At 39.9% G+C, this 69,649-nt stretch overlaps 9 protein-coding genes across 9 annotated transcripts; 3 read left to right on the forward strand and 6 right to left on the reverse strand.

The window, feature by feature from the left end:
* Positions 1-5,444: 5,444 nt before the first annotated feature.
* Positions 5,445-11,899, reverse strand: LOC127779474 (DDT domain-containing protein DDR4-like). The gene is made up of 12 exons (XM_052306259.1): positions 11,455-11,899; positions 11,198-11,308; positions 10,588-10,674; positions 10,456-10,493; positions 10,277-10,358; positions 9,211-9,317; positions 8,933-9,110; positions 8,103-8,195; positions 7,891-8,014; positions 7,174-7,216; positions 6,877-7,068; positions 5,445-6,793 (listed from the first exon to the last, which is right to left on the reverse strand). The coding sequence occupies exons 1-12, from the start codon at positions 11,845-11,847 to the stop codon at positions 6,007-6,009; spliced, it is 2,235 nt and encodes a 744-aa protein (XP_052162219.1). The 5' UTR covers positions 11,848-11,899; the 3' UTR covers positions 5,445-6,006.
* Positions 11,900-15,976: 4,077 nt separating this feature from the next.
* Positions 15,977-19,373, reverse strand: LOC127779416 (transcription factor BHLH094). Its single transcript, XM_052306183.1, has 6 exons — positions 18,859-19,373; positions 17,760-17,963; positions 17,498-17,563; positions 17,309-17,377; positions 17,156-17,227; positions 15,977-16,543 (listed from the first exon to the last, which is right to left on the reverse strand). The coding sequence occupies exons 1-6, from the start codon at positions 19,084-19,086 to the stop codon at positions 16,412-16,414; spliced, it is 771 nt and encodes a 256-aa protein (XP_052162143.1). The 5' UTR covers positions 19,087-19,373; the 3' UTR covers positions 15,977-16,411.
* A 9,501-nt stretch (positions 19,374-28,874) lies between these two features.
* Positions 28,875-32,428, forward strand: LOC127779417 (vesicle-associated membrane protein 721). The gene is made up of 5 exons (XM_052306184.1): positions 28,875-29,207; positions 30,491-30,632; positions 30,722-30,842; positions 30,946-31,008; positions 32,109-32,428. The coding sequence occupies exons 1-5, from the start codon at positions 29,018-29,020 to the stop codon at positions 32,253-32,255; spliced, it is 663 nt and encodes a 220-aa protein (XP_052162144.1). The 5' UTR covers positions 28,875-29,017; the 3' UTR covers positions 32,256-32,428.
* Positions 32,429-36,031: 3,603 nt separating this feature from the next.
* On the forward strand, positions 36,032-40,863 carry LOC127778835 (serine/threonine protein kinase OSK4-like). Its single transcript, XM_052305470.1, has 9 exons — positions 36,032-36,270; positions 36,405-36,598; positions 36,909-37,091; positions 37,353-37,484; positions 38,179-38,364; positions 38,474-38,563; positions 38,923-39,027; positions 39,727-40,146; positions 40,549-40,863. The coding sequence occupies exons 1-9, from the start codon at positions 36,066-36,068 to the stop codon at positions 40,666-40,668; spliced, it is 1,635 nt and encodes a 544-aa protein (XP_052161430.1). The 5' UTR covers positions 36,032-36,065; the 3' UTR covers positions 40,669-40,863.
* A 2,093-nt stretch (positions 40,864-42,956) lies between these two features.
* LOC127779316 (glycine-rich protein 5-like) lies at positions 42,957-43,274 on the reverse strand. The gene has a single exon (XM_052306045.1). It carries the CDS (start codon positions 43,272-43,274, stop codon positions 42,957-42,959), a length of 318 nt encoding a protein of 105 aa, XP_052162005.1.
* A 4,072-nt stretch (positions 43,275-47,346) lies between these two features.
* LOC127779787 (uncharacterized) lies at positions 47,347-49,328 on the reverse strand. The gene is made up of 2 exons (XM_052306688.1): positions 48,843-49,328; positions 47,347-48,033 (listed from the first exon to the last, which is right to left on the reverse strand). The coding sequence occupies exons 1-2, from the start codon at positions 49,109-49,111 to the stop codon at positions 47,994-47,996; spliced, it is 309 nt and encodes a 102-aa protein (XP_052162648.1). The 5' UTR covers positions 49,112-49,328; the 3' UTR covers positions 47,347-47,993.
* A 702-nt stretch (positions 49,329-50,030) lies between these two features.
* LOC127779786 (probable prolyl 4-hydroxylase 6) lies at positions 50,031-53,053 on the reverse strand. The gene is made up of 6 exons (XM_052306687.1): positions 52,441-53,053; positions 52,250-52,354; positions 51,232-51,289; positions 50,952-51,127; positions 50,805-50,865; positions 50,031-50,691 (listed from the first exon to the last, which is right to left on the reverse strand). Exons 1-6 carry the CDS (start codon positions 52,690-52,692, stop codon positions 50,384-50,386), a joined length of 960 nt encoding a protein of 319 aa, XP_052162647.1. The 5' UTR covers positions 52,693-53,053; the 3' UTR covers positions 50,031-50,383.
* Positions 53,054-53,457: 404 nt separating this feature from the next.
* LOC127779317 (RING-H2 finger protein ATL39-like) lies at positions 53,458-55,685 on the forward strand. Its single transcript, XM_052306046.1, has 3 exons — positions 53,458-53,517; positions 54,185-54,684; positions 55,634-55,685. The coding sequence occupies exons 1-3, from the start codon at positions 53,458-53,460 to the stop codon at positions 55,683-55,685; spliced, it is 612 nt and encodes a 203-aa protein (XP_052162006.1).
* Positions 55,686-62,277: 6,592 nt separating this feature from the next.
* LOC127779961 (hydroxyproline O-galactosyltransferase GALT6-like) lies at positions 62,278-66,611 on the reverse strand. The gene is made up of 7 exons (XM_052306893.1): positions 65,720-66,611; positions 64,572-64,804; positions 64,180-64,467; positions 63,973-64,101; positions 63,675-63,848; positions 62,962-63,069; positions 62,278-62,880 (listed from the first exon to the last, which is right to left on the reverse strand). The coding sequence occupies exons 1-7, from the start codon at positions 66,543-66,545 to the stop codon at positions 62,671-62,673; spliced, it is 1,968 nt and encodes a 655-aa protein (XP_052162853.1). The 5' UTR covers positions 66,546-66,611; the 3' UTR covers positions 62,278-62,670.
* Between the last annotated feature and the right edge of the window lie 3,038 nt (positions 66,612-69,649).

Genomic DNA, 69,649 nt, shown 5'->3' on the forward strand with positions numbered 1-69,649 from the left:
AAGTGTTCAACAGCTAATTACACATTTTTTAAGTGTCTCTTAGCCGTTTCACGATCTTACGATATCCCTCGGCTAATTACATGTTTTTTGGATGTCTGTAACAAATTTTGCCTAGAAGTAACTATATTGTTGTAAGGAAGTAACTCTTCATATTATTGGAAGTAACTATGCTTTTAGAGTTAAAAAATAAATAACTTAAATATATTTGATATTAGACTTATTTTATCACATATTTTAAGTAGAGTATGATGGTTCAAGTGGATCTTTAAAATAATATAGAGTCTTAAAAAATATAGGTCATCATAGATTCTATAAGAAAAAAGAAAATATAGTAGTGTAACGACATCTTAGCCTCAGCAACATGCACTTGACGTGAATCACATGATAACTAACAGATAATATGTTATCCTCTTTTCCTGGTAAGTGGTCTTATTTCTCTGTCTCTTGGTCAGTACAACATCCACGTTTTCGTATCTCAGCTATCATCAACTAATCGGTCAGTTGTTAACACCAAAATTTGGTAAGCCCGAAGTTATTATCGGCCTAAAGTCAGTATCGGCTTTAGAGTCCTGGAATCGGCCAATGAGAATTATCAAGTCGCCAATAGCTGGATTCTTGTTATATTCGATTAAGAAAATTAATCTATTAAAGAAAGTTTATCCAGAAGTGACCGAGTTCAAGGAGGATGCGGCATGGCAGTTTATCTATTAATTAGGCAGTATTTGTTAGTTTCCTTTTATCTTTAGGAAAGTGTGTTTAGTGTCCAATAAGGACTTTATGTTTTCCTTTTATCTTTAGAAAAGTTTCTTTCTTGTCCGACAAGGACTAGTATCTCCCTATGGGTATAAATATATACACCTGGGGTCACTGTAAAATATCTCTCGATCAATACAACTACTCTCGGAGCATCGCCACCCTCTTTTCTGTGGTTTTACTTATCAACCGGCGGAATTTGGCACCTGACATGGGGCTGCATCGGTTCAGTTCTGTTGATGGTTCGATCTCCAGCGAAGGGGTAAGTCCTACGTTTCGCCGGCCCTGGTGAATTTATCGGCTACGTTGGTGTTGTTCAAGGCTACATCGCTTCGATCTCTTGGATCGCTCTGGTTTGGTTGATATATTTGCCTACCTGATATCTCAATTCTATCTATAATTGCATTGTGTTTAGAGAAGCATCGGTTTAGTTGGAACTGTCTCGGTTAGATCCGATCTTCTGTCTTAGCCGATATATCTCTACAATCACAATGTTGTTGTAAATAGATTTGTTATATCCATCACATTAGACAGATCTATTGGCTCATCGAGTATTAGATTATCATATACAACCTCATGCTGCATCGGTTAAGTTCGACCTACTAGATTTTTGTTGATAATATAAATCTTGTTAAGCCGATAGGTTCATGCTAATGTTTTATCGGGGTGCTAGCCGATAAGTTATCTGGACGTTGCATCGGCTTATAAGGATTGCATATACATATAAGTTGGATTTAGCCGATGGCAACAAAGGTTTCATTGATTTATCTAATATTGTGGATTTTATGACATCGGGCCTCCAGCTGATGTATGCTTTGACCATAGGATTAGTACTTGTTCTATCATATCATATTGTTAGCCGATTGATTTCTACTGGATTATATTATTTTTATATCTTATTATCACCAGCTGACTGCCTTTATATCATTATCTACACTGGACATATTGCTGATAGCTCAAAACCCTATCGCTATTGGCTGGCATCGGCATCGGCATCGGCTAGAACTACTCCATCGGCTTGACAGCCGATCGGCTCTGCTGTTTACATATCTTATCAGGATCAAACTAACTAGCACGCCCGCACCTCATCAAGATTTGGACTTGCACTGGAGCTAAGCAGATCTCCCAGACCCAATGTGTGTTTTTCGCATCAACATAAGTATAACTACTTTTAATGCTATAGGTAGTTACTTCTGTTGCAGAACTAACTTATTTCTACGATTTAAGTAAATTAATTTAAATATTTGAATATATTTAATGTTATACTCGTTTTATCGTATTTTTTGAGTAGAGAATAATGGTACAAATGAAAGTGAAAAATAATGTATGGTTTAAAATATATAAGTCATCAAATGTATTGTTAAAAAGAAAGATTAGGATAGTGTAACCTATCTTTAATTTTGATGGTTGGTGGTGTGCAGGTTCCTCGCTTTGATGCCATTGAAGTGGAAGGCTTCTTGTCTTTTCGATAGCACGTAGACGCGGATGGACGGCTGTCGGGGGCGGGTAATGGGCGGATGATCGCTCATCCCCCTATATAGGTACTCTCTTCCTTTCTATTTCCCTTCTTCTCTTCTTACTACACCATAAATTTTTAAAAAATAAAAAACACAAAGTTAAAAAAAATTATGTATAGAAATACTATATATAAAAAATTTAAATTCAAATTCAAATTTAAAACGGGTATGTAAACTTTTGACCTATAAACTTTGGTCTATAAACTAATATTTGAATTCAAATTTAAATTTGAATCGGGTATGTAAACTTTTGACTTATAAACTTTGAGTCTATAAACTTTAGGTGTATAAACTTTAGATGTATAGAAATACTATATATAAAAAATATTTGAATCCAAATTCAAATTTGAATCGGGTATGTAAACTTTTGACTTATAAACTTTGGGTCTATAAACTTTAGGTGTATAAACTTTAGATGTATAGAAATACTATATATAAAAAATATTTGAATTCAAATTCAAATTTGAATCGGATATATAAAATTTTGATTTATAAAATTTAAATCGGATATATAAAATTTTGATTTATAAACTTTGGGTCTCTAAACTGTGTAAATTTAAGGTGTATAAACTTTATATGCATAAATTTACTAAAATAGAAAAGTAATGCGGTGCCAAGAAAGGAAATCGGGTGGAGGGAAGGAGGGACCGAATCCTAATCGCCCCTGGCGATCCATCGCCAGGTAGCAATCTCGACGGCTGTCGGATGTGTTGCGCAATAAGGCAAAACCAAGAACGCTCTCGATATTTAGATTTCCCAATTAGTTATGGTTTAATTCTTTGTTGGTTTGTCGCAACTTGTGAAGATCTTCGTCGTGTCCCACACCGCCGCCATGTGCAGCTCCATCGTGGTCGTCTTCTGCTTCATCTGGGGGTGGAGGGATCCCGTCAAGTTCAAGCTCACGTGGAGCCACCGCCTGCCTCGCCATGATCGTCTCCCTCATGACCTCCGTCTACCTCACCGCCCTCCCCACGGAGCGGTGGCCGGCGTACCTGGTCATCACCATCGGAGCCTGCACTCCGGGCCGTCGTGACACATACTGGGCAAGGAGGTGTTCTAACTTCTACGTGCCATTATGACCAATTAAAAATCACAAAAGCAATTAATCCCAACATATTTGTGTCTTTATTAGTATTACTCTCTTCATTCCATAATATAAGGCACAACTACTTTTTAAAGTTATTTCATAATATAAGATGTGCATACATATCATTACCTATCATATCGTTTCCACTAAAATATTACTCCGTATTATTTACATCCTTCATCATCAGATATCTAATTTTATTGGTTGCATGCATTCTATTTATTAGGGTAATCCAGACTATGAGGTGATAATAATTATTTCTTGGTCTTTGGGTTAAGAGTGGTTGTGCCTTATATTTTGGAATGGATAGAGTAGTATTTTGTGATTAATTAAGTGTATTAGTATCAGCTGCTCAATAATTGCGGTTGATACTAGTATTAATACTACCTCCGTCCCAAATTAGATGTCGTTTTGACTTTTTTTCTTACAATATTTGACCATTCGTCTTATTTAAAAAGTTAGAGAAAATATTCAAAAGGATGAATAATGTTACAAACAAAATAAAATAAAATAAAATATCAAAAAGGATGAATGAGCAAACAATAAAGCAAGTCACAAACAAAATAAATAATAATTCCGTAATCTTTTGTATAAGATGAATGGTCAAATGTTACAAACAAAAACTCAAAATGACAAGTATTTTGGGATAGAGGTAATATTTTTCGTGACTGTTTTTGTCACATTCTTTGAAAATGTGATTGTTTCCTGATGAAATTGAGCAATGAACTACAACCTCCATTACGGTTATTAAGAAAATATATAAAATTAAATGAAAATAAGTGTGATTGGATAAGAAGTGAAGTTACGTTAAAAAATTGAATGATGTATGGTTATATTTGTTTAGGAACTGTTATATTTTAGAACAAACTCTGAAAGCTAACTGTTATTATATTTTAAGATGATAGAGTAGTTTCTACAAAATATTGGTGCCTTCCAAATAAGGCATAATTATTTGTCACTAATTATGTGTTTGTTTTATGTAGTTAGAACTAGAAAAAATATTCGTGCGTTGTAACGGGTGAAATATAGTTTAATCTTATTATTGTTATATGGTTTAATTAAGATGAAATGCACTGTGGGAGTTCGTTTGGATATATATATTTTTAAGAAAATCATGAGCTGCAGTTAGGAGTCCGATCGTCTCAAGTTAGCATGTGAGATTTTTTAACAGATTTCTTATATGATTCCTTATGTATTACCAAAAGTGAACAATCTTAAAAACCGACTCAAATACAGATATTTATTTCCAATTTAAAAACCGACTCATACACGGATGTCGAACTAAAGCACAAGAACGGCAGCTAACAAGAAGTCTACATTCTTCTCCATCTTTCCATCCATTTATCACTGATTTCTGGTACTGCTAGCTTGTGTGTGTGCAAGCTCCATCGTAAATATGTTTGATTCACCCATGATTTGCTTGTTCTTGCTTATGTTCTGTTGTGTGTGCGTGTGTGTTTCCTCCATTTGTTCCGCGCGAAGCGGTATACCGTATGCTTGCAAAATTACTACAAGCTTGCTCCTGTATTTCCAAAAACAAACAAACGAACTTAAAAACCGACTCATATACAGATGACGTACCAAAATATGATAAAAACATTTTCAATTTTTATAATAGTATAGATATAGAAGAGATATAGATTAAAACCAAAACATTAGATTAAAACCGACTTAAACACGGATGACGAACCGCGGAAACATCTTTAATTTTTATAACCGACTCAAACACGAATGATAGGCCACGGAAACATCTTCAATTTTTAATAATATAATTATTATTAATTGTTTGTCTATGTGGTCAGAATTAGAAGGAATAAATTTATATATCCGTTTGAAACAAGGGAATTTCACAGGAGTATTGTAGGTAACTATTTAGTTATTGTACGAATATGAAAAATTTTCGGAATCCAAACAAGAATCTCTAGAAATCCCTTGGGAAGGTAATCCCAAACTCCAAAGAGTCTTCAGCTGCATCTTCCGTTCTTCTCAGGCAGAAATAAACGCAAAGGCGACTTCCAAACAAACCACCCTTAGCTGGAGAAATCCTACTAGCTCAGTAGTATCAGGTCATCAACTGCACACAGATGTACCAATCTAATCAGGTTGACAGATATAAATACAAGAGCTACAGGCCTTACTTAGACTCAAAAACTACATTCTACAAGTGGAACATAGCCGTAAGAAATGCCGAGAAGAGCAGCACTTAGGTGTATTACAAGTTTCCACCATATGAATGTTGCAAGAATTTCCCGACAACAGTATCGCGCCTAGAGCTAAACAAATGGAGGCTACAAGTTTGTATCTGGCAGCAACACAGCATCAATCAGTCTGGACATAATACAGCAGCGACCGATGCGCGCCCTTCGTGTAGTGTACAACAATAGAATGAAAAACTCCCTTTGGATGGCCCCCAAGTATCAAACAAGCAATCTGTTACATTTGAAGCTCTTTTCGCCACAACCTCGGTGGAACCTCGCCTCTTTTGTCACTGTAAATCGATGTAACAGCAATCATCTAAAACTGTTCAGATATTGCTGAGTCATCTTACTAGTGGACCATTCATCTATGGCAATGGCCCACGACTTCACGCAATTACACCTTGCTCCAAGCAGCGCCTACTAAACTCGATTGTATTACAAAACTTATTTCCTAACTGTTATCCATATCCTCATCTTTCATAGTCAGGCTTGGCCCATCGTCAAAGCCACCTCCAGGTGCAAGCTCATTTAAATCTAGAAATGTTCTCCCTACAGTTTCAATTTCTCTACTAGGAGCTTCCATTTTTTCCACAGGCTGCTGTGGTGGCAGTGGAGGTGGCTGCGGCTGCTCCTCCTGCTCTTCTTTATTTTCCACCATTACATGATCCTCATCCATTTTATTGTCGTCGCTATTGTCCTTTTGTTCCTCAGGGCCATCATCCTCATCTTCCTCTTGCTCTTGACTCGATGTCGAGAGTTCCGTATCATTTTCTGCATCAAAACCAGCATCAGGATCTGATGCATCGGATTTTCCTTCCTTTCCTCCCTCTGTGTCTGTGTCCGAATAATCATACTGTTGGTAATTAATGCGTTGACGAGAAGAACGCTTGCTGCGCCTAAGACCTGTTTGGATTTCATCAACAGATCTAAGCTTGGCCCCTCGCCGGCCACGAGTTTGCAGTTTCTTGCGCTGTTGTGGCTCCTCTAAATCCTCACTGGTACTCAAAGAATATTCCTCTTCCTCTTCATCATCATCTTCAGCATCTTCTTCTAATCGGAACTCTTCATCCTCTTCAGAAGCACTTGATGTCTTCTGCTGTTTTCGAGTTCTCAGATATTCCTCATCATAGACTGCCTCCCCCATGATTTCATCGTCACTGTCAAAGTTCGGGTCAATATCTGAGACAGCCTCGACAAAGTCCCGTGTATATCTCTGAGATCTCCTCCTCCGGCGGTTGCTACAATACAAACCATGGATGCTCATCAACACATATATTCCAATAGGGCAAGTGATAAATGCCAAATGCTATGAAAGATGTACCTCCGATCAAGTGTCTCACTTTCTTCTTCACCATCACTATCTCGGTAGTCATCTGACTTTGAAGAATTTCCATCATATTCATTGGTAGTCGGTGAGAGGCCATTCACCTTGCCATTGCTCGATGCCTCCGGTCTTGGCGTAAGGATCCTTCTATTGGCTGGAGCAGCAGGCTCAGCAGAGTTTTCTCCTTTCCTGCACATGAAAGGGGCACATAAGTATGCTAAACTGTTGGTGTCTCTAAAAAAGTTTTTTTTATTCCAAGTGAAAATTACTGAGCAATAGATGCGATCCACCTACTTCGTTATTTTTATGGCCTCACTTATTGAGCGGTCATATTCATCTGCACCATACGTAGAGTCAAAACATTTAATTTGAATCAATGAAGTTAACTGAACAGAAGTAATGAAATAGATATAACATACTCCAGTTGTCATGGACATGAATGGAGGAATGATAGATAGTGAATGCAAAATGTGGAAGCTAGATCAGTTCCACCACATGGTACTGGCTATCAATTAGCAACCTCTATTTAACAATCAGCCTTATTTTGGAAGTTTACTGACTATATTATCTTACAGCTGGAAGTCAGATAAATCTGTATTAAACTAGCCAACATAGATTCACTTCAATTTAAAATTTTCAGGAGTTATGTTATAATTCCATCAGTAATTTGCTGCTGAGAATAAATAAGACTTTTTACTGGCATATATCAATGCGTAGGGAAATAAAACAGTGAGCAAGTGACGTAGATCACCTGGATATCTAAAATGTGAAGGAAATAAATGAGAGAGTTTAATAATTGTGAAGCATTTGCAACAAAGCATCGCTGCTATCAAAATAAAGAAAAATTAACAAAGTAGCATCACAAAGATATATGATTGGATAATACCATCTAGCATGAGACTGACAAGTGGGGACCTCTGGACCACATGACAGAACCACACCGATGGTATTTCCATTCTGGGATATCTTCATAACTATACCGAGGTTCAGCCTTAGACTCTTGGTGCTTACCAAAAGTGTATGTTACTGGCTTTCTATCACGAAGAGAGCGACCAGTGGTAAATCCATCTGGAGCCAAGAAGCTATCAATGAGAAGGGCTTCTCTTTGTTGCTTTTTGAGCAACCTCTCCTTCTTCTGCAATAAGAAAATAGGTAAATCATTAATTAACAAGCTTGAAACAGCTTTCACTGGCAAAACAGGCTGGGTTAAACACGCTACATACTTTATGTATCTTTTCAATATCTGGAAGATATTCAATCTTCAACTTCTTGCCAAGGTTGGCCTCTGTCCTGTTCCGACTTGAAAAGAGTTTTTCCTAAGGCAGAAGTATATAATATCATTAGATGTCACTACACTTAATAAATATAAGCACAAGCCACAAGGTTAACAATAACAGTCCAAAGTAGCTTTAGTTGAATGGTTCATATCAGCACTTATTCCAAATGAACTCCGTTCTGACCCAAGAAAGTTTTTGAACATTATTTAGGTACTAATCTATTGGTTGGGGATTATAATTAAGTCGACTTGGTTACACCACTATCTACTATCAACATACTTTTGAAAACATGTGATCAACCATTAAACACTAGATGGCAGCACAGTATGGGAGAATGAAAAGATGCGTATAAGCAAAGGTTTCAAAAGCCAGTTTACCAAAGAAACCTAGGCACTTGGCCTGACTGGTTACCACATGCAGCCAGATTACCTGGATAAACATGGAGTTCCAATTTTTTGTATTCTTACCAGTAAATTCCTTACTAGATTTTTTTTAATTCAATTTGACGAGATTACAAATTTATATTTCGAATTACATACTTAATTCTCATGGCTGGTGTGTAGGTAACCAAGTTAATCATATAGGCTATAACCCTGTGCAAGTTAAGATATCCATATTATAAGATAGTGGAGCATTTACTCTTGCCTCATTTTTTCTAATAACGATGCTCATTTTACACTTGAGGTTACATAGCATTTTACCCTTGTCGAAAGATAAGTCTTCAGGAAAAACACTACAACTCACTTTCTACACCACATATGAGGAACTCAACTTACTGCAACATCGTCAAACTCGTCAAAGTTGGATGCGACAGTTTCCCACTGGTAGGACACAACTGGAAGAATTATAGACCCTCCTTTCCCCCTAGATCTTTTTCCTGGCTCTTTCTTCAGCTGTTCCACTCGTCTAATTTCACGATATAATCTATGCCCGAGAATCGGATCATCTTCATACCTGTTCTGAAAGACTTGATCAGCACACCCCTTAATGGGATCGGAACAAGAAACTTCCAGGACAGTCCATTCAAAAATAGCAACTAGGAAAAAATACCCACCAGTATGAGATTCCATAGGCATCACCCCCTATTCGTTCTTTACGAAAGGTAGAAAGGTCATAGCCATGCTTTAGGGAACTGTCAATGAAATTCCGGATATCCTCTTGCTGCAAAATATATGCTTAAGAATCAGTCATCTAGTTAAGCTCATGCGATTCAAAACCTAAAATTGCCTCTCTCTTTTTTCCAGATACATCCAAAACAACAATAATCCCAACCTAGCTATTACGAGCATGTCCCCTGCAGATAGTACCTCTGTTTTTTTCACATATAAAATTTTAATATTTTTGCATACCTTGGTGAGTTAAGATTTCAACAGACTTGTGCTCATGCCTCTCTTGCTCCACTTTGTTTAATTGCCCAAGAGAGCAGGCAAATTATGTGTTCACTATCAACTATCAAGCATGTATTTTTCTTAAACTTCAGGAAGTAGTTCAAATCATCTTCAATTTTATTTTTCTACTATGAAGCATCAGGGTTAGTGCAGAATCCTCTACTCTACAGTTGTGCAAGGAGAAAGGGACAATAGGCAATATCCTACACATATGTATAAAAGAGGAAGTGTATCTTGAAAAAGAAATTCTACAATTTTAATTGGAACTAGTAGTTATCCCTTACACAGAATGCACATCACAGAAAAGTAACAGCTGCTTTCATTTTTCAAAGGAATAATCGTTTAGCAACAATGTATCTTTAACTTCTGGCAGGTTCATATGCAGGAATAGACAAAGGGTATTATTGTTTCCTTTTTAATGAATTGATGAAGAATTTCCTTTGGCACCAGAATTGTACAGGTCGATGAAAATGTTTCAACAATATTATGCAGAAGTGGATTAGTGGATGACATACCAGTCATCATATTCATGTGTTGTTTTCAACATTGCAAGGACACGAATGTGGGATAACGGGATACAAATGACAAGGGATGAGATTTTATTCAGAAGAATGTCAACATGATTATAACAATATACTACAGCGCGTATTAGAAAATTTCAAAAAATCAAGTCATTTAGACAAACTTCCTTCGGTTTTATACTAGGAAAGGACAAGAAAAATAAGCACGTACCTCGACACGTATATCGCATATTGCTTTCAAGATAATTAAACGAGTCGCCGGTTCTAGAACCTTGTATGCTTCAATTTCAGTTCTGTGGAAGATGAAACAGTTGGGAAAACAATGCTGAGGAAAAAAATATACATTTGTAGCAGGAGATTACACAATGATTTCTTGTGAGCTAAACTAACCCATGTGATGCAACAATTGGTATATCACCTTCTGCAACCTGCAGTTCAGACAGTTAATACCTCACCAATTGAATGGAATCTGCAACCATTATTTATCAAAGTTGTTTGAAACATAGAATATTAATCATATACCCAATGCCACCAATCCCTTAGCTTTCTACATAGGACGGTCACCCAGGTTCCACGTCCCATAGCCATGCGGGTTACTGGAGGAATTGACTGCGTGTGCAATAAAAATCATGAGATTCCATGGAGAACTTTCACATACTATTACATTTTTATTTGAGCATAAAATATCTATACAGATGCATAATGCAGAGTCTATCTGATAGCTCTAATCAAATAGCATGTATTGTCTAAGAAGACATCAAAATAGGAGTTACAAACAACATGATCAAATACAAATATACACAGAAATGTTAACGAGGTATATTCGAGTTATGGCAGAGTAAGCATAAGCCCAAGAACAACATGTAGCTGCTATTATGGCATTTTCTCATACATTAAATGTAAAAATCAGCAAAAACGTCACTATAACTGGCAACAGCGCTAAAACTCAAAGTCACAAAGAACCCAAAAAAATTATAATTATTACTTCTTGCAAGCACAAGGACACAACTTCTATCCTCTCTCTGATGATGAACCAATGAACCACGTGGAGGTAGAACTACAGACAGAGTATTCCAGCCTATAGAGCAGCAACAAATTCGACATGAACTTAACAGCCCGAGGGCTCACTCACCTTTAGGAGTGGCATGTGCACATCATCTAGAGTACTATTGGGAGTGATAAGCGCCTCCTCGAGGTCCTCCGCCGTGAACTCCCCCGAGATGTTCAGCAAAGGGCGGTACACCTGCAACCACGAAGAAAACAGCGCAACAGCCCAATCAAACCCTAACCCTAGCTTCTTCCAAGCTCAACCTACGAAAGCTAAACCAGCAGCAGGTAAGCTGCCGGGCACAGTGGACCAGCTAGCACAGGGGAAGGTGAAGCACGCACGTGGAGGAAGTTGAGGACGGAGGCGAGCTCCCACATGCAGCGGAGCCGCCACCGCGGCATCTCCGCGGGGGCCTCGGGCTCCGACACGAGCGGCGTCACCACGCGGCATTGCGGCGACTCCTCCGCGCCCCCGGCCCCGCCGCCCGCCGCGGCGCGCCGCCGCGGCCGCTCCGGCGGCGGCGGCGGGGGCGGCTTCGGCTTGCTGTTGCACGCCCGCGGCAGCCGCGCCTTCCTAGGGGCCGGCTCCGGCGCCGGAGCCGGAGCCGGAGCCGGGGCCTCCTCCTCCTCCTCCCGCTGCTGCTTCTTCTCCTCCTCCTCCTCCCCCTCCGCCGCCGCCTCCTGCTGCGGAGGCGGCGGGGAGGAGGGGGCGTCGGCGTCGGCGGAGGAGGGCATGGGGGGAGCAGATCGGGGATCTGCGTGGGGGGGAGGGCTAGGGTTTGGGTGGGAGGGGGAAGCGGGAGGCGAGGAGGAGGAGGAGGGGGAGGCGGCCATGGTGGGGGAGGGGGAGTGGAGGAGGAGGGGTAAAAGTGGGATTCCGCGTAGGGGATGGAGAGGGAGAGGGGCAATACGGTAAAATTCGCAACCACGGGGTCGGGCGGGTCGCCGTCGTAGACTAGATTCGTGGAAAGCAAGCGCCCGAACCGGACTCGGACGGCACCGGCCACCGCGGGCGTCCGGGCGTGTCTCACCCGGTCAGGTTGGGCAAGGGGGACATTTAACCTTTTTTTTTTTGTCACTTTTTAGAATTGGTAATTAATGATTTATTACCACTTGTAGTCTATGGCTCGTGAGTCCTCGTATATCTATGATATGTAGATCAACTGGCAAATCATTTATCACCACTTTGCAAAAGTGATAAATAGTTAATTATTCCTAGGCAGGGATTTGGATACTAATGTGGTAATGCATATGTATGATTGTACGTACATGATACTCCCTCCATCCAAAAAACAAACTTAGAATTGGATGTGGTACATACAACGAATCTAAAAAAAGTTATGTCCAGATTCGTAGTACTGAAATATGTCACATCCAGTACTATGTTGGTTTTTTATGTGACGGAATGAGTAGCTAACAAATTAACTCAACTAAAGATATTACGTTTAGCTATAGAAATTTATTAACGTACGGTTAATAAAGTATTTATTATTATAGATATTGTTGTCGAAACGACAACCGCATACATTGGAAGACGTGGTTACTCAACGGTGGTTGGAAAATAGTAAAGTGTATTAAATTGAGAAATTTTCTTCGGTTCCCCCTATTACAGGTTCTTACTACTAGGGTTTAGGTTATACATGTGAATTTACATGGTTGCCTTATGAAAGAGACATTTACATAGGTATACAGTTTAATTGAGGTACATGGGCTTCTAATAGGCCGTCTGGTGAACGTTGGCCCAATGGCCACCAGGCTTGAGAGGCTGGGATGGCCTCCTGAGCCTTCTCGAAGCCGAACTCGTTATGGCGAAGTCACCCTCCTTCGTCATACACTCTTCGCCTTATAGTATTCGCCCAAGATGCCTTTATCCTTGTGAAGTACCAGCGCGATTCTCCGCCCTTCGCCGTCTTTGCTTCATAGTCTTCGCCGTGGGGGCTTCGCCCCAACGATCTTGACGTCTCGGGCTTGAACCCTCACTGGTTGCATGGTTTCGGCAGGTCTGGGCGAAGGGTCTCGTGTCATACCGCCAACAGATATAAAATATATTTATTCAATTTGTTTTTTAAAAAAACTTTTATAAAAAAAATTACAAAATAATACCAGTCAAGGGAACATAGCATGCAAAAATAAGATAATAAGATAGTAGGCTAGTAGCTAAATCCTATGTGAGTTGTGTTTGGAATTACACTTTTTCAACTTCTACTCCATCATCTTCTACGTGCATGTTTCCCGCTGCTAAATAATGTGTTTATTTTTAAAAAAAAATATAGAAAAATTGCTTTAAAAAATCATAGTAATCTATTTTTTAAGTTTTTTTAACTAATACTTAATTAATCGTGCGTTAATGAGCTACCTTATTTTCCGTGGAGAAAAGGAGTTTTTAACCATTGATTTAAACACACCCTTACTCTCTCCGCCCTAAAAAACTAAACCGCTACTAGATGTTGACATACTCATACTCAGGTATAGATTTATAGTACTAGAATATGTCAACATCCAGTACGAGAGTTTTTTTTTTGACGGAGGGAGTAGATTTGAAAAGAGCCTTTGACTCGTAGAAACTCAATTAAGTTAATGAGCTTCTCCACTTGAGTACTTGACTTGTTAATGTAACAAGTTAAAAAGAAACTCAAGACTTTTTTTAAAAAAAAGTATATGCAACGCATGGGTATGACAAAAAAATATGAAAAAGAGGTCGAATTTAACCCAAGAAGCAAATAAACCCATCTATCTAGGCATGGCTCCCTCATCCCTCCTCTGATGGACCAAACCGATAATATGCACAACCTCACACAGCTGTTAAAAGGAAAAAAAATGGTACCTTTCACATTTTAAATACACAACCTCATAGGCCGTTGAACTCATTATTACATGGTTTTTAATTTTTATGTGGTATATTTAGGGGTTGTTTGGTTGATGCCTAAACTTAACGTAACTATGATTAGGCAAGTTGTAGGATAGGGACATAGTGTGGCTAAGAAATAATTGGCCATAAGTATGATATGGTTTGGTTATAAATTTGAGAGTATAACATGTGGATCCCAAGAGTAAGAAAGTATGGCATAACACAATTGTAGTAGCGAAACAAACACATACATAAGAAACTATGATATGATTAAAGTGTGGTGTAGCAAAGTGAGGCAACCAACCAATCACCCCCCGTAGGCTCATATATTAAGAGCTATGGCTCATGTTATGTATCATGACTCACAAAATTGAGTTGCCATGGACAATTATGAACTTATGATAGGAAATCATGACCTTATGGTACATTTGCAGCATATAAACAATGGTTTGTAATTCAACACATTAGTCCATCCGTTTCAAAATATAAGGGATTTTTGTTAAACATGACACATCCTAGTACTGTTCAGATTTGTGGTATTAGGATGTGTCCCCTCCAATCAAAATATATTATATTTTATGATAGAGGTGATACTAACACAAATGAAGCAATTAATTCGCGAGTAAGCTTGAGCTGGCTGGTTAAGCACTTAAGCAACCAAGTCCAGTCAAGCAAGCTAAGTACGCACGTCGAGTTAGCTCATGAGTTTTGAGTTATTTTCCACCTTAGTCCCAATGCTAACATTATTTGTACTCCCTTCATATCATAAGAAGTTTACTTTTAGCTACTCTCATCTATCATAAAATAAGTTTATTTCTAAGTTATCATTACATCAGAGCGTGTAAAAGTAGAGGATAAATAAATATGTTAATAGTAGATAAATAGAGAAATAATAATTGAAATTTAATAAAGTGTGGATATTCTATTTTTTATTATATGTATAGTATGAATGAAAAATAAACTTATTTTAGAACAAAGATAGTAGTTTCTATATTCTCCGTATCACAAACAAATTAGTATTGCATCTAACCCTCTCGATCGATAGACTAATAACTAATTTAATGTCAGTTTCTCTAGTCTTAGCCTCTAAGGCTTATTCTAACCTAACTTTGTCTCAGGAAAAGCTCATAGCCTCAAAAGGTAGTCTCCTGCATACACACATCCAAAATTATGTATGGAATGTATCCTGTGCACTTAAATCTTCACGCGTACACACCATACACATCAATTAACAAACAATATCACTAAAAATTCTAGAAAAAATTGTATATGTACTTTCAACAATAGTACATCTACGTGTAAAGTATCTTATTCAAATTCATCCTACATAAAGAGAAAAAAATACAAAATTCTAATAGAGTTATAGTCTTAAAGCAGACAGATTTCTTTTTTTATTTTACGGCTAAAATATAAAGAATTTGAGGTTAAGATTTTACACGCATGTGTAATACCATCGAAAGTATATGCATAAAATTTTATAGATTTTTCGGTGACATTTAATTAGTTGATGTGTATGAGAAATGTGTGTGCACAGTATATGTTTCCTTATATCAGTTGGTAATTAACATTTTGCCTTTGCAGTGTGTCAACCCAAATAAAACGCTGGTTGGTTCAAAGGGGACAGAGAACTGCCCCAGAATCACAAGCTGCAACTCTGATCTTCTGTGCTGCAAAGTGGTAACACAGCTATAAAAGCATCAGTTTAGGGGTCCTGAACCTGCAGTTCGCCACATCAAGATTTGGACTGTACATGGGCACAATATCGTTGCAAGGTCCACGAAATTCAGATATTGGATCCATCATGGCTGTCTCTTCCTTTGAATTTCCATCAGGAAAAACAGGTGCAGGCGTGCAGCGCCAACGAAAATGACATGTATAGATGCCCATTTCATTTTAGTCAAAAAGAAAGGAAACCAATATGGAGAAAAGGGACTTTACTTTGCAATCCTGTCATGATTTTGATCTTTCGTATGAACCTGGCAGAAAACTTAGGTAGTTAGGTGTCGAATATTCATATGCAACTCCCGCAATAAAACCAAAAGCATATTATAGGACATATTCCGAAAAATCGACAAGCCAGTCCTTGCAAAGAAATAAAAGTTGTTCCCCCCCGACACGCCAGGATGGCAGCTCTTAGTACAACTGTAGGCTCAAGCTATGCAATACAACTGTTTTTTTTTTTTCATCTCCTCTTCTTTCCCTATTCAAATCCGAGCTACAAAGACCATGGGATACAAGCAAAGCAGATAGACCGTTGAGTATCAACAGGTCAAGATGAATGTATCTATGGCATCATGGACCAAATTAGGAACAAAAAAATAACTTGGTGACATGATAATGAGAAGAAATTGTTGAGAAAAAAAAATAATCCTAGGACCACAGGCTTGATCGATCCTAGTACACTTTATTGCCACTACAAGGAATTATGTTTTATGGTTTTGCTTGCTTTATTCATGTCACTCTTTCATATGCATTTCCAATCTGCATGTGAAGCCACTCTGATGTTGAACCCTGGGCAAATTCCCTTGTTGTTTGTGGATCAAATGTCAAACCAGCAGCTGTGTTATATGGCTGAGCACCAAACTGCAAGACCACAGGCACTAGTTAATCTTTTTGAACCCTGTATGAACATTTTAAGACCTCATTTCAGGAGGAACAAATGCTACATAAACAATGTGTCATTTGGCCTAGACAGGAGGTGACCTGTCATTTTTTGCAAGTATAGATATTATTCATCACCATTAGAAAAGATCCAGTAACTTAGCAAAGCTGTTTTAAAAGTCTATGAATTGTTTTGCATGTTGAAAGTTATATCTATGTGCAAAACAAGATTCCTGTGCAATCATCTATGTAACTGAAACATCAGTAGAAAATACTGATCTCTCAAGCCATTTGTTTCCAAAGGATGGTATTGTCTACTTTCATTTAGAGTTGAGGGATGAAAATTGGACATAATAAGAGTTTAAGGATGAAAAGTAGACTTAATCCATAACATTTTAATTGCTCCATGTCCAATGAATTGAAAATAATGTAAATGTAGAGCGTAAAATGGAGATTCAGGAAACAAATACACACTGAGTAAAATAATAAGCTCAGCAAACAAGTCAGGTCAATTTGAAATGTTAAGAGCTGAAGCTGAGATAATAATCAAGAATCTTGTAAGCTCAATAAATAGTTGTTCAAAACTAAACTTACATCTTTAGATGGAAAAGCAACAATTCCGTTATTCATGTGACTATTAACTGCTTCAAGCTTCATGGACAAAAACTGCAGAAACAGCTCAATTAGGTACTTAAACATAAACTAGAAGACAACTCCATGCCAAGCATGATTGAGAAAATGTAATACCTCAACTTGATGCTGTAAAGACTGGATGTAATTTATTATTTCATCAAGGACTGATGCTTTCCCAATGACCTGAGGAATTGAAAAGTAAATATTATAAAAGAGAACCATTTACTCAGAATAGAATTTTGAGAGAACAAAGAGCTTTAAAGTACACAAAAACTTGAAAACATGATGGTATTCAAAGTGCACCTTATTGCATCCAGGGACAAGATCTTGAAGAATTTTCATCCGTTCACTTATCTTCTCTCGCCGTGCCTGTCAATAAACAAATATTAAGCTGATATGATTATCATGTTACTACCCGCAATCCACCTTGAGCAATATCTGAACATTACATTTTCTGTGATGAGTTGGTTGTCACTCTGTTATAATCTTGTGAGAGAATATTATAACTTGTATAGTTAAAATGAAAACCGAAAATTAGGGAAAAAAATATTGTGTAAGAGCTTACCCGCTCCGCAAGGCTATGGCTATCGGTTGCTTGACCTCTTCTTGCCCTCACATGAATGTAGTCTTGTTTTGGTGGCTCTGGTGGTGTAGCATTTTTATCAGCAGCCTTACTGCTGTTTCCTGAATCGGTTCCAGCTTCTGTCCTTAAACTATCATTCTTATCACTAGATTTCATTGGTTTCAAACGTTTTGCTTCTGGAGCAACCTGGAAAGTAGGGTAGTGACTTTCAGTTGATTTGAATATCCATGTAGATAGTCGATGAAGTATAAACACAAGTATCCAGATATATCATCCACACTGAAGTGAACCACCTATAAATTTACTTCACATTTTTAAAATACAAATGAAATTCAATCATAAATAAGAAACGGAGGATTTGTACAGTACAGAGAATTCAAGGTTTTATAAATTAAGCAGCACTAATTTGCGGGTCAACTACAAGTTCTTGAAATGACAAAAAGAACAACAACATCACATATACTCCCGAAATCGTTTTGGTGATGTGTGACTAACCCAAGGAACAACGGAACAGTCCAGCAAATACAGTGTCTCAACTAAACTAACAATATGCTTGAATTACCCAAGGTCTGATGGAGTGATGGTGCCATCAATATATGACAGCTTTGAATATGCAAAGGCTCAAGCACCAACAAAATAAATTCATACTTCAACTGTCATGCTACAGCTTCAGAAAGTTAGCAACATCCTAGACTAAGGCTAGGATGCCAATGAACCCAAATGAACTGACATGCCCGCATATCTGATTCCCACTCTACAAGGCACTGACCAGTATTGAGCATTTCAAAATCATTTATCAGTATTGGACACTGGCATGGACTTGGCATTTGGAAGATTTTGATCTGTGTTAACTAGGTTTGGCGCTGCTCAAGCACTGAAGCTAAACTGCTCCCCACGCTGCTACTGCCATAGCTACAGTAGCAGCAGCGCATGTGCATCCACATGGACAAGCAGATCATGGCGAACAGGGCCATCAAAAACCACGATTCCACAGCTTCCCCCCTTGCCTTGCAACCCCCAACCCCGAAACCCACCAACCCCAACACAGATCGCGCCCAATGCGGTTCCCCCACGGCCTTACCGAGTCCCCCCCGCCGCCGCCGCCGCCGCCGGAGGCGGCGGAGGTGGAGACGACCTTGGACGAGTCGTCGTCCTCGGGCCCCGCGTCGCGCCGCGGCCTCCTGCGCCCGCTTCCTCCTCCGCCGCGGCTTCCGCTCCCCTGGTCGGTGACGACGGACGACGCCTCGAGGTGGTGGCGGTGGTGATGCGGCCGCCAGAGCTCCGCCGCGAGCGAGGGGGCCGGGTCCATTCGCCGCCTGGGCGGCGCGGGAGGAGAGGGGAGGGGCCTAGGGTTTCGCGAGCTCGCCTGCGGCGGCGGCGGCGGCGGCGATGTGGCGGCGAGGCGGAGGTGGTCGGTCAGTGAAGTGCACGGGGGAGAAGAAGAGCTGGGATGAGAGAGAAGAGGAAAAATAATAATTTAAAAATGGTGGGGCCTTTTGGATTTGGAAAGAGATTGGTGGAGGTTATTGGGGGTTGGGCCCAGCACTTTGATGGGCTGGACCTGTGGGCCGGTTTAAATTTTAGGGTAAAGTCAATTTTTGGTACTATGAACTCTGCTCGAAATCTATTTATCACCACCTTATTATATGCTGTAAGATCGATTGCTTTTCACCTTTTAACATATGATACTGTTTATTATTATTACATGTTTGACCATTCATCTTAATTTTTTGAATAAAATGAATGGTTAAATATGTGTTTAAAAGTCAATGGTGTCATCTATTAAAAAACGAATGGAGTACTGTATAAAACCCATTTGCTTTGATTAATATGATAGTGCTTTTTTATAACAAGGAATTCCAATTTCAAGGGCTGGACTGTAGGATTAAGCTAAATATAGTTGCTGAGAGTCTCCTCGAAATGCAATGCGCAACCATCCATGAACAACGCGGTGACCGAGGAACCATCTATTTTCGATTTTACTCACCTACCCGAGAAAACATTGCACTAGGAAAATGCATGTCACCATGCCATGGAGAAAAGAAAACGAGAAGGGCCTTCATCGTTTGTGCTGGCTGCAGCAGTGCAGCTGCAGAAAAGCCGCACAACTCTATTGCAGCTGAATAAAACCAGTTACTGGCTGCAGTTATCAAACAGGAGCAATATTGGTAGGGAAGTTATTAGCTAATAATTCTATAATAGCGGCTTAATAAGCTTATGGCTATTGAACGGAAAATGTACTATCATGATGAAAAAGTCGCTTAATTTGCATGGAGTAATTAGGGATCGCTTAATTTGCATGGAGTAATTAGGGACTTGGGGTCTACATGGACAAAGGCCGAGTTTAGTTAAAACTTTTTCTTTAAACTTCTAACTTTTCCATCGCATCAAAATTTTTCTACACACAAACTTTCAACTTTTCCATCACATCGTTTCAATTTTAACCAAACTTCCAATTTTAGCGTGCACTAAACACACCCTAAAAAAGAAAGGAGGGACCGGGTAAAGTAGGAAAGTAGCGGCTTTGCACGCTTGGATCTGCACTATTGCACCCTACTGCTTTAGAGCAGGTACAATAGCAGACTATTAGCCAGCTATAAACATATTTTAATGAGATAAAAGATGAGAGAGAAGAGAAGCGGACTATAGATTTATAGCCAGCTGCAGCATGGACTCCAAAACACAGTGTGTATATGACAAGTGTGACCATATATTAATAGTATAGTAAACAACTATTGTATGTATTAGCTATTAGATTGGCTATAGATAAATTGGAGCTAGTAGTGGGTACTATTAAACTTGCTCTTAGTATTACTCACACACAGTATGTCTGCTTTCAAGGTAACCTACTTTTGATCCTGAAGACTTTAATTAAACATCCTTAAAAATCAATTTCACCGTGCACTCTCGCTGCATATTAAAAACCAAAAACAAATATCATGAGTTGTAGTACAAACTTTGACCACTATTATGGGTTTAGAAGTATTCCAAACTGTGCACTATTTTATGGAAGTAATCCCTTCGTACTCATAAAGAAAGTCGTTTAGGACAGCGACACGGTCTCTAAAATACAACTTTGACTTCTTGTTTCTATAAAAATATTTATTAAAAAGTGATATATGTATACTTTTATGAAAGTATTATTCAAAACAAATATATTCATATAATTTTTACATTTTCAAACTCAACAACTTTAGAGTTATTCATGATTTATATTTCCAAGGTTTGACTTAAACATCGTCCTAAATGACTTTCTTTACGTGAGTGCGGAGGGAGTATGTACAAAAATAAGTATCACATTATACCATAATTTCTAACACATATACTACAAACAAAAAAAAACATCAAAGCATGAAGAGTATGTTACATCAGTTATCCAAGCGTCACTACGGTAAAGTATGAGGATGAAGATCGTTTGTGGTTGTAGCTCATTACTGCCTAAAGTATTTGTTATTATGTCGTTCTCCTTTTTTTTTCGCTTTTTAATGATGATACGATGTGTGCATTATAATTACGTAGGTAGGAAGTAATCTTAGATTAACTGTATCATCTTAGTATAATTATTTAAGAGTAGAGTGTACTAGCGGTCCTTAAACTTGTAAGGGTGTGTCATCTAGGTCTCTAAACTCTCAAAATACATATCTAAATCCTAGAACTTGTCATAGTGTGTCATCTAAGTCCCAAATCGCCACAACCCCTACAGGATTCTAAGTGGCGCTGATGTAGGATGCCACATGGACATGACGTGGCATTATTTTGACTGACAAATGGGACCCATTTAATTTTTTTCCTTTTTTCTTTTTTTCTTCTCTTTTTTCCCATTTCTTCTCCTTTCTCTGTGATCCGTGCAGAAGATTCAGAAAAAAAAAGAAGAATGAGAAGAAAACGGAAAAGAAAAAGAAAAGAAGAAAAAAAAGAAAAGGACACGTCACATCCATGTGGCATTGCCATATCAGCGCCACGTAGAATTCTAGAGGGGATGTATCAATTTGGGACCTAGATGATACACTTTGACAAGTTCTAGGATCTGGATATGCATTTTGAGAGTTTAGGGACATATATGACACAACCTTACAAGTTTAAGGACCGCCAACACACTTTACTCATTATTTAAGATAATAAAGTTCTTTTTAAAGTAGACGTTTAGTATAAAAGCAGATTCATTTTCCTTCCCTTTTTTATCCCACCCTCCACGTATTAAAAAAAACATTCCTTCTCTATAAAAACACTTTCATCCCCACCTATAAGAAAACATTGTGAGAAAAATCGAGAAAAAAAACAGGGCTATAAATATTTGATCAAAATCAAGAAAAAAAAACATGGCTATAAATATTTTTCGGATGAAATCAAACTTCTTAGATCTCGTTGTAACACATGAGCATATCACAAGTAATCTATTATATTATTAAAGGAATAGAAAAATGAGCCTCCGCGTTCGCTCTCATGGCCTAGAAATTCTCACATTAATCGGAGAAAAAAGAAAAAGCAGAGTCCATATAGAAATACAACTTAGAAATAGCTGAAATTCGGAATTAAAAAATAGGGAATATTAAAAGAGGAGACTAGAGTCCAAATGGAAATACAATTTAGAAATAGATGAAATTCAGAATTAAAAAATAAAGAATATTAGAAGAGGAGACTAGAGTCCATACAGAAATACAGTTAGGAAATAACTAAAATTCGGAATTAAAAATAAGGAATATTAGAAGTAGAGTATAGAGTCTATATAGAAATACAATTAGGAAATAACTGAAATTCGAAATTAAAAATAAGAATATTAGAAGTAGAGTATAGAGTCCGTATAGAAATACAATTAAGAAAAAAATAGAAATTGGGAATTAAAAAATAAGGAATATTAGAAGTAGAGTATAGAGTCCATATAGGAGTTTAAAACTAACTAAAATTTGGAATAAACATAATAAAATTAAAAGTAGAGATTAGAGTCCGTATAAAAATACAATTTACAAATAACTAATATTTGAAATTAAGAAAAAAAATGGGAAGAAGAGTTTAAAGTCAATATAGGAATACAATTTAGAAGTAACCTCCACGTTCACTCTCATGGCCTAAAAATTCTCACATTAATCGGAGAAAAAAGAAAAAGCAGAGTCCATATAGAAATACAATTTAGAAATAGCTGAAATTCGGAATTAAAATATAAGGAATATTAGAAGATGAGACTAGAGTCCATATGGAAATACAATTTAGAAATAGATGAAATTCGGAACTAAAAAATAAGGAATATTAGAAGAGGAGACTAGAGTCCATATAGAAATACAATTAGGAAATAACTGAAATTCGGAATTAAAAATAAGGAATATTAGAAGTAGAGTATAGAGTCCATATAGAAATACAATTTAGAAGTAACTGAAATTTGAAATTAAAAATTAAAGAATATTGAAAGATGAGTTTAGAGTCCACATAGAAATATAATATAAATAATAAAAATTCAGAAATAAAAAAAAGAAATATTAAAAGATGAGTCTAGAGTACATATAGGAATATATATAATTTACAAATAACTAAAATTTGATATTAAAAATAATTAATAACTAACACGTATATAAAATACAATATGAATATTACACATTTGTAGTTTTGTAAGACGAGTTTAGAGTCCACATAGAAATATAATTAGAAATAATAAAAATTCAGAAATAAAAAAAGAAATATTAAAAGACGAGTCTAGAGTCCATATAGGAATATATATAATGTACAAATAACTAAAATTTGATATTAAAAATAATTAATAACTAACACGTATATAAAATACAATATGAATATTACACATTTGTAGTTTTGTAAAGTTATTGCAAAATTTAAAATTATGTTGTCATTTTAATATATTTGAATAATATAATGAGAAAACATATATGCTATTATATGAGAAAAAATATAATGATACTAGCCGCGCAATCTGCGCGGGCCACCATGCTAGTTAAAATATAAAAACGTGAACATTAGGGAATGACCTAATATCAAATAATTAGAAGAGGTGAGGCTTCGAACCCAGATCATTTAGCCCACCATCTTGTGGAGCTAGCCGAAAAACCCCGCGTGTTTCTCACAAGTAATTAAAATATGAAAAGGAGTACTCCCTCTGGTTCCATAATTCTTGATGTTTTAGATAAGATTGTGGTTAAACTTTTATAACTTTGACTATTAATAACTTTTAAAATATTTAGTTTAAAAACCCTATAACAACATACATATAGTTTTATCTTACAAAGTACTATAACAAAAATAAAAATTTATTTATTTATTGTATATATATTATATTAAAAAATTATAGTTAAGTATGTATTTTTAAGTCCGTGTTATTATCTAAAACATCATAATTGAATTATGGAACTGAGGGAGAGTAGTAAAAGTAAACTGACATGCCGTTCCATCTAGAGAGAGCAAATGGGACAGCCACCCCTGTTGGTCGCCGGCTATCAAGCGGCCGTGCACGGAAAGCGTGCTCATGCATTTCCCGGTTGTCTCCGTATCTTTCGATTGACCGACCCAGACGAGAAATGGCTTGGCCAGCGTACGTATACTCCCTCTGTACTTACGAAAGTCGTTTTAGACAACCACACGGTCCAAAACACAACTTTAGCTTCTTATTTATATAAAAATATTTATTAAAAAATGATATATGTATACTTTTGTGAAAGTATTTTTCAGACAAATATATTCATATAATTTTTACATGTTCAAACTTAATAACTTGAGAGTTATTAACTTAAATATTGTCCTAAACGACTTCCTTTACGAGTACGGAGGGAGTACGTGATATTTTCTCTGTGTTTTTCTAATCAAATTGTTTAAATTTTAATTATATTTATAGAAAAAAATAGTCACATATAAAATAGTAAATTAGTTTCGTTTATGTAAAAAAATATCACTCTATTTTTCTATAAATTTAATTAAACTTAATAAGTTCTCTTTTACAAATTTAATTAAACTTAATAAGTTCAATAAAAGAGGTTAAAATGAGTAATAATATGAAATAGAGGAAGTATTTCAGATTCACGAACGTGTTTAATTATCTGATTCTGAGGCAGGTGCCGTATTTAGCAAGATGTCTAGCTTTAATTAATTACACTCCCTCACATATTTTAATGTATGACGCCGTTGACTTTTCGACCAACGTTTGACCATTTGTTTTATTCAAATTTTTTATGTAAATATAAATATTTATGTCATGCTTAAAGAACATTTGATGACGAATCAAGTCATAATAAAATAAATGATAATTATATAAATTTTTTAAATAAGACGAATGGTCAAACGTTAGGTAAAAATAGTACGATTTACGCGGGCGGCGAAAGCAACCCGTCGCCTCGCTCGCCTCCTCTCATCTCATCATCCTCTCGCGGCGCATGTACACTTGCGCGACTTATTAGAAATCGTACTACGACTCGCACAAGTGGTGTACACATGTACGCACGCCGGCACGCGCTTGCTTGTTGATCCATTCGTATTTACTGTGACCGTCGTACATTCTACAGGAGGAAACAACACTGGATCGAAGAGTCTGAAACGCGTTCGTTCTCCTAAAGTTTGCTAAGGTCGGCCGGCCAGTCTTTGATTAGTCTCGTGAATCAAGGTATAATTACAAGAGCTATTTTTACGGTTGTTACCTCTAATTTTATCCATATCACATACTCATAATTTTAAGATAATCTATATAATGCATTATCTCTATACTAATTCTAATACACTAGCCCTAGCATTTGTTTGCCCAATCTACTATTCCTCTCCTGCTTGCAGTTCTAAAGCAGTAGTCTTTTATTTTCACCCTCGAAACTTTTCACGGATTCCATTTTTACTCTAGACGATGGGGCTGTTTGGTACAGCTCCAGCTCCTAAATATTACTCCAGGAGTTGAGTCTGGAGTGGAGTTGTGGAGCTGCCTAAACCTAGCTCCACAACTCTAGTACATCTTGTGAGAGAGCTCCACCCAACTCCACTTCCAGTTTTGGTGGAGCTGAAACTGTTTGGCTGAGCTCCAGCTCCAGGAGGGGTAGAGCTGGAGCTGGAGCTGTGCCAAACAGGCCCGATATAACCGGTGTTGAAAAGCAAGGATGAAAAGGAAATCAGTTCTATATATAGTTCCAGATGAAAATGGATTTTATCAAAGGTTTAAGGATGAAACATGGATCTAACCTTAATTATAAGGCAAAATTTGCTACAAGATACTCGAAAATTTATATAATTTGTTGGGAGACATCATAAAAACATGTTAGGGCTGAAAGACAATTACAAAATTGATAATTTGCTGGAGGACACTTGTCATTGTAGAGAGAAATTAAAAAAAAAGAATGCCTTTAGGGTCAAAAAGCTTTTGAGCTAGGCTAGAGTGAAGATGGATTATGATGTATAGTGATGTACTGGGGTGATGGTAAATTTATATTTGCATAATTTCTAAATTTTACTCTAACGTCATGTTTGAAGCATGTATGTTAAGAGCATTCTCGTCGTTCTTAAGAATTTATCTCTAATTGAGCCGAAAGTGTTCTCTAGCAAATTACCAATTTTTAGGATGTCTTTCAGTCGTGACACATTATTCGATTTTCATTAGCAAATTACACAAGTTTTGAATGTTATGTAGCAAAATTTGTCTTATTATAAACAATGAAAAAAATCACTATTAACCAGTGTTTGTCAACTGTATTATCTTTTTTTAGCTTTTTTGGAAGGCATGAATTTTTATAGAATATTCAGTATGTAAATAATAACAGTTCATGCAACAAAGGACCTCTTAGGTATTGTCTTGAGCATATTACTACTTCCTATGTTTTATGTTGTGAGAAGTTTTCGGTTTTGAATAGATTTATATACGAATATGTCCAAAGTTATATTGATATAAGTAAATCCAGACGATAGATGAATAGATCAAACCATCTTATAATGGTGAAACGGAGGGAGATGAGTATCTTACATTGCAAAAAGAGAATCTAGAAGTAGTCCCAAACAAGATGGATCATGGAAGCTCAATCAATTTGAAGTTTCCTTGCAAAATTTAATTTAATTTTAATTTTAAAATCTTGGTCAAACGAATTTTTAACAATAACGGTACATGTACTGTGTAATTCTTTAAAAGAGAGAACGGTACATGTACCCCGTTCGAATCCACTGGAAATGGATTAAAATGGCACGCTTTTTAAATTGCTAAATGGTGCGTTTCGTGCGAAAACTTTCTATATGAAAGTTGTTCTAAAATATTAGATTAATTTATTTTTCAAGTTTGTAATAATTAAAACTCAATTAATCACACGTTATTACCACCTCGTTTTGCGTGAAATACTTAATCTTCATCCTTAGGAGATTCAAACACCACCAAAAATTTGCTGGCACCAATGCCAATCTTATCAAACTATTTAGCACCCGTGTTTAAGCCTCGTTTCTATTCCCGAATCGTAGGAATCATCGCAGAGAGAGCTAGCGAGATTAACCCCAAAATCCCATCATCAAGGTGTCATCTGCAATATCACAGTATGCGGAGGTTCAGAATTAAAAGAACACCAGTATCTCATTTTTCCATTATACCCTTTTTCTTTTCCCATAAAAAATTAATTAAGTTGGTACCGACCAGCGATGTGTGTTCCCTTCTGTGTCACTGTGTGAATTCCTTTGCGATTTAAATTGACGAGTCATCTGCTCGTTTTTCTGATCATCTTGCTTCATGATCCGGCAATCCAATTTGTTGGCTCCAGATGGGACCTAACACCCTGCAATTATGGCTCCATCACAAACAGGTACCCTCCAAGGTTGAGCATCAGTTGGTGCAACTAGAAAGTAGAAACCACAAGGGACAACTCGTCTAAAGCTCTACTAATTATGTTATCACTTGAATAATACTACTAGTATTGTTTTAAAACACCTAGATACTGATGTAGGCAACATGGTTGTTATAATTAATCTTAAAGTATAAAGTATCTTAAAATGAATGGAAAATTAATGCCTACTTGAGAGTTTGTAGTTTGTATCATTATTTCACTATTATAATTTTGTACCGAGTCAAACAATTATTCAGTTCGCACAAAAAGAACTCCATTAAGAAAATATAATTATCAAGACAGAGGTAGAGCCATCCTCGCAACCATGACACAAGCTTCCGTTTGATTTAGATAATCGAACGGATTATTATCATATATTATCTTTATTATTATATGGATAAATTAAATATTTAAAAAGTAAACTTCAAAACAAGCTATCTAAGCAATACAACAGAAGATTTTCTTAAATGTATTTTTAATTAGAGAGCAAAATAATGCATTTCAATAATTCGGTGCATAATTAAAAAGAACATTACCTTATGCCTTGTTCTTTTTGTCAACTCCATTCTTGTTTTTTGTTAGCACATTTTTCAAATGGTTAAATGACGTATCTTTTACAAAAGCTTTTTATATAAAGTTTCTTTAAAATTCAAATAAACCCATTATTTAAGGTTTGTAATAATTAACACTAATGATTTATGTGCTAATGGTTTATCTTATTTTATGTGCCCCTGAAAATCTAAATTAAGTTGGAGATTAAAAATCAGACCCTAAGCAGCATTGAAATGTTCCAATATGCTAAAACTTCAAGGGCCCCTTGATTCGTAGGAATAAAAAAAACAAAAAATAGGAAAAATTAGGATTATGATAGAAATGCAAGTTTAAACAAAGAATTACAGAACACATGAAAAACGTTTGATTGGACCGCATGAAAAAAATGTAAGAATCATATGAGAGAGTTATACTCAAAGGAAGATTTTCAAAAGATTGAAGCTCTTGCTAATTTTTCTCCAAAATCTCTATAGGATTATCCATTCTATAGGAATTTCAAAGGATATAAAATGACTCAATCCTTTGTTTCAAAGACATTCATAAAAAAGTTTCTATAAAACTAGAAATCCTTCAAAATTTATATGTTTTTTTCTTCAAATAAAATAGCCCTGATTTGTCGTCAAAGATGAGGGACACCAGTCAAAGCAACAGTTATACAGTACATAAATATGCCCCCTCCCAAGGACCAAAGTGCAAAACCCCACCTCGAATTCGATTTCTTTCTCTCCTTTTTCCACGCCCACCTTCGCTCGCTCACCATCCTCATCCCCTTTTCCCTTCTCCCCCCCCCCCCCCCCCCCCCCCAACCACCTGACCGCCGACGACCTCATCCTCGTCGGCGCCGTCGGATTCACCAGCGAGGGAGGTTGCGGCGGCGGCGGAGAGCGCGAGGGAGGAAAGCGGGGGAGGTGACCGGCAGCGATGGGGCAGCAGTCGCTGATCTACGCGTTCGTGGCGAGGGGCACGGTGGTGCTCGCCGAGTACACGGAGTTCACCGGCAACTTCACCACCATCGCGGCGCAGTGCCTCCAGAAGCTCCCCGCGAGCAACAACAAGTTCACCTACAACTGCGACGGCCACACCTTCAACTACCTCGTCGAGGACGGATTCAGTGAGTTCCTCCTCCTCCTCCTCGATCCAATGATCGATCGGTCTCCCTCCTCGGCGAGGCCGCGCGGACGCCGATCTGCCTCGGATCCGCAACGTTGCGTGCTCGATTTGGGGTTCTCCATGCGTGTAGATCTCGCGGGGTTTGTTCGATCTGTTTCGGTAGGCCTGGGGCCTCGAGTGGTTGGATCCGCTTGGACTCCGAGCTGACTTGCGGGGCGTGCTAGTGCTATCTAGCGTGTGCTGCTTGTGCTTCGGTTTGAGTTGACGAATGCTAGAGAGGGAGGCTAGGTGTTGGGAATTGGCTATATTTAGAGGAGGCTCGGGTGTTTCCATGTGTGATTGCATGCTAGAATCAGGAAATTTATAGACGTGTTTGCGTTTTGAATGTGTTATTTGACTATATCAAATATTTTTGAGGCTCTAACCGCATCGGCATACTGGGGATTCAGGGATTAGGTGATTGGTGCGTTTTTCGATTTTGCATTTCTGGACGATTCATGGACATATCTAACTAACTTATCAAATCAAAATGGTGTGATACTTATCTTTCATATTCTACTTTGTGATGATCAGAAGAGGCATTAAAATTGTGTCATTCTTGCGGGCACAAGTATTGTATCGGGGCAGTCTAGCATATTTTGCCTTTTCTTATGTTCAAACTGGGTGACCATATTTCCATTATTATGGTAATGTGAAAATGACATCAAAAGGCTACTTCAAATTTCATTTGGTACTTCATTGAATAGGTTGCAGTATATTATTATGGAATAAATGCTGTTTAGTTTTAGGTAGGATGCAAGTTCCCAATCCAATTGTTTGCATTGTTTTTGAACAAATAAACAATTAAGGCAAGCCATGGTTTCATAGTGCAAGAGGAATTGGATGCGGGGCTAACATTACGTAGTCAAGGGAAGATTCATAACTGTTATCTTGTATTAGGCTGTAGCGTGCATGATTGAGTAATTAGTGGAAGGTTACGAAGGATAACAAAAAAAGCAGGAAGATGGGGGGTTAGAAAGTTTTTTTTTCCTCCACAGGCAAACTGTTAAGGTAGCACCCACCCTTTTATGGTAAATTGAATATGTTACACAATTTAAACAGTCTAAATTGGTTTGCAAACTTGCGTCATCTATTTTTTGGAACCATTCTAAATTGCTTGGTCACCCTAAAACAACTATTTTCATTATTTTGATCTTTTGGTACTTTGATGTTTTCACTTTCTAACACAAACTCATGATGTGCATTGAGATTAATTATCATTTCCATTTCCCCCCCTTTGTGCAGCATACTGTGTAGTTGCTGTTGAATCAGTTGGGCGACAAATCCCCATTGCTTTCCTTGACAGAGTCAAGGAAGATTTCACCAAAAGATATGGTGGTGGGAAAGCAGCTACTGCTGCAGCAAACAGCCTCAACCGAGAATTCGGGTATGTTCATTTTGCTTTTATGTGATATTTGAGCATGGTGTGGGCTTTCTTTCTTTTGACTGATATTTGTTTGTCTCTACTATTTAAAGATCAAAACTTAAGGAGCACATGCAGTATTGTGTGGACCACCCTGAGGAAATCAGCAAGCTTGCAAAGGTCAAAGCACAAGTCTCAGAGGTCAAAGGAGTTATGATGGAAAACATTGAGAAGGTTCATTCTTAAATCATCCAATGATCTGCACATTATGTTCTTTAAAAACCATGATGCTCTTCAAAGGTTGTTGCTGATTCTATATTACAATTATGAAATTCAGGTTCTTGACCGTGGTGAGAAGATTGAACTGCTTGTCGACAAGACTGAAAACCTGAGATCTCAGGTATTAACGTTTTCCTTCATGATGTGCTGTACTAGTTTCTTTATCTTTGAAGTTACTGTTGTGTAACACAGAGAATTTAGAACTGCAAATCATCTTATAGAACTCAGGAATCTTTATACAATGGATTGCTATGGAGAAATTACTGATACATGTTAGTGTAGATCGCATGAGAGTATGGAGTATGGTAACGGTATGTTCTAGAATTTAGTGCATTATAATAAAAACATTCTGAATAAGATTTAAGTAGGACAAATCTAGTCTCTTTTACTCAATGCATCCAAAGCATTGTTACTAGAATTTTGATGGCTTTGTTAGTTGAAGCATCATTGTTAGTAGGGAAGGGATGGTTTCATTAATTGAAACATCAATATTACTGGACTTCTATGGTAGTTGAAATGTTATCATCTCTAGAATAATTTTTCAGAATTTTTGGAACATATATGCCAAGATACAAGATTGCCCTAAAGAACAAGATATCTCGTGGTCTGTTTTAGCCTATGTATTTCTGTTTTGAGCTGACTAGAAAGCTTCCATGTCGATGCTGGTGTACATATGTAGAAGTACCGCATTATGGTTCCAAAGGTGATCTGGCTTACTGTTGATATGGTATAGCATTATTACTGTGCTGCGACTGACATGTAGTAATCCTCCACACCATCTGCTGTTATAACTGATGTGCACCCGGCTAGGCAGAAGGAAATTCTGAACTATTTTAACTCATTAATTAACTCAGCAACTTTTGATGTATAATACATTATTACTATGCTACAACAAGCATATAGATTCCTTCTTACCATCTATTATACTGTTCAAGCTGAATAATTTGATGCACAATGAGATGCTTGTAGTGGTTGGAGATGCTTGTAATGATATGCAACTATCTGAGCTTTGCTTATTTAGCTCCTATGAGCGATGGGAAGTAGCAGCTGTTGAAATTAACTGGATTAAACAGTGTGAGACACAATATAGATGCTTTGGATGATACTGTTAAAGAAAACCAATGAATGGTGGCACTTATGGATTATGCACTTTATTCTGTCTTGGCATTTTGGAAATGCACATAGCTTTCTTCGTTCTTAAATCAAAACTATGGGTTGCAGGCACAAGATTTCAGACAGCAGGGTACAAAGGTGCGGCGAAAGATGTGGTTACAAAACATGAAGATCAAGCTGATCGTCCTGGGCATCATCATCGCGCTCATCCTCATCATCATCCTGTCCGTGTGCCATGGCTTCAAGTGCAAGTGAGGGTGTTGGCTTCCCAGTCCTCCACATTCACCTTGCCCCCCATAATACCGCCTATTCCCGGTGAAAAAAAAGACCATATGTTTTTTTTTGTTCTGTTAGTCATGAGTCCTGCCCCGATTCTTGGGTGTTCGAGTGTACCTGATGTCGCGCTTGATTGGTGTCGGATAGTGACTGGGTTTATGGGTCGGAGTCCCGTGTATTTTTGGACGCTATTCATGTATAGCCTGTATGCTACCCTCTTTTCGCTCTGCTATATGAGTAGTAGGTGTTACTACGTTTGTTCCCCCACTTTATATCTTCTCTTACTCCACAGCTAAATCTCAGTAAGAAGGAACAACTTGCATTTTCAAACCTGTGATCTTCATAAATAATTTTGATTTTGGAGAGATTATTACTCGATGACCTTGAAGATCGATGGTAGTTCTGGTTGCAGGTCCATCAAGGAAATTGCTCCTGAAGATGGACCACTTTCTTGATTTGTCTAACTTATTTTAAGGCCAGGCAGTTCTTTTGCATCTAGAATTCGTGGCTGGTTTTGTGAATTTGCCCCTGGTTTACAGGATTTCCATTAGACGACACCAATAGAGAACAAGAGATGCCTTTGATCACATTAAGCTAATATGGCAACACGCGTACGCTATGGTGAGTTAGTGACACTGACGTTGCAAACAGAGTATGCCTTCACGTTTTTCGAAGTGAAAACATAGGAAAACAGTTTCGAAGTGAAAACATAGGAAAACAGACTAGTCATTCCGTTAGACTACTTCTTCCGTTTCATAAAAAACCAAACCAACCTACTCTACATAAAACGAGATTTGATGTTCTTGTCCTAGGTTTGTTTGTTTTTGTTTTTGTTTTTGTTTTTGTTTTTGTTTTTTTTTGTTTTTTTTTTTTTTTTTGCGGAGAGGGTACTTCTCTAGCCGTTTCACGAAATTGATCAGGAATCGTAAACTCTGCGTTGCATTACCTTTCTTCATGTCATTCTCTTCCCCTTGCAGCTGCCGTCCAAGTTTAGAGAGATGGCAACCTTTAATTTAACCTTTCTACCAGTATATGCCAACACTAGCATCTAAAACCCTCCTTGTGACTCGGATTTGCTCTTTTGCTACTGCTTTCCACGATTCAGTGGTAGGATCACATTCTATTTCTTCGCAAGCTCCAGCTGCAAAAGGTCGGTGCTGCTTACTAGCTGTCCAATTATTTAGATGCTGAGTGCTGACTGTACGTTTTGAAAATGGTCAAGCACTTAACCCCAGGGATTGTGACTCTCTAGTGTGTAGATGCTATTTTGGCTGCGAAGGTATCCTAGTTATAGGGGAGCAGTATTAAGGAGCAAGGAATACTGGCTGCATTCTTTCAAAGGACATTGGGGAGAGATTGGGGAGACTGACTCGTTTTCCACACGCACGCTTTCCAAACTATTAAACGGTACGTTTTTTGCAAAAATTTTCTATAGGAAAATTGCTTTAAAAAATCATATTAGTCCATTTTTGAAATTTAAAATAGTTAATACTCAATTAATTATGCGCTAATGGCTTACTTTGTTTTGCGTATGTCCCCAATCTTCTCTATCTCCCCTCTCTCAAACTCAGCTAGCTAACGGTGATTCCGAAATGGTAAACACTGTAGAGTTTCGCCAATAATAAGCGAAATTTAAACTAAGCTTAGTGCATACAAATTATACCAATATATTCAAGGAAAATCTAGGATGCAATTGCTACCTGGGTTGCCTGTGAACCCATCAAGCCGATAAACTGGGCGCAATCAACCATGGTACACTACTGGTGGGAATCGCTTGCAACACGTCAAGGTGCACCCAAGCATGGGACTCGATTCCTAATCCTTCTAATCTCTTGGGAAGTTTAAAAGGAGCGAAACCAACGAATTTTCCGAAACAAGGAACTAACCATGGTGGCCCTAATTGCGAAGATTAAGGAAGAGGCAAAATCTTGGGCTATGGCGGGAGCCAAACGCCTAGCAGAGATGTTACCGTAGGCCCCAACCGTGATACTGTAAATATTTTTTCGTTAGCTCTAAATTTACCCTCTATATTCAATGAATAGGTAAGCTTTGCCTTTCGTTAAAAAAAACCAATATATTCGTATTTTTTTGACATAAATATGATGATCCTTGCAATACTATAACAGTTCCAGGTGGAAATGAACGCATGATTCTCAATACACTGGGGAAGGAAATAATATTGGATTGAAGTGCTCTAGCACCTCAAATTCCATGAATTGAAAAAACACAAGAAAACTGCAAGAATGGCCGTTTGGATGTAGCTTAGGAAAAAAAAGACAGGAATTATATAAGATAGATAGACACCAAGATTTTTTTTAAGAGGTTGGAACTCATGTTAGAATTCCTTTAAAATTCCTATGTTTTGAGCTAATCCAAAGAAAATTCATAAGATTTTTTGATAGCTATTCCTTTTATTCAGGTAACCATATAGGACGAATTTTTCATAGGATCGAAATCCTCCGGTGATCCTTTGTTCCGAAGGAGCCCTAAAATGTCAATTTCAACAATCGATGATACCCCGGCCCGGCCATATATGGTTGCACCTGTGTAACTATGGCCCTGTTTGGATCCGGAGGGCTATTAAATAGCCCTCCGAAATCTTGCTGTTTAGGAGTATTAAACGTAGATTACTGATAAAACTCATTCCATAACCCCTAGGCTATTTTGTGAGACGAATCTAATGATGTATATTAATCCATGATTTGCTACAGTGATGCTATAGTAATCAGCCGCTAATTATGGATTAATATACATCATTAGATTCGTCTCGCAAAATAGCCTAGGGGTTATGAAATCGGTTTTGTCGATAATCTACGTTTAATACTCCTAAATAGCAAGATTCCGGAGGGCTATTTAATAGCTCGGAGGATCCAAACAAGGCCTATGTGAATATATGAAAGTGCAATATATTGTGATGCAGATGCAAAGTATATACATGTGGTACCCGCAAAAAAAAAAAAGAGAAAAAAAAACTAAGCTGAAACTGAACTGAAAGTTTGAAAGTTCCAAGTACTTGAAGCTGGACAAGCTAGCTAACGTCAGCCATGAGAAAGCAAAGCAGCATGCATGGAGCTATCAAGCTAGCTAGCCAACATCACCCATGAGAAACCAAAGAAGCACAGCCAAATTGTTGTATATATTTTCTTTAAAAAATATTAAGATTGGCTGGCTTGCAACAAATTACCGAGTTAAATTTAGGCCGGCGTAAATGACATCGACGAATAAGGTAAAACCTGTCTCACAATACTGTCGACATATTTGAGAAAACCATTTGGTTCTATGACATCGAAAGATGTTTATTTGCCTGTCTGGCTATATGCACCCCCTTGTCCCCCAGCTTAGTGTGTTGCTTTCACTGGCAAGTTTAATTTCAATTTTAATTACCTTATTACCTTGTTGATTTCACCGTCTTAGAATTGATTCTTCCTCCGGTGATTCCAATGCACATAATGTAGACGCCACATAGTGATGCTACTTACTCCATCCGTCCCATAAAAAACCAACCTAATAGCGGGTGTGGCACATCCTAATATTAGGAATCTAGATATACATATGTCCAAATTCATCGTACTAGGATATGTTACATCTAGTTGTAGATTTATTTTTTATGAGACGGAAGGAGTACTACCTTGCATATAATATCGTTCTTAATCTCGCAATAAGCACTACCTAATTAGCTTTACTAATACATCCATAATCCTAGTACTAGTAGCTTAAGCTACCCATAGTTTCACATACTAATTACTACTACTACTTGACACACACACACGCTCAGTGAGGCGATCGAGGATGCAGGGCGGCGGCGCCGCGGCGTCGGCGGCGGCGACGCAGCAGCACCGGGAGCTGCTCGAGCGGTACGAGCTGGTGCGGGTGCGGGGGCGCGGTAGCTTCGCGCAGGTGTGGGAGGCTCGCCACCGCCGCACCGGCCTCAGCGTCGCCGTCAAGATCCTCAACCTCGCAGGACTTCTCGCCAGCGGCATCCCCATCCGCAAAGGCAAGCAGCCACCGCCTTCGTCTTCTTCTTCTTCTTCCTCTCCGATCGTCGAGCTCGAGCGATCCGTCTCTCATCTTGTATTCTTGATTTTCTTTCTCTCCTGAATTTTCGATCGGCGGCGGCGGCGGCGGCAGTGGAGAGGGAGATCGCGGTGATGAGGCTGCTGAACCACCCGCACATCGTGCGGTTCCACGAGGCGATTGCCGGCGGCGACGGCGGCGGCCACGTGTACATCGTGATGGAGCTCGCGACGCAGGGGCAGCTCTACGATTACGTCACCCAGCTCGGCCGCCTCCGCGAGGATGACGCTCGCAGGATCTTCCAGCAGGTTGAAAACCCTGCTTTCTTCAGCTCTTCACAAGTTCAGAGTTAACAAAAAAGAAGAAGAACTCTGCATTTTTGCACCGATTTATTGCTCCCCATTTTGAACTGAAATTTCGACAATGATTTGTGTTAGTCTACGAGATTTTTTTATGGTTTGATGAACGCCGATTTCCATGTTCCAAACTTTGAAAAATTTTACTCTGAAAAAGAGGAGAAAGAAAGTCAGACGACATAAACATTTTAATGAAATGTTGTTAATTTGATGATGCAACAACGAATGCATTTTTTTTAATTGGTCAATTCGATGGAGGCAGATTATATCAGGCGCCGAATACTGCCACCACAACATGGTCGTCCACCGTGACCTGAAACTGGAGAACATCCTGATGGATTCAGAGATGAACGTCAAGATCGTCGACTTCGGTTTCAGCAAGTTCTTCAGGCACAACAAGGTGCTCAGCGCGTCATGCGGAAGCCGAGAATATGCCGCTCCCGAGGTCAGCCACAAATTCACAAATATTCTTTTTCTCATATGAAATATTCCTAACCGTTCCAAAATACATAGACGGAAATGCTTATATTTTGGAACGGACCGGAGAGAATACATAGTTCAATGTCAATACGCCTAGTAATTAGAAGAAATTTAAGTGTTAAAAAAAAAGAAGTTACATGTCGTCGTCGATCATATAGTAACTTGGGGAATGTATTGAAATTCATATGTGAGATGTTTATGTTGCTTATTGTAATTTGTATTGTAGCTACTCGCGGGTAGAAAATATGTTGGTCCACCTGTGGATGTTTGGAGCTGTGGAGTAATCCTTTACATCCTCTTCTGTGGACGCTTGCCCTTTGACAGCGCCGATGTATCAGAGCTGCACAGGATCATCAAGGTAGGAAATTACTCTTCGAATTCTAATCACAATAGTTACAATATCTAATTAACCGTGTTAATATTAACAAAAAGAATGACTTTGATATAAACATAAACAACGTATATCAAGTTATCTGAATTAGAAGTTCCTGAGTTCAAATCTTGTAGTATATAGCCTAGTAGTTACAGTGACCTGAGTAGTACCCCAAGGTTCTGAGTTCAAATCTTCTATGGAGCGAATTTCAGATTGGGTTGTTTCCGGGGCTAAGTTCCCTATTTTAATGGCCATATATATCCGGTTGGATGTAGATGCCGGGTAAAAAAATACCCTTATATAAAAAAAAATCTGAATTAGAAGTTCAACATCATGGATACTAAAATGTCAATTGTAAAACAGCTGACAATAAATTATTCGACCGAATGACTGTAGACCGGCCAACAAATACGGTATAATAAGAAGTTATAAACTGTGAATTGTAAAACATCTGAAAAAAATATATTATCCAGCTGAATTACTCTAGACCAGCAAATAAAAGAAGGTATAAAATTCCAACTGTAAAACATATGACAAAAAAATATATTATTCAGCTGCTGAACAACTGTAGACAAGCAAATGGAAGAAGTTATCAGTGGTCAAAACTGAAAATCCCAATGAGATTGAGAAACAGCTGATCTGTTTTTTTTCTTCTTCCTCTCTTCGTATTGCATTGCAGAGAGCAGAGTTCAGTATCCCACCGTACGTGCCTGACGACGCGAGGGATCTCATCTCCAGCATGCTGATCGTGAGACCTGACAAGCGCCTCACCATCACCGAGGTCAGGACGCACCGTTGGCTGCAGCACTCCATCCCTCGCTACCTCGCAATGCCTCCTCTCAACGCTCGCACACAGATCACCAGGGCAAGTGTTGCTTAATTAATTACTTTTGATTAATTATGTGCTATTTGGGTGCTTAATTTTAATTGATTACGCATTTTTTTTGATTAATTGTGTTTATATCTTGTGCTAGATTGATGCTGAGACTGTCGACAAGGTAGTCGGCCATGGCTTTGAAAGGAGGTACTTGGTTGAATCACTTGAAAACAGAGTCGAAAACGAGGTACGTACTGTACTACCTCATTTTTAAAATATATTACGCCATTAACTTTTCGCATAAAGTTTGACCATTCGTTTTATTCACAAATTTAGAATGCATACATAAAATTATATGTTATGATTATATTTTATTTGATAATAAAACAAATCATAACAAAAATAAATGAATAAGATGAATGGTTAAACTTTGTGAAAAGTCAACGTCGTCGTACATTTTGAAAGTAACAACTATGAGAATATTGGTACATAGAAAGGTTAATGACATGCCACTCATGACATGTTGGCTACATATACATACAGATGGATCGATGCAATTGCAATTCACTTGTGGTTCAAAATATGCATGTATGGATTTGTTTGTAGGCGACGGTCGCCTACAACCTGATCCTCAATAAGAAGTTCGATGCCCCAACACGTTATGTTTGGACAATTGACGTCTATCAAGAAGCTGGACAAAGTAACACCACGGTACGTATAGAAACTAACTAGTTCTGCAGAAAATAAATCTTCATTCATGGCAATACTAAAATTCCCATGTCCAAGGACAAATATCTTGGATATGTGCAATTGGACATGGACTTCAAAGTTCAAACATATGACTCTGGTGGATTGTTTTCTTTTGAGTATGACAGTAAAATTTTTCCATAAAATTCTTATTTGAGCACATAAAAGTATATTCACGATGTTCAATTTTACCAATCTAGAATTAATGTTGAATAATTTCTAATTCAGTACTCCATCCATCTAGACTGATAATACCTATCGTTTTGAAAAGTGTACGATCTTAAAAAAAACAACATTGACCACTATTTTCTATTAAAATATGTATAGAAATATTAATAAATATATGATTTTGTTGGAGCACTTTTAAGACCAATCTATATATAGTCATCACATTTCTAAGACAAACATTTTAGATGTTATTTATAATTAAAAGTTTTTAAAGTTTGACAATACTCTTGTCTAAAACAATAAGTATAATCAACCTGGAATAAGTATAATCAACCTGGAGTAATGTTTATAGACAAAAATGTTTTATTTGCACAATAATGATCAAGAAATTCCTTTGTACTAAACAAAGTGGATTTTCCTTTTTTTTAAAAAAAATCTAACACTGTATTGGATCAACTGATTCAACTCCATCATACACCTATTTGCTCTGGACAGGGAGCAGCAGAAGCAACTGGCAGCAGTGCTGCCGGAGAGCCGCCGGTCGCCGTCGCCGGAGAAGACGACGGACGCAACAACGGATGGGCGCTGGGAGGGGTGGAGTTCCACGAGTGCCCCCGCGAGGCGATGCGCGCCATCGCGGCGGCGCTGCGCGAGACCGGCGTCGTCTACGCGCACGACGACGACGACCGCGGCCGCTACGGCAAGCTGCTCTGCGCACGCTTCGCCGGCGCCGCCGGCGTCCGCCGCATCATCCGCAGCTACCTCGCCGCCACCGACGACGCGCCCTCCTCTTCCTCCTCCGCCGCCTCCGCCGGTGGTGGCAGCGGCAGAGGTGAGGCTGGCCATGGCGGTGGAGCTCCCGTCGATGATGCTGTCCTCGAGAGCTTGTCTGCGGCTGTGTTCTTTGAAATTCAGGTATTCTCCTCAAGGGCATCATTCATACACTCTCGTAACCTATCTTTTCGCTTATATTTATATTTAACGCTTATATTTATATTTATCAGTTAAAGTTTAAATATTTAACTTTAAATTTAGAGGTGATTTTAAAGTTTTTCATTGTAGTTTATTTTTTAGTCTTTTCGTTTATATCGTTAAGAACATGTATATAAAAACTTTATTAAAAAATATTTTTTATTTTTAAATATGTCATTTGGCTTGTTCCTCGAATAAGCCAAACGATGAGACTGATAGTGTTTCTCCCCTTGAAAATTATTACTCCCTCCAAATCTTAATACTTGCAAAAAAAAACATGTGTTTAACCATTCCTTTAATTTTTTTTACCCATGATAAAAATTTTACCTCTTGTGCTTATTGTAGCTGTACAAGTCAGAAGGGGAAGGGAATTACCTGATGGATCTGAAGAGGCTTTCTGGCCCACAGCTTCAATACCTCAACATATGCTCAGAGTTAAGCTCCAAGTTGAGATCAATTAACTGAGGCGGTAGAAATTAACAGTCTCCTCCAAGGAAGAAATAATCTGAGGAAATATTAGGTTATCCCTCTTTTCCTTTTGTTTTTAGTGAAAGGAAAAGCTAGCATGTATGAGAGGGAAAAATTAAAGAAAAATACATATAACACTATGAGATGAACTTATACAAATATATACTAATTAAATCCGTCAGGATTTATCAATTTAGATTGTCTCCTTTTATCTATGCCTACTATGTTAAATAATCGAAACCCGCTTTATGAAATGTTAAAATATCAAACATCTCATCTAAAGTCATGTCATACACGGTACTTGCAGTAAATTTTGTACATTGCTGTGATGTACTCCCTTCGTCCCAAAATAACAACTTAGGATCGGACGTGACACATTCTATAACGAATCTTGACATGTTAGTTTTTTATGGCACAGTATATGTAATTTAACACATTTTAGTACAATGAATCTACACATTGATTTTTTATGGCACAGATGATGTATATATAAGTTGACAAAATTTGCTACAGGACACTCAAAAAAATGTAAAATTAGCTGGAACATCCTAAAGACGTGAATTTGCCCAAGGACACTCCAAAAATGTGGTAATTTGCTGTAGAACACTGGACACATTAAAATATAATATTCGGTCAATTGATGAGAGAGAAACAACGTAAAATGATAGTTTTGCTCTTATCTTCTTCTCCCTCTCGATCTTGCCGAACCTAGAGAATAGCCTCCTCAGCTCGTCGTGTTTGGGGGAGGTTGGGCCAGGCGACATGAGCTAGCACGCGACGTGAGAGAGATCGACCAGAGACAGCCGAGAGAGAGATCGGCGCCGGCTGAGTTCGACGCGTGTGCACGACGTGTCAACGCCTCAAAACGCTGAGGCAAGTCTTCATCTCGTCCCTGCTACATCGCCATCTACTCCACTTCATTTCCACATAGAGCGAACCGAGGAAGAGAGCTCCAGCTCTCCCTCTCCACCTATCTTTCGTCGCTGGCCGCTGAGAAGGAGGATGCTGCCGATCACCAACGAGCCGTCTCCGTTCCTATCTAATTCATGTTCTATTATCTTCTCTCCATGCCAATCAAATCTTGCTTTGACAACCTCTCGATTCATGTAGCCAATCGACGGGAACGCTGTCGTGCCCACCGGAGCTCTGGAGCGCGCTCTGTGCACCGCCGCAGCGACATTATCGCCGTTCCCACTTATCTGGACCAAGCCGGGCCAAGCTGTCGCACCAGCATCTTCGCCTCATCCTCCTCTCCATCTCCCCTCAAGGACCCCGAAAAATGGTGCACCGGAGAGGGAGATCACACCCCTTCTTCGTTGGCGCCGATCTGAACCCGCCGCCGTCGTCGGCACTCGTCAAGCGCACCGAAGGGAGCGAGGACACTGGCCATCGTAGCAGTGGTGACGCTGGGACCAATCGTAGCCTCCCCGCCTGCGCTTGGTGCTGCCTCCCGGCCGCGCCCCGCCGCACCGGCAGTGTCGTCGCCTGCCCGCTATCGATCTGGCCGAACACCGCGCCTCCATGGTCGCGCCATGCCGTCGACCGCCCCGGCCGCTGGTGATGCCGCACCACGCCGCGCCGACCTCGCCCCACCGCTGCTTTGAGGTTGCTATGCCGTTCCCGGCGAAATCAACAAGAAGGGGAAAAGAAGGAAAGAGTAGGAGAAAAGGAAGGAAAGAGAAGGGCAATCTGGGCATTTAGAAAAATATCTCACCTCTTTTGACCGAAAATAATAAAATAATGCGACCGGTGTTCTACAGCCAATTACACATTTTTTTAAGTGTCCATCAGCCATATAACGTTTTCGTGGTGTCTCCCAGTCAATTACACATTTTTTGCGTGTCCCGTGGCAAATTTTGCCATATAAGTTGAACACGGAGGTATGACTTAGGAGGCTGCATCTGCTTGCGTGTCAACATTCAATTGGCTCATACGTTGTCCAGCGAGCCCAACCATCAGCCCTTCCACTGGCTGACTGGTGGGCCCAAATAGTCAGCCACATGAATCTTACCGCTGTCAATCATAGATAAGCACTTGAAAGTTTAGCAAATTACAACACAAAACAACTCAATGAACACACACACACACACACTTAAGCAACACAAGAGAAATCTCTAATCAACGATAGCCGTACAAACTCCAGCGTACGGTAGATATATCTCACCGTACATTAGTACATATATCTGACGTGGCACAATTAACCCACAACGTTATACACGTGGAATCACATTAATTGCCCTATACTACTATACGCATGCGCACACGTCGTCCTACGAGTCGTCGTCTTACGGCCGGAATCCTCCGCCGCCGCCGCCGAGGCCAACTCCGCCGCCGAACCCGCCGAACGGCCCGCCGCCGGCGCCGAACCCGCCGAAGGGGCCGAACCCGGCGGCGCCGCCGCCGAGCGGGCCGGTGTACCCGCCGAAGAGCCCCCCGCGGCCGTCGCTCCCGCCGAACGCCGTCTTGGCTTCCCCCACGCCGGCGGCGCCGGCGGCGTTCGCCGTGTCGCCGCAGTCGTCGTCGGGCATGATCCTCGCCGCCGTCACCGCCACGGCGGCGAGGCCGAACAGTAGCAGGAGGACAACCGCCACGCGCGCCGCCATTGCCAACCTCTCTGATCTCGATCTCGATCCCTGCAGCGTCGTGTCTCTCAACTCCGGCGAGGTGGAGATCGATCGATGGTGGTGGAGCGGGAGGCGAGAGGAGAGGAGGGTTTAAAGGGGAGGAGAGACGATCGGGAGTTGGAGGAAGCGATTAATGGCGGGAGCAAGTGGTTCGTTGCTGCTGCTGCTGCCATGGCGATCGACATGGGGTTGCAATAAATGGGAGGGGAAGAAGGGGTAGATGAGATCGATCCATGGAGGGGGGTAGTTAGTTAATGCGAGATCATCTCTGCCATTGCATCTACTCCCTCCGTCCCAAAATAAGTGCAGTTTTGCACTATTCACATTCAACGTTTGACCGTTCGTCTTATTTAAAATTTTTTTATGATTAGTATTTTTATTGCTATTAGATGATAAAACATGAATGGTACTTTATGTGTGACTAAATATTTTTAAATTTTTCACAATTTTTTGAAATAAGACGGACGGTTAAACGCTGGGCACGGATATCCATGGCTGCACTTGTTTTGGAACGGAGGTAGTAGCTAGCTGCAGGAAGAAGGCACTGTAGCTTCATACTACTAGTTCAAAATTTTAGTCTTAAATTTTTTTTCCCGATTACATGTCACTGCACACGCAACACAATGGCCTTGTTTGGATCCTTCGGGCTATTAAATAGCCCTCAAGAATCTTACTATTTAGGATTATTAAACGTATATTACCGACAAAACCGATTCCATAACCCCTAGGCTATTTTGCGAGACGAATCTAATGATGTATATTAATCCATAATTAGCGGCTGATTACTGTAGCATCACAGTAGCAAATCATAGATTAATATACCTCGTTAGATTCGTCTCGCAAAATAGCTTAGGGGTTATGTAAGGGTTTTGTCAGTAATCTACGTTTAATACTCTTAAATAGCAAGATTCTGGAGGGCTATTTAATAGCCTGGAGGATCCAAACAGGACCAATGATTACACCACCGCAAATAGGTCCCCTGGCTAACACATGTTTAGATAGATGAAAACCAATGAGATATCCCACTAAAATCTTGTTATATATAAAATATGCTTATATATACGTAGTATTTGTGGGCATCATTTAAATATGTTGGATGAAGTCATGCATGCATCTAGGATTCCACCACTTGGTGCTTCCCCAATTTCGCCTTAAATTTGTCATGTTCGATTCAGAGTTTTGCATTTCACAATGCAAAAGAAAATCCGGACAGCTCGTGATATTTGAACAGAACTTCGCTGAATTCGAAAGTTGTTTCTAAATTTTGCCTTGCTTTTTTGCTGTTTGGATCAGGATTTTTCTTTTCGCAATGCAAAAAGGTTAGGATACTGTTTGTGAGATTTGAACGTATTTTCACTGAATTCAAACAGTTACAGTGTCTAAATTCAGACAAATTCGAATTTTCAGGCCAAAGGTGTTTCCTCTCTGGACACGTTGGTTAATTACCCGCAATTTAGGAAATTTTGAAACAGGTTTTCAAAACCTGGTTTTCATCACAACTGTACGTATATTTTTGTGAATTAAATATTATAACTCTTTTTCTTTCAGTGTCTAGTAATATATTCGTATTTTGCAACGGACCAAGCCTAAATAATTGAGGACTAACTAGGTACGTGAATTAAAAATAAAGTATTGGCTAGATCCATATAATTAGAGATTGACTTGGTGGATGGATTGGGAATAAAATACTGTATCCTACAGTGACGTACCTGTGAATGAGTGGACACCTCATGCGCACGGTGAAAAGGGGACGGTAGGAGGATGATTGCAATTCTATTTTTTTCAAAGAAAAATCGTGTCAGCTATTAATTTCAATACTATCTGCAATAGATGTGTTATATGCATCTGGTCTTGGTTTGATCTAGCGCGGCCCCACAAAATGCTAGCTGTTCTTTTTTTTTTTCTCATAAAAAAGATTGGCTGTTAGATCTATGATTCACTGCAGCAAGAGTAATTTAGTTAGTAATATCATCGCCGATTTGCTGGCAAGTTGCAATTAAACTTCTATTGCAAGCATGAAGGCCTACAAATACAATCACTAACACACACACACAAAAGGAGAATTCCACTGTGCGTGTTATTAATTAGATTTTCCATCTACAACCAACATAAAAAAAACATCAATCACAGGAGAGAAAAAAATTGAGATGATTGCATGCATGTAAAGTGAAAATTTACTAATCTCGTTAACTAAATGTGAATTCCAACCGCAAATCTACACAATACATATAAGCAAACTAACTGAAATCTACACCAAAATTTAATTTTCTAACGTCTGATCGTCTGGGGTAGCTGCAAATTTAAGAGCCATGTGAAATTAGTTGTCACCTGCCGTCGTTGGTATCCAGGTCAAAAGGCATTGTACAGGTTTACTCACGGGCTGCACTTTTCTTTTTCTCTTTTTCTTTTTTGTTTTTTTGGGGCATTCACGCGATCGATGGCGCAGTAGCCATAGCCACTCTTAATTTAATTTGTACATGGAAATTTTGGTCTTGTTTGAAGAGATCTTAGACTCTTTTTCTGAGATTATACGACAGACGCACACGAACACACACCACTACATATGTAACACTACACTCACACTCACGCGAATGTATTCCCTAACACATGCTTTGAGAGACGGAAACCAACGGCGCATTCCTTATCTCATTAAAGTTCCGTTGAAAACCTACCTGCATGTGCGTAATATTCGTGGGCACTAGGATTTAAACCCTGGTGGGTGGAGTCATGCACCACGACTTCACCATACCTCTCGTGCTTCCCGAAGAGATCTAGATTCTAATAAGTAACCGCTAAGTAATTGGTTGGTGAGAGTTTTTTAAAAGCTAAGTTTTTTTAGTTTCTGATTTCTGATTTACTTTTTCATTCTATAATCACATATTCTCAAAGTTTAGGTGAGAACGTAATCTGTTTAGAGAGCGGAAAATTTTGCTAGAAGCTGCACATGGTAAAAGGTCTCTTAAAAAATTGATGATATAGAGGATTGTTGTGATATTTTTCATTGACAGGTGGGGACGTGGGGTCTATGCTGCACAATAAATGATATTGTGCCAACAAGGAACTCAGAACTGCCAGGGAGGATGAAAGCATTGGTCTATGTAAGGGAAATGTGAGTATATATGGTTTGGATTTTAAGGTTTGTTTGGAACTCCAGGAATTTTATAGGGATTTTGTAAGATTTAGTTCAAATATGTGAAAGTCCTCATGGTGAAAACTAATATACAATAAATATGGGATGAAATGTAGTATTTCTTTTCTTAAGAAGAAGAAATTTTGTGGCTTGCTCCTTGTCACAAGGTAAACACAACATTACAAGATTACAGGATGTTTAATAGCCTTGGGTACTTGCTTGGTTTTATTATTTTCAAATTTTAGTAGATTCATCAACTCCCCAAAAATTCTGAAAATCCCCACTATTTCTTGGATCCAAGTATAGTAAGTAATTGGATCAAGAGAGTAACTAAACTTTTCCCTAAGCTGGCTGTAAAATGCAGTACAAACTGCACACACTTTTGTCCCCACTTTAGTATGCATCTGATACAGAGAAAGGCACTTGGTACACATCTTATTCTCCCAGATGCAGTACACAAGAAGACTGGTCAAGAAAAGAATAGATTAGCCCCAAGAAGAAGAAGAAGGTTCATCTTTTAACCAAGGACAGAGTTTCTTATCAGTCTTCCTCACACTGTCACACAAGCTTTGCTTTTAGGCCACATTCAGGGTGCAACTTTGGCTGTTCAAAGCTACACTCCTGCAAGAAAAGAAGAGAGAAAACAGAGGAAGGGAAAGAAAAGAATATGTGCATTGGAGAGAATCCATGGTTACTTTGGCAGCTTGGATGTTCTTTTCTCTTCTTTAGCTTGGCATCTTGGCTTCTACCAATGCTTCTTGCTGTTTTTACCACAGTAATTTTGTTGGAAGTGTTTGATGTAGAACTAGAGAAATTACAAAATATGGATATGAAGAATGAAAAGGAGATGTATCTTGAAAAGATATTTTGAGGAAATCAACTAGCAATTAAGTAATGTAAAATTGAAATATACCTAATTTTATAATCTTGTTCGTATATTGTGCAGACAATTCCAGTTGCTCTCAAGTGATAATGCTATTTGCAGGTGGAGCATGCTAATTGGCAAATCAAAAGCATCTTTAGTAAGTGGGTCTACCTTGCTTTGGTTCTAGGGCACAAACTACAATGGATTTCACATCTCATCACAAGATAAGAAACAAAGCCAGGAAATTATTGCTCATCTTATCTTTACCTTTTCCTCTATAGCAAACTTGCAATGTGCTTTTCTAATCAATACAACAAAAATGAGACTTAAAAGAAAAAGAAGAATCAACACTACTACAAACATGTGCAAAGTCACTACTGAAAGAAAGGAGCTCTTGCCCATATCCCTTTGCCAAGAACCTTTGATGCTGAATTTTGTGAGATGGAAGCTTGATGTTGCTCTCTTTAAAAACCCAATCAGTAGGATAGCTTTTGTTTTCAAGAAAGCTAAAGTTTTATGCCTAAAATTGTCTTAAATACCAGTGCTTAGAACAGCATAGGCCACCTTCCCCTAGTTACACCAGCATCCTGCAAGAGACCCACCACAAATGCTGAACTCCTGTTTTTCCCTCCCTTTCTTCCAACACAATGATCTAATCCACAGAAGTGCTTCGGAAGCTTCCATCGATCGGGGCGCGTGCTACCTACGCTCGGCCTGGTGATCTTCCTGATTCTCCAGTTCCTCTGAAGAATTCAAGGTGAAGACCATTAGAAAACCAGAGTAAATAAAGGAAGGAATTGAAAGCCTGCAAGTATAATGTTCAAGGTGACACACATATATTGCTCTGATTGATGAGTAGTAGTTCGTTAAGGGTGCTAGATGCATGTTGGCTAATCATTTCAGATATGATAAGGTTCATGCAGGGTGTTCATTGGGTGGAGTAATTGTTTTCCTTTATTAAAAGGTTAGCATACATCATCATGAGCACTGTTTGTGTAGTGAATACAAATAGTGTGACCATCTTATACGTTGTTTTCATTGTGCAATCAAATTTAAGTCATGCCTTTCAAACTTGTACAGTATTAAATTTCGATATGGCAAGCAAGCTTAATTCCATAAAGAAGTCATATTATGGAATGACATAGATATAGTTCATTTTATATTGAACAAATAGAGATTTCAAAAGCCAATCCAGCTTATACTCAGCAAGATGAAACAAAAAGCATGAACATAATTTGAAACATATATGCTCTTTAAATTAGACTGAAGTGGGATAGAAAGATTTCAGTATAAAACTTAAGGTGTTCTTGAACAAGACCGCACCTCAGATAACACGATTAGGCATCGACAATACTTTTCTGCTATATTAATCTTTTATTATCAATAAGAATTTCCAGAGATCCATGGAAGGTTAGTTAAAAGGCCATTAAAAAAACTTGTAGTTGACACATCTCAAGCTAACATTCTGACTAAATTTGGTGAAACAGAAAAAAGGAGAAGAGGAACAAGAAAAAGAGCAGTACATCTCATGTTTGCACGCTATAAAAGTTACCTGTTGTGGATTGGATCTGGTCCATTTGGCACCCTCCTCTTCATGCTGCTGAAAGCATCACCAGCATTGAAATCTTCCAAGCTCCTGTGACTGTGAACTAGTCCTCCATTGATCATCATCCTTCTACCCCCAACACCAAGAACACTACTCCCCGGAGACGGCGGTTTCGCGCTTGTCTCCACCAACAATGACACCAAAATGAGGCCTCCAAATAGGATGGCCAATGTTGTCGCCGATACCCGCCTCGCTGACCTGGCAAACCTGCTCATAATACCCTAATTTCTATATCTTGGGGTATTGTCACCACCACCACAACCCCTCTATGAGCATCTCATAGAGTGGTGCAAGTGAGGAAAGCCCCCCCTCAAATGTGAGGCTTCTTCTCTCTTGTCTCAGCACATTATATTGTTGTGGAGGCAGTGGTATGTGTTTCTTGCTTCTGGTTTTCTTCTCAGCTTCTTTCTTCCTTGAGCTGCTGGCTCTGATGTGCTTTTGAAGGGCCTAGCTAATGAAGAGGCATGGTAGAAATCAAAGGAGGTGAGGCCATGCTTGCTTTTGTCCTTTGCTTTTTGAGTTATGTTGTTTTCCTTCTTTTGTTTCATTTTTCTTTCTCTTAGATCTTGATTGGTAAAAAGAGCCAATTGGAGTTTTAAGATGGCAAACCGAAAATGCTGTCTGATGGACCATCAGGGATTACTTAGTTACCCTTGGAGCAAAACCAAGTTAGAGGATAATTTAGTTTACACAAAAGTGTTTAAGGTAAAGTTTGAGTAAATCTAGGAGGAGGCATGACACATGAGAGATTGCTCTGGTAAAGCAAGGTCCAAAAGCAGATCCTTCAAAGTGTGAAGCACCCTGAAGAAATACACACATCTACCACTTTCAGGTGATATGTCACTGTCCTTATTATTAGATTGTGACTACATGGATCACACTGTTCTCATAAGCCCTACATGGATTACATGATCCTTGCAAGGACATTTTCAGTCTACTGTTGAAAATGTACACTAATTCGACGATTTTTCGCATGCAGTAGAACAAAACTTTTGTTAGGATCTAAACTTGTTCTCTGTGGATTAGAAACATGTTTTGAGGTAGCAACAAACAAAGTTTCCTTGTCTAAAAGCCAGGCTGATGCAGGAGATAAAGACCATAGAACTTCTATATTGTGGAAAGGGCCAAAGGAGTTTGTTATTTTTGAGACAGCCTGACACACTGCTGTACTGAAATCCACTGTTATGCAAGCCAACAAAATTAAAGTGGAACAGGCAGTAGCATTGTTGCCAGAAGGACAGATTCCATTTCTGCATCAGTAAAATACCAAAACTTACTTCACAGTCTTCACCTCCACTAGAAGTAAACTTGAGATTTCAAAACCATGTGCAAAGGATGTAAGCCGTTGTTTTTGAAGAAATAGTATGCTACTGTTCACTGTCTGAAAATTCAAATGCTACCTATTTCATCTGAAAATGCTCTAAGTATGTACAAATCAAGTGTTCAGCAAGTGACACAAACATCAGATTTAGGAAAATAAACACATCCTAGGAATCACAAACGCCACAACTCTTCCGACAATTGCCGGGCAAACCCTCGGCACCTACCATGTATACCGGGTTCTTCTCGCATTCTCCAGCTTCAGCCCATTTCGCGCAACGTGCACTATTGTCGGAGCATCCTTCTGTCACCTTTGAGACAGGAGGATGCTCATAGGACCTGATACGGATCCACTTTGGTGCAGACCATTTTTCACCTTCTATCACCGGGCAGCTCCCATGGAGGCTGAGCGGGTCCGGTACGCCATCGATATGAAGGCTAAAGAAGAGCACCGCGTCGCCTTTAACTGGTTTCACTGCAATTAAACTAGCCTGGTTATATTCCAAGTGTGTTATGTTTCAGTTTTTGAAGAGAAACTAGAGCCTAGAGAGGTGTCACATTTAAAACACTTCAAAAGGTAACCATTACCTGCCAATCCTTTTTGTGCACATTCAGAGAAAGTGTCATCCTTGGGCTGATTTTCCCACCCCTAAATTGATTAGCACCAGCAATGTTACAAAAACTCATACATCATTTGGATTTGGAAAAGTGAAGGACGTGATATTTGAAATTTACCTCAGCATTGGGGAACACAGTCTCGCCTCCCTTCTCGACAGTGGACAAATACATGAGCACCGTCGCGTAACGGTGGCCTCCCAGTGCTTGATTGACCTTGTCATGGAAATAATCAAAGTGCGGCTCATACTTCTGCCCATGCTCGTATCGGAGTATCTGAATGTTCTCAGCATTTTCTGATGAAAAAAAATAGCAGTAACATTAACTTGGAAAACCTTGCTACTTGAACAATCAATAGAACCAAACAATGAGACAATCTGAGGAAGCCCAGAAGAGTTACCTTCAGGAAGAAAGGTCCATGCTGCAATTCTTTTTTCAATCCTGCTCACCACTGGATCCTTCACAAAACAAGAAACGCATTTCCATTACATTACACCCCAGAATGACAGAATCCATTAGAAAGTACGAGAGCAAGCAACAAAACAAATTACTGCATATCAAACCATTGTTATTACCAAATCTCCTAACTACTGTTACTACCAAATCTGGTCCCTACTATTCCAATTGCTAATGCTAGCTAAGCCAGAAAGTATCAGTTCCTGCAGCAATAGATGGATGGATGGATGCTACTGATATCTGCATCCTTAGTAACTGCTGCTCAGAGGAGAGCCAGTGGTCCAGTAACTGACGCCGGCCTGTATGTTCACCGGTTGCCGGATACCCAGGTTCAGTATTAGTACAGCAGACCACTGATGGTGATCTAAATGTGTTCAGTAATTGCGGCATTGCATCGCAACAGGAATTGCATTGATCCTGTGAACATGTTGATCTGAACAGTTGCCAGTAATTGCGATTGGATGGGATGAATTTAGAGACAAAAGTTGGAGAAGAAATGCAGGGAAATGGACCGTTGTGTGCAGGAGAGATGTCAGCAAGTCAGAACCTAGTTGCAATGATGAGGTCCATTTAACAGTGAATTTCACACAAAAAAAATAGTTTTTTGTTCAGTTCAAATACTATCTTTTAAGCAGTAGTAACTCGTGAAGATTAACTAGAAATCAATTCACTGCAACTGTAGCTGTTAATCCGGCAGACTTGTCTCCCCACAATACAAATGCATTATCGGTTTTTGCTGCGATTGTGCAAACCATTTTAAATTCTTTTCAAAAATTGTTTGTAACCCAATTAATATGGCAATTTGTGGCCACCAAAAATACTAATTTCCCACAAACTATATGAACATGGTACAACACAATATCTAAAAGATCATTGTCATTTGTAGCAAACGACATACTATTGCCTTTGTCCTAAAATATAAGGATTTATGGCGTCCAGATATATAGCCAAAAATGTAGTACCTGGCGCTTGTCGAGGAACATGCCGGAGCTGGTCCGCACCTCGCTCATGACGCTCTTGCCGGACTTGTTGTCCGCCACCATCGACCTCTGCATCTTCCTCTTCCCCTGCTCCAACCACACACACCAATCAATCGAGACGCAGATAGGATTCAGCCATGGTGGTGGCATCTATGATTGCAGCAGGTGCTGACCAGCTTGACGAGGTGGTCGCACTCGTCGTCGGAGAGGAACCCCTTGTAGACGAAGACCCTGGGCCTCCACGACACCGCCCTGACGCGGGACGCGTTGAACGGCGGCGCGGCGGCGACGGCCCCGACGCCGTCGTCCCCGGCCTCTCCGAGGAGGAGCAGCGGCACGACGGCCGTCGCGGTGAGCAGCAGCGCGAGCGCCAGCAGAGCGCCGCGCATCCTCTTCCTCATCGCCATCATCACCACCGCCACCATGCCCGTGCGCGCGTGCGTGCCAGCCAGTAATTCCTTCGAACACTCCAGCTACAACACGCAAGAAAGCTCGCGTCGGCTCGGTCATAGATTTATACCGGGTGAAATCCGGAGACGGAGGCGCCCGCGGGGTGGTGGCGCGCGGCGACGGTGGATTTGAGCCTTACTTTTTTTTTCTGACTTTCTTTTTCCGGTGGTTTTGGTCGCCGGCGCGCGGCGGCGCCGGCGGTTTGAGCCCACGGCATGGCGGAAACAAGAGGAAACGGGCGGGGTAAAGGGGGTTGACTCCAAGCTTTTAATCCTCTTTCTACTGACATGCGTTGACCGGAGTAGATTGTCTAATTTGTGTTAGGAGTATCGATTTTACATGAGTTTGTTCCTATGCTGACTTTTTTCCTCCTTTAAAATGCATGAATTTTACATAATATCATATAAATTAGTCTAATTTGTTCGAAAGTCCCATAAAGTTTCTCCAATCTAAAGAAGGGTGTGTCTAGTTCACGCTAAAATTAGAAGTTTGGTTAAAATTGAAACGATGTAATGGAAAAGTTGAAAGTTTGTGTGTGTAAGAAAGTTTTGATGTGATGGAAAAGCTGAAAGTTTGAAGAAAAAGTTTAGAACTAAACTCGGCCGAAGATCTAGATTTGAATTTAGGTTGGAAGGTTATATACATCTGCGTATGGTTTTAGGCTCGCATGGCGGAAAGGAAACAAAGCAGGATAAAGGGAGTTGACTCGAAGCTTTCTTTTATCCTTTTTTTCTACTGACATGGAGGCAGTGAAATTTGTGGATTTTAACTGGTTCGTGGACTTTGCGTTGGCATCAGGGGCATTGACCTGATGACCGGAGTAGATCGCCTAATTTGTGTGTTTTTCTTTTTTTTGCGATTGTCTAATTTGTGTTAAGAGCATCAATTTTGCATGAGTTTGTTCATATGCTCATTTTTTTCTTTTTTTCTTTAGAAAATGGTTTGTTTATTTGAGTTGAGAGCTCCATTTTCAAATCCTTTAAACCGCATGAATTTTACATAAATTTGATATAAATTAGTTTATTTCCTAAGGAAAATCCTTTAAAATTTCTTCAATCGAAAGAAATGCCTAGATTTGAAGTATTGTGGAAGGTCATATGCATGTTATGGAATGTATTTATATGTGGAATAAGTTCACCGGAGGTCCCTCAACTTAACAACGAGATTTTTTGAGGTCCATTAACTATAAAACCAAAAATTTGTACCCTTAAACTCACACAAACTGTGCACTCAAGGTTCTATGGCAGTATATATGTGTGGTTTTGCTGACGTGGAATCTAGTTAGCAAAAAGAATTAAAAAAAATACATGGGGCCCACATATCAGCTGCACCTATTTTTTTCTTCTCTTTTCTCTCTTCTCTCTTCTCTTCTTCAGGCCGGCGGCGGGCGAGCGCCGCGGCGGCAGAGCAGCAGTGGACAAGTGCGACAGTGAAGCGGCGGCGGGCTACGGGCGGAGCGGACAACAGGTGAGCTCGGCGGCGGGCGCCTCCGGATGCTACAGCACCACGATGTTGTTCGGCGCCTTGGCCGTGTCATTCGCCCTGAGCTTCTTCCTCATCACCATCTTCATCTGCCCTCGATCCCTCCGCATTGCTCGTCGTCGGCGTGATCGTCCACTTGTCATGGAGCAGGAGCAGCAGCAGCTGATGCCGCCGAGGTTCGGCCTAGACGCCGCCACCATCGCGTGCCTCCCGTCGTTCCTGTACGTGCGAGCCCATGACAACGGCGAGGTCTCGGACACGGCGACGTCGGTCGAGTGCGCGGTCTGCCTCAGCGCTGTCGACGAGGGGGAGATGGTGAGGCAGCTCCACCAGGAGTGCATTGATATGTGGCTCTCGTCCCACGCCTCGTGCCCAATCTGCCGCGGGAAGGCCGCGCCAGCCGACGAGCTTGCCGACTCCATAGCTGCGCGCATCTTAGTGACGCCCTATGTCGTCGTGCGAGCCTCCTCGCCGTCGTCGCGCTCGTCCGCCGTGTGCTCCGCCCGCAGCCCGCCACCGCTTCGCTGCCGCACTCGCCCTCTGCTGCTCTGTAGCAGCGCTCCGCCGTGGCGCTCGCCCACCGCGGTGCTCGCGCACCGCCGGCTTGAAGAAGAGAAGAGAGAAGAGAGAAAAGAGAAGAAAAAAAATATGTGCAGCTGGCATGTGGGCACTATGTACTTTTTTTAATTTTGAGTAAATTGCATTGGTGGTACACAAACTTGTTAGGTAAGTGCAATTTAGTACATAAATTTATAAAATACTCGTTTCATTATATGAACTTGTCTAGTTCATGCGAACAAGGACCAAAATAAGCTGATGTTGATTAGGATGTGACATGCATACGTGTAGTGAGTATGCATAAGACATGCAATATTTATAATTTTGGTCTCAATTGTATCCTTTATCATGGAAATGATGACTTTCATACATTTCTAACCCTTATATTATTGCTCAGTTTTTTTAAACTTTTTATACTATCACTATATCCTATTCTATTTTTCATTGAAGAGGTGTATGTCTAATATCAACCTTCTCAGATATATGTTTACTAGTATCCTAATCAACCCCTAAATCAATAAGATTAGCTATGTAGTATCCTTTTCGCCTTCCTCCGCACGCAGCAGACAAGTTCATGCACCAAAACGAGCATTTTACAAGTTCGTGCACTGAATTGCACCCACCTAACAAGTTCGTGTACCGGAGATGCAATTTACTCTTTAATTTTTTTGCTGACTAGGAGCCACGTCAGCGAAACCACCCATATATACTACCATAGAATCTTGAGTGCACGGTTTGTGTGAGTTTAGGGGTACACATTTCTGGTTTTATGTTTAAGGGATCTTTAAAAATATCTCGTTGCTAAGTTGAGGGACCTCCGGTGAACTCCTTCATATGTCCCTGAAGTCTCAACTGCGTGTTCCATCGATGTATCAGAGAGTTTCCCGTTGCAAAAGGTTTATTTTGCGTCCTTAAACTATGTGGTTAGTTTGATCCACGTTCACAAACCGTACTATCGGCTATAAAGGCTTCCACAACTGGTAAAATCGGATTAATTTATCTCCTTGTATACTTTTGAGATGGTGGTTTTGTTATATGTGATATCTAAGTGACACTTTAATCTGGTCTTTTATGTAACGTAACGGCTATGTGGCATTCTAGCTAAAAAAAAAAGAAGTAAATTTCACAAAACTACGAATACTTTGATCAAATTATCACAAAGCTATATATTTAAGTTGATGTATTATAAAACTACATATTTAACAATAGATTTATCACAAGACTACAAATTTAAGGCTAAGTATCACAAAACTAAAGATTTAATAATAAAATTATCATAAAAATCACATGTTTAGGGTTTAAATGTTTAGCACTAATAGTATGATTGAGTTATAAACGTCCAATTTTTCTAATTAAATTAGTGCTAAACCCATAGTTTTGTGATAACTTTGTTACTAAATTTATAGTTTTGTGGTATATTTAATGTTAAACAAAACTTAGTTTTGTGATACAACATTTTAAATATGTAGTTTTGAGATAATTTAGTTAATATTTCTATAGTTTTGTGAAATTTACTTTAAAAAATAAAAAAAAGTATATATGACCACATATGGTTGCATTCGTTCTCACCTTTTGGAGAGAGATGTTTAGCGAGCACAGAACGAGAAAGCTCATTAGTACATGATTAATAAAGTATTACTCCCTCCGTCCCACAATATAAGGGATTTTGAGTTTTTGCTTGTAACGTTTGACCACTCGTCTTATTCAATTTTTTTTTGCAAAACAAAAAGTTATGCTTTAAGTACTGTAGATAATAAAGTAAGTCACAAATAAAATAAATAATAATTTCAAAAAATTTTGAATAAGACGAGTGGTCAAACATTAAAAGCAAAAACTTAAAATCCCTTATATTATGGGACGGAGGAAGTAATTATTATAAACATGAAAAATGAATTTATTTGATTTTTAAATAATTTCTATATGGAAATTTTTGCAAAAAAACACATTACTCCCTCCATTCCTAATTGATCTTCATATTACATGAGCGCACAAGACCAAAAAGATATAATAACTCTCTCATGCTACATTTACTTTAACAATAAACTTGATACATGCACAATCCCCACTATTTCCTAGCCAATAGCAAATCAAAACACTTGTGTGTATGGATGTATACATCAATGCTCATTTACCCCAATGCACAAATAACGAATAGACTTAATGAGTGAACACAAATATGATGATCATTTAGGAGTATTTTCAAAAAAATTATATGATGATCAATTTGAAATGGAGGGAGTATTTAACAGTTTGAAAAACGTGCTAACGGAAATTGAGGAAGTTGAAGTTTCGAGTTGGAAAAAAGAACTAAGCCTAAGTCTCCTAGCAAAATTAAAAATATCGTATTGGCCCACGTATCATGCTCTCCCTCATCCCCTCTCCTCTCTCACAACATCGATCTGCCAGAGCTCGAGAAGGAGAGGTGGCAGACAACGCCAAGATCGCTTCGTGAGTTCAACGTCGTTGAGTCCATATGTGGGTGGAGGAGGTCAATGTACTTGTCTTGCTCTTGTGTCCCACCGCTACGTGAGCTAAGGAGCTATGGGTGCAGGTCGTAAGCCAACGGTCGGCCTTGTCTCTAGCCCTGATGCGGTGGTGGAGGTCGGTATTAGCAGGATTTTGCTGGAGGGAGGAGAGAGAGAGATGGAAATGGAAGAGAACCAAGGGCTCATTAGTAGATGGGCCTTATATTTCTGCTCTGTCTATGAAAAGTGGACAAAGTCAACGATATCATGTAAGATGAAATCAGCGTAGAAAATCACGAAGGAGGCCGAATGAACCGTTTAATTTTTTAACTATTAAGGAGAACATTTTTTTAAGAAAAAACTCATGCATTTTATTGATTATAGATAACTAAGTACATATCACATGACTTATCCCCAGCGGAAAATCAATTGCAAGTACAACCAGTTTTGTAAAAGGGCCCCACGAAGATAGCCAAATTAACATAAGCTCCTGAAATTTGCTAGGAAGGACTCCTAAGAAACTAGAAAATTCAATCAAGTCCTTCTCTTCTCCACAAGATAGCAAGCTAGATCCATGGCTGCAATGGTGACGAAAAAACCAAGAGTAACTGCATATGAAAACGCAAGGAAGTATACTCAAAAGGGCCTCCGCTTGGAGGTTGAGGCTTCCATGACAAAACCATGAAAACTCAGATTCTATCTGAAGATGTACTGTCGGTGAAGAAGGAGGCTTGCATATTTGTGGTTGCCACGCAGGAGATGAACCAAATGGCTGGCACAACAACTTTTACTTTCAGTTGGAGGCGTCGTGTGAGGATATAGAAATCAAACAATTAAGTGGTCAGAACTCTCACGTGCAATGGGCTTGAAATGGTAGGCTACAGGCAGATCTCAATCCATCAAATGGATCTTCTGGGCCTCCATTTATTAGTTACTCCGTACCCACCTACACACACAAAAAGAAAACCAGAGTTTCCTTATCAACAATTCTACGCTGCTGTGCTTAATTGGATGTTACTAATTCATTAATATTAGAAAAATGTTACTATTCCCTCAACAGAATGAGCGCTTAACTGAATATGTACCACTCAAACAGTCATTAGCAGTTAGCATGCAATTGATCATATATAGGGGTGGTGGATATCGAGTTAGCTCGGCTCGGCTCGGCAGCCAGCTCCTTTAGCTCGTCAGCCATATCAACATTTGTGCGCAGATTACATGTCCATCCAATATGTAATAGGGAAAACTTCAAGTCCATGGTTAACATAATAACATGTCCATGGTCCATGCAAATATGCCACAATGCAAGTTGCCATGCAACTAGATTAGATAGTACTATATTACAATCCAGAACTTCAGGTCCATCAGACCATCATAGAATCACACAAGTTACATGCCAAGTTGCCAACTTCAACACCAAAACAAGCAACATCTCCCCTTCCATCAAGCAACACCAAGAGTTGAAGACAACACCATCCTCCTCAGCATCAAGACCATCACAGAATTACTAGCTGCTTGCCACAACACAATGTGGGAACTCCACAAACTCAATGATTTTCATCATCTACCTCCTATAGAAAGAGTTTAAAAATTAGCATTAGTTCATTAAATACAAGTATATAAATATCAAAGGCATAAGGACAAACAAAGCTGATTTGAAAGGGGCTGCTCCGCTGACCTGACTCCACCTCACTAATGGGCTTTTCTTGCTTGGGCCCTGGTCCTGGACTCCTACTGTTGGAATAAGTTCACTTTGGGTTCCTTTATTTGTCGTCTACTCCGATTTTCGTCCCTTGACCGCAAAACCAGGTACGACCTGTGCCCCAACTTATGAAAATCGGGAACGAGGTCCTCGATGGTTTTGGCTGACGTGTCGCCTACGTGGCTTGTTTGAACAGTTCTCCGTCCCAGGTGGCATTGACGTGGTGCTTACGTGGCAATTATATCAAAAAAATAATAAAAACTGTGGGCCCACCTGTCAGCTACCACAAAAGAATAATTTAAAAATAGCGGGGCCCGTGTGGGCCCACATGTCAGTCTAACTCACCCCTCCTCTTCTGCTTCCTCTCTCCCTTCTCCCCTCTTCATCTTTCTTGCGTTGGGGGGGGGGGATGTGGCCGGCGACGACGACGGCGGCGGAAATGGAGAAGAGTGGCTGCCAGCCATCTCTCTCTTCCACGTGCTTGCCGGTAGGCCAGGGAGCTCGCTTAGCTGTCCGCCGCCCTTCTCCCCGATGGCCAGCAGCGGGAGAAAAAGGAACGGCATACGCGCGCTCGCCGGTAGGCTAGGGAGCTCGCCTAGCCATCCGCCGCCCTTCTCCCCGATGGCCGCCGGCGGGAGAAGAGGGAGCGGCGCGCGGCGGCGTCAGTGGCGGGAGAGGAGGGAGCGGCGCCAGCGGGAGAGGAGGGAGCGGCACACGCCCTCCACCGTAACCCACCTCCACCACCATCGTCGCGTGCGCTCATGGCAGAGAACGGCAGGAGCGGCCGCCGCGGCGCTCACGGTGGAGGACGGCGACGACGTAGAAGCCGGAGCCCTCGTGCGCGACAGCGGCGGTGAGGTCGGTCCACTCCTCAGGGGGCAGCACGGCGGGTGCCCACTCCATCTCCCCCATGGCTCCCCTATGGCGGGTGCCCGCTCGCCGCGACGCTGGCCGGTCCTGGTGGCGGCCGCGTGCTGGTGCTGGAGCGGGGTGGTGCGCCCGAGGAGATCCCACCGGCGCCGCTTCGAGAGATCCGAGAGCCGAGTGGGAAATGGAATGATCTGTGGGGCCCATATTTATTTTTTTGTCGCTGACATGTGGGCCCACGTGGGCCCCGCTATTTTTAAATTATTCTTCTGTGTGTAGCTGACAGGTGGGCCCACGGTTTTTATTATTTTTTCGAGATATAATTGCCACGTAAGCGCCACATCAATGCCACGTGGGATGGAGACCTAGTCAAACAAGCCACATAGGCGCCACGTTAGCCAAAACCGCCGAGGGATCTCGTTTACCCGGTTTTCATAAGTTGGGGGACGGGTCGTATCCAATTTTGTGGTCTAGGAACGAAAATCGAACTGGGCGACAAATAGAGAGACCCAAAGTGAACTTATTCCCCTAATGTTTCTCTGGCTCATTGGGCTCGTCAACAGTTTGCGAGCTAGCTCGTTATAGCCACCGAGCTAAATCTGAATTTTAAATTTTTAAATTTATTTATTAAAATATTTTTAAAATATAATTTTTAAAAGTTTTACAAATCTACACCCCTAATGCCACCCTTCCTGAGGATGTTTTTGTGACGTGGCACACGTCCGTTGATGTATTCTAACGGCCACATGGAGGGTCGCCGGTCATTTTGTAGGCAACCTCCTTGCCGCGGTGCCGCCCTCCCAAAGGGTTATAAGGGAGCCACCTGCAAAACAATCGTGGTTGGCCATTTATAGACGGACTCCTTGCCGCCCTCCTAAAGAGCTGCAAGGATCGTCTGTAAAATATTTACGCAACTGTTGGACCACACCAATGCACGTGTGCACGTTATAAAAAATGCTCTCTGGAAGTGCGTTTTTAAAAAAGCCCTCTCAAGGAGAGTTAGGGTGTAGATTTGTAAACCTTTTTTAAAAAAAATTGTGTTTTTAATATTTTAATAAATAAAATTTAAAATAAAAAAAATCAATCCTTGCTCAGCTTAGCATTTCTCAACGAGCCGAGCTGTTCACAAGCCAAGTGAGCTAGCAAGCCGAGTATGTTGTCCAGCCCAGTCCATGTTATATTCCGTCTGAAGTCTGAACTGAGAAGAGTAGTGCAACTCATCATATGATACCATGCGTGCTGCTTCGTTATTTTTCACTCCCTTCCGTTGAACCTTTTTGGAAAATCCATTCCACTGAAGTTAAATTCGGCTAAACTATACAAAAATTTTTTTTTGGGGAGAGAATAAAATATAAAAAGATTCAATTGATATCAACAAACAGAATTCTGAAACAACTCAGAATAGGAGTTTCTTTTTATCGAAACAGAATAGATTTATTCTTTAGAGTAAATTGCACCCACGGTATATCAACTTAGTAGGTGGGTGCAATTTGGTGTAAAAACTTGAGAAATGAGTGTTCTAGTGCAAAAACTTGACACGTAGATGCAATTTAGTACAAGAACTTTATAAGTGATCATATAAATACGACAACTTACAAGATAGCTATAATTTTGATACAATAAATTAACAAGTTATGCGGCAACTTAATTATTTAGAGCATTTTTTATATAGATTCAATTTTAAGTACTTTGACAATATACAATAGTGTATTTGTATAAGCATATTTATATTTTTTTCCTAAAAGTCAATTAAACTGATGTAGAAATTATTATATTTCGATTGATATTTGAGAAGGTGAAGAAAAAAAAATTAAAAGGTAATTGGATGTAAATTGTATGTGCAGTATAATTCTTAAAGATTAAATTCAAGATTATAAGGTAATATGATAATATCCGTAGGATTACTTGACATGGTGAAAAAAATTTACCTAGCGTATGCTTAGCCAAGTTGATGCACCAAAATACTAAATTGTCAAAGTTTTTATGCTACAACGTGCTACTTGTTAAGTTGTTGCACTCAGACATCCAATTCTCAAGTTCTTGTACTATATCGCACCCACATGTCAAGTTGTTGTACCATAAATACAATTTACTCTTTATTAAATAATAAATAATAGAAAGGGTTACAACTTGCTGTCATAATAAAAAAAATTGGACGTATTTTGACATAGCAATGAATTAAGCATAGGGACTACATTCATCAAACATACTCCCTCATCTCTTAAATGTTTAATGCCATTGATTTTTTTTAATTAAGTTTTACCATTCATCATATTTAAATAAATTACATGTATATGATTTATTCTGTCATGATTTATTTTATTATTAAGAGTATTTTAAGCATAAATTATATTTTTATATATTGAATTCCCTCACGAATGTACTGCCCGTTCAAAAGGATCTCTCTAATAACACTCCCCAGCTAAAAATAACTCATAAAAACTGTAATGGTAAGAGTGTCAGCCAATAGGAGTCCACCGAATATATACTCACAAACAGTAAAACTCATAAAATCCTTTTTATACACAAAACATGCCGCCGGCATACCGCCGCCACCACCACCTCCACCACCAGCCTCAAAAATTCCTAGGTCAAATAAATTTGACGCGAGTATAAATATCAACAGGCGAAAGAATCCCCAAGAAGGCAAGAACATCATTGATCAGGTGTCAGAAATCAGCAGCTTGAAACGGAGCCACCGACCAAAAGAATGAACGAATCATATATCAGGTCCAGTCCAGTCCAGAAGATGAGCGCTCCTCCGAACCGTCAGCATCGCTGAATGCTGATGATTTTCTGGTGTTCCAACAGCGAGCTGAGCTTACGAGTTAACATCGTCTCTATTTGCTCCAAAATGCGGCTAATTTTTGCTGCCATTGTCATCTCACGTTGCAGCACCGTGAGCTTCCGGACTGCAGTTTTCTCCAGAGGCAGATCATGTGCTGAGGGGACTGATAGTGAGCCGTGAAGTAGCCGTCGAAGCAGCCAGACTGGTAGAACCTGACATCGTGCCGGTATTCGACCGGCCGACGCGTGTTGTTGAACTTCTCGACCCACATACCCATGTTTACATCTTCCATCTTAAATAGCTGAAACAGAAATACACTACAGTTTAGTTCAAGTTACAGCAGGATGTACGGTAGGACATACTAGGTCCAGTTGATGCTTACCCGAAGTGTCTGATTGTCAAATTCAGATACAATGTAGCGTGCAATATCGGCTGAAATTACATAGCCAGGTCCATTGGCATAATTTGGATATGCCTCCTCTGGCCATTCCTGAAAATAGAATCAGAATTGCAACATTAGAATATTACAATTGCCAAAAAAAAAAAAAAAACTATCTAATATGATGCCTGCCAAGAGGAGTTATCATTGCAACATTAGAATATTACTATTGCAAAAATAAAAGAAGCTATCCAATATGATGACAAGAAGAGGTCTCATCCATTTCTTATGCTAAAAGCTGACAGCTAAGGACAGTGCAGAAGATTGAGTGCCAGCTTTTTCATGAGATATGTACAATTTGAACAACCGGCATGTTTGCCTTGTTCAAAGGGCCAAGCTAACATGGATTTTAAATATGTGAAGATACTATATATTTGAATATAATTTAGTGGCACGGCTAATGGTTCATAGTCATATAAAAGGGGAAACATGAACAATGGTATGCATGTCGACGATTTCATCAAAAGAAGAAGAGAAAATAAGAACAACATGTGCTAGTTGGTGAATATCTAATGATTGGCTAGCAAGCATATGAAAACACAACTGCAAGGCAAATAGGGTATTGCATGTTTCACAACACAATATCCTTTCAAGTTGCACTTGTCTAATGTGATATTCATAGTAGTTGCTTTAAAATAAGGGAAAGAACAATTTACCTCATAAGTTACAGCCCACTTGCCAGATCTTAGTGGCCTATGGAAGTAGTTCATGCTTCCTACGTACACACTCTTATCACTTCGAACTTTCTTCACTTGATCCAGTACTGAGTCAATTCTAACAAATGTATCATCATCACATTTCATGATGTATTTTGCGGGTATGACTCGCACCTGCATAAACAGACCAAATTAAATGAGCATAAATATGGATAAATTGGAACGCAGAGAAGCATGTGAGATGGGATAGCAGCTAATGTCTAATAACAAAACAGTCCTACATGTTCAATTCACTTACCCCATACTCAGCAATAGCAATGGTCTTCAAAACAACAAGGTCATAGCTATCCATGAAAGGAACTATAACAATGTCTTGAAAGAACTCTGCTTCCCTTTTCAGCTCTGCATTAACCTCCTTTTTCCCATTCTGTAAATTTACTTTAATTGGTTAGATTATGAATTTACTCAAAAGAGTAGTAAAACCATTGAGTCAATCGATAGTTACCAGAGCCACAAAGAACCGAGCTACTATATTAGTCGATTTCCTTGTATACATCATCCACGACTTCCGTACAGCCATCCGCTCAGCAAAATGGCTGGCTGCTGAAAGAATACCAATAAAAAGCTCAACAGGCTCAGTTGGTAGTGGTGGTGCCCTCCACTGTTCAGACATTTCAAGGTATCTCTCTGGGGCAAAACTAGGATGCGAATTGGGCAGGGAACTAGCAAAAATGGATTCGATATCGATGTCTCCATTCAGAGATAAGCCAGTTGCATCCTCAAGAGTGTAACCCTGCAGAGACCATTAGTTGGGCAAAATTAGTTATGGAGATCTCAGGATGGTGCTCAAGAACTCATGCAACTGAATGACTTTTTGATGCTTTAAGAAAAACTTACAGTGCGATAAGGAAAGGAAGTAACATGCAGCCCATCAACATTGACATGGTAACCTTCCAAACCAGCTGTTAGAGTCAAAACAAACAGCTTGCCTTCTGCGAAGGGGTATGGCCAACTGATGTGCACATCCTTTGGCCTACCAATTAGACGCTTTACCCACCACTTCATCTTCGATTCCTCAGACTTCTTGTCGTCGTCACGAATCCATTTCTCACACTTAAGTTGGCCATCAACTGAAAGACCAAAGACATCACCATGAAGCAAAGTCGCTACACTCTTAAAGTAGAAGAGATCTTCAGTGTAACTTTAATTGTAAGTACAAGTCTTTTTCCTGTATCACAAGAAACTAGATCTGCTGCAAAAAATGATGTTCCAACTTTGTCTTGAAGAATGCCCAGTTATGAGATGCTGCAAGCTTTAAGATGCTCGCTGCAACTCTCGTATAGCTCTCTTTTTTTTAGAACAAACTCTGGTATAGCTCATTCAAAAAATAGACCTACTGTTATCAAGCATGCTTGCAAGTTGGAAGCTTCTACACTCCCACAATATTTGCTAAATTAGATTAATTGCAACCAATTTGACGTTTAGGCTATTACAAGATTAGTAAATTATACTACCCTACACGCCAAACTAAGCAATCAACCCGTTGAGCTCCCTCTAATTGAGGAAGAAAAAGAGAAGAATAATAAGTTAACACTTCCCACCGACGCCGCAGCACGTTATCAAGTCAAACTCGACATTCAGGCAACAAACACGGTTTCAGGTCAAACACAATCACCATCAAAATATTCTCCAGAAATTGGTAAACAAACCCAGCCCTTCTCTAGAAATTTCTTGCCAAAGGCTGAACCTTTCTGGCCAATTTCCACCAAGCAAAGCTATTCCACGCAATTTAGACCACTGAAGTTGACGCCTCTAATTTTTCCTAACTAACAAACCGCCCCCTTCACACCTAACTCCAGATCATCAACATCGAATTTGCCGATTCTAAACTAACGGAATGCAATCATGGAATCACACCACCAGACGATCTGATTGAAGCAAATCCGAATCCAATCCAATCAAATCAAATCAAATCAAATCGAACCGAATGAAATTAGTAAAATGGAATGAATCAGAAGAGCTCGATCTCCGCGCTGCGAGCTCACCTGTCTCGTCGGCAGGGCGGGAGGCGTAGCCCTCGCAGCGCTGCGACTGCCCCCACTGCATCCGGTAGCAGCTGTTCATCTCGATGACCGGCTTGCCGGAGTAGTCGCCGCGGATCCTGGGGTTGAAGTGGAGTATCCTGGGCGGGGCCTCCCCGTCCACGGCCTTGGTCCCGACCAGCTCCACCATGAACTGCGACACCATGAGCGGCTCCTGCCCGGACTTCCTCTCGGCGATCTTCGGGTCGTACTCCGGCCGCGCCGCCCTCGGCCGCGCCACCACCGTCACGTGCGACCCCACCGCGAGCCCGCACGGCAGCTCCACCGTCCTCACCCCGTCCCCGGGCAACCCGTCCGCGTGCACCGAGATCGAGGTCGGGCACGTCGGCGCCGTCGACGACGACGAAGCTTCCTCCGCCGCCGCAGCAGCAGCAGTCCTGAGGTGGTCGAGGTGCGGCCTCGCCGCGGCGAACGCCTCCGCGGCGGTCCCGTCGAACGGGGTGGCCGTCGCGTTGGGCCGGGGGAGGAGGAGCAGCGACGAGAAGATCGGGAGCGCCCCAGCCGCCGCGGCAGCAGCAGAAGCCGGCGCGGGAGACACCGCCGTGGCGGGGCGGCGGAGGACGGGGGAAGCGAACGCCGAAGACGACGACGAGGCCTCGAGCTCGCGGCGGCGTGGGCGGTGGGTGGGCATCGCCGCGCCCGCCGCGGCGTCGGAGGAGGGGAAGAGGTCGAGGGAGGGGAGCTCGAAGAGGAGGAGGAAGGCGAGGTAGGCGGCGGCGGCGAGGAGCAGGGCCGCGCGGCCGAGGCGCTTCCGCGGCGGCGGCGGCATCGTGGAAGGTTCTAGAAGTGGTGGAGGGGGAGGAGGGGGAGGAAGTAGCCGTTTCGAGTGGAGGAGGGGGAGATGCGGGGTGGTACTAATACCTGTCGGGGATTGGACTTAACGGGGATCGGGGGACCTGACCGTTGTGTGTTGGGAGGCTGGCGCTAGCGGTGGTGAGCTGCGGCGGGTGGAACACCAAACACCGCAACTCCGCAATGGCAGCACATGTGAATTGTGAGCTCTACAACCACACGCACGCTTTTAAAGCTTATTAAGGTGATCCCACTCTCAAATTTTACACCCTGTCACATCTAACGTTTGAACACCAGTATGAATTATTAAGTACTACTAGGCTAAAAAATAACTAATTACACAAATTATGATTAATTTGCAAGACGAATCTTTTAAGCATAATTGCTCCGTAATTTGACAATGTGATGCTGCAGTAAACATATGCTGGTGACGGATTAATTAGGCTTAATAAATTCATCTCGCGGTTTACTGATGTTAGTTTTATTATTAGTGTCCGAACGCCCCATGCGATACCCTATATAATAACTGATGTGACACGCTAAAACTTTACAGCCCTGTATATAAACACTTCCTAAGATTATGAGAAACGGATAGTTGGTAATCAACTTTTAGAATGAGAAGATGAAGTTTTCAGTTTCTAAGCTTCTAATTCATTCTATGAATTCTATGTAACTATAGATTCTAAGAATCAAAACTATTTAGTGGAGATGGGGATTTATGAGAAGATATAGCAGCTAAAAACTCCTCTAAACAACACTTTATATGAGCTTCTGAGAATCTAGATGTCTTGAGTTCGTTTTCTGAATTTTACAACTATATAACTTCTCAAAATTAGGATGAAAAACTCAACTGCTTGAAGAATTAAAACTGCAGTTGTCGGAAACTCATTAAAAAACGACCTTTTACATCAATGACGCGCGTTGAGAGACAGAGGAGACTCGAATGGGAGGAGGTAAGCGTTGTTGTGTTGGTTAAAGCAATTACTAAATAGATACTCCATCCGTCCCAAAATATAAGGCACAACCACCCTTAACCTAAAGACCAAGAAACAATTATTATCATCTCCTAGTTTGGATCACTCTAATAAATATAATGCATGCATCTAATAGAATTAGAGATCTTGAGAGTGGAGGATTTAAAAAAGTAATAATTTAATGGAGAAAATGTCCTAATTAATTATATACATGCATGCATGCCTTATATTATGGAACATTTAAAAAAAGTAGTTGTGTCTTATATTATGGAACGGAGGGAGTAGATGTGATGGGGTTTTACATGTTATCGGAGAAACCGTCTCTTTTTCTGCTCGGAGGAATTAATAACGGTTAAAGACAGATAATTTGTTACAGGTTATTGAATTCTATTTTTAGCTTTGATATTCAATGAGTACTCAAACAATTGTTTATCTAACTAATAAGTTCCGTATACAATACGTAGATAGCATAGGATAAGTTATCAAACGTATAGTTGTAGTTACTTGGAATATATAGTCTTAATCCGGTCAGTTTTAATCATCCAAATTCCACATTAATCTTAGAATTGGTGATCATATGTTAAAGCTAAGCAATTAGATTATGAGTAAATAATTCCATCTTACTCTACTTTTGAAAAAATAATACTCCACCCGACCCTAAATATTTGATACCATTGACTTTTTTAAATATATTTGACCGTTTGTCTTATTGAAAAAATTTAAGTAATTATTAATTATTTTCCTATCATTTGATGTATTGTTAAATATACTTTTATGTATATATATAGTTTTACATATTTCACAAAAGTTTTTGAATAAAATGAATGGTCAAACATATTTAATAAAATCAACAGCGTCAAATATCGGAGGGAGTATAACATGTTTCGTCGTACGAACAACCATTTATTTACGCGAGAGAAGGGGAGCATTTTGGAATAAGGAGATTGGTCCAAAGGCAAGTGTATTCGTAGCTAGATTTCTTCAATAAAAGAAATGTATTGTAAGGCATTTGTTGGTTGTCAAGATTTTCTTTAAATGAGCCCTTTAGTTATGGTGTATATGAAAACATTTCCCAAGAAAAATGCTATTATGAAGAGTACACCACTACACCATCTAATGTTGACACGAGACTGGCAACGTTAGACTTCCGGTTTGGTCATCCCGTTGATCAACGTGCTACACTGAATTATTGGATTGTTCCCAGCTTTTCTCAAACACGTGTTCATGATTAGAAATGGAATTTGTAATGTTCCCTCCATTTGTTCGAAAATCTTGACTTTTAGAAACGATGCTATATGGAGTATAAAAGATATCCTACTATTTTTCATATTAATTTTCTGTTTGCATTGGAGTTAATTTGGAAGTTGAAATTTTCATGAATTGCTTTCTCCATATACATGGCTCGCATCATATCTCTAGCTTGTCCCTCTCCTAACTCAGTATTAGCAAAATTAAGTATGTAATTATGTGCTAATTAACGTACATCGCTAGGAAAATGATTTTTGCTGGCGGCTAAATTAGGTTTTCGCTGGAGGCCATCGGTGCCGCCAGTAACAAAAGGCCAGTGAAAATAATGCATTTGCGCAGGCGGACAGCCAACCGCCAGCGAAAATGAGTTTTCGCTGGCGGCCATACTAAGAAGGCCGCCAACGAAAATGGGTTTTCTCTGGCGGCAACAGTAAGACGGCTACCAGCGAAAATCGGTTTTCTCTGGTGGCAATATTAAGAGACCCGCCAGCGAAAACTTTTTTGAGCGAAAAAAAATGAAAATCCAGGTCCAAAATAGTTTCACAAATTCCAAATCATTGTGCCAAATAATCACAATCCCAAATCCCCAATCACAATCCCAACTTGCAGCATATTTAGATTCAAATCCACATCCAAATTTCCAGGAAACGATTCAAATCCTCATCCAGAGAGTTCATTAGATTCAATTAACATGCAAGTGAACACGCATACAAGCATTTTGAACAATGGTAGAACATGGAAAAAAAGAAAAAAAACATCATCAACAGCAGCTAGAGGAGCGCCATCGATCTGGGCAAGAGATAGGAAGGAGGTCGTCGTCGCTCACCGAGCAGGAGCCGAGCTCGATCCGATGGGGGAG

The sequence above is a fragment of the Oryza glaberrima genome, chromosome 7 (genome assembly GCF_000147395.1).
Source record: "Oryza glaberrima chromosome 7, OglaRS2, whole genome shotgun sequence".
Taxonomy (NCBI): domain Eukaryota; kingdom Viridiplantae; phylum Streptophyta; class Magnoliopsida; order Poales; family Poaceae; genus Oryza; species Oryza glaberrima.

Coding starts and splice junctions, on each gene's coding strand:
- LOC127779474 (XM_052306259.1), bottom strand. CDS start 11,847: ATGCCCTCCTCCGCCGACGCCGACGCCCCCTCCTCCCCGCCGCCTCCG. Junction 10,675..11,197: donor TGCACATGCCACTCCTAAAG/GTGAGTGAGCCC, acceptor TTGCACACGCAG/TCAATTCCTCCAGTAACCCG. Junction 10,359..10,455: donor CCAATTGTTGCATCACATGG/GTTAGTTTAGCT, acceptor CATCTTCCACAG/AACTGAAATTGAAGCATACA.
- LOC127779416 (XM_052306183.1), bottom strand. CDS start 19,086: ATGGACCCGGCCCCCTCGCTCGCGGCGGAGCTCTGGCGGCCGCATCAC. Junction 17,378..17,497: donor TTGTCCCTGGATGCAATAAG/GTGCACTTTGAA, acceptor TCAATTCCTCAG/GTCATTGGGAAAGCATCAGT. Junction 17,228..17,308: donor CTTTACAGCATCAAGTTGAG/GTATTACATTTT, acceptor CTGTTTCTGCAG/TTTTTGTCCATGAAGCTTGA.
- LOC127779417 (XM_052306184.1), top strand. CDS start 29,018: ATGGGGCAGCAGTCGCTGATCTACGCGTTCGTGGCGAGGGGCACGGTG. Junction 30,633..30,721: donor AGCCTCAACCGAGAATTCGG/GTATGTTCATTT, acceptor TACTATTTAAAG/ATCAAAACTTAAGGAGCACA. Junction 31,009..32,108: donor CTGAAAACCTGAGATCTCAG/GTATTAACGTTT, acceptor TATGGGTTGCAG/GCACAAGATTTCAGACAGCA.
- LOC127778835 (XM_052305470.1), top strand. CDS start 36,066: ATGCAGGGCGGCGGCGCCGCGGCGTCGGCGGCGGCGACGCAGCAGCAC. Junction 36,599..36,908: donor CTCGCAGGATCTTCCAGCAG/GTTGAAAACCCT, acceptor CGATGGAGGCAG/ATTATATCAGGCGCCGAATA. Junction 37,092..37,352: donor GAGAATATGCCGCTCCCGAG/GTCAGCCACAAA, acceptor TTTGTATTGTAG/CTACTCGCGGGTAGAAAATA.
- LOC127779316 (XM_052306045.1), bottom strand. CDS start 43,274: ATGGCGGCGCGCGTGGCGGTTGTCCTCCTGCTACTGTTCGGCCTCGCC.
- LOC127779787 (XM_052306688.1), bottom strand. CDS start 49,111: ATGAGCAGGTTTGCCAGGTCAGCGAGGCGGGTATCGGCGACAACATTG. Junction 48,034..48,842: donor CCAGATCCAATCCACAACAG/GTAACTTTTATA, acceptor TGAATTCTTCAG/AGGAACTGGAGAATCAGGAA.
- LOC127779786 (XM_052306687.1), bottom strand. CDS start 52,692: ATGGTGGCGGTGGTGATGATGGCGATGAGGAAGAGGATGCGCGGCGCT. Junction 51,290..52,249: donor TGTTCCTCGACAAGCGCCAG/GTACTACATTTT, acceptor TGTTTTGTGAAG/GATCCAGTGGTGAGCAGGAT. Junction 51,128..51,231: donor ATGGACCTTTCTTCCTGAAG/GTAACTCTTCTG, acceptor TTTTTTCATCAG/AAAATGCTGAGAACATTCAG.
- LOC127779317 (XM_052306046.1), top strand. CDS start 53,458: ATGGAGGCAGTGAAATTTGTGGATTTTAACTGGTTCGTGGACTTTGCG. Junction 53,518..54,184: donor ACTTTGCGTTGGCATCAGGG/GCATTGACCTGA, acceptor AGCGGACAACAG/GTGAGCTCGGCGGCGGGCGC. Junction 54,685..55,633: donor TCCTCGCCGTCGTCGCGCTC/GTCCGCCGTGTG, acceptor TCGATGTATCAG/AGAGTTTCCCGTTGCAAAAG.
- LOC127779961 (XM_052306893.1), bottom strand. CDS start 66,545: ATGCCGCCGCCGCCGCGGAAGCGCCTCGGCCGCGCGGCCCTGCTCCTC. Junction 64,805..65,719: donor CCGCCCTGCCGACGAGACAG/GTGAGCTCGCAG, acceptor TTGGTCTTTCAG/TTGATGGCCAACTTAAGTGT. Junction 64,102..64,179: donor CTCGGTTCTTTGTGGCTCTG/GTAACTATCGAT, acceptor GTAAATTTACAG/AATGGGAAAAAGGAGGTTAA.